The sequence below is a fragment of the Nicotiana tabacum genome, chromosome 5, assembly GCF_000715075.1.
Source record: "Nicotiana tabacum cultivar K326 chromosome 5, ASM71507v2, whole genome shotgun sequence".
In the NCBI taxonomy this organism is placed as follows: domain Eukaryota; kingdom Viridiplantae; phylum Streptophyta; class Magnoliopsida; order Solanales; family Solanaceae; genus Nicotiana; species Nicotiana tabacum.
In genome coordinates, this window is record NC_134084.1 from 101,790,556 (window position 1) to 101,862,644 (window position 72,089).

At 37.4% G+C, this 72,089-nt stretch overlaps 3 protein-coding genes across 5 annotated transcripts; 1 reads left to right on the forward strand and 2 right to left on the reverse strand.

The window, feature by feature from the left end:
* The first annotated feature begins 16,128 nt into the window (after positions 1-16,128).
* Positions 16,129-18,556, forward strand: LOC107831947 (putative L-type lectin-domain containing receptor kinase S.5). Its single transcript, XM_016659742.2, has one exon. It carries the CDS (start codon positions 16,274-16,276, stop codon positions 18,311-18,313), a length of 2,040 nt encoding a protein of 679 aa, XP_016515228.1. The 5' UTR covers positions 16,129-16,273; the 3' UTR covers positions 18,314-18,556.
* A 231-nt stretch (positions 18,557-18,787) lies between these two features.
* Positions 18,788-28,675, reverse strand: LOC107821480 (uncharacterized). Its single transcript, XM_075252987.1, has 5 exons — positions 28,667-28,675; positions 27,851-28,071; positions 26,583-26,726; positions 26,230-26,450; positions 18,788-19,089 (listed from the first exon to the last, which is right to left on the reverse strand). The coding sequence occupies exons 1-5, from the start codon at positions 28,673-28,675 to the stop codon at positions 18,932-18,934; spliced, it is 753 nt and encodes a 250-aa protein (XP_075109088.1). The 3' UTR covers positions 18,788-18,931.
* A 2,285-nt stretch (positions 28,676-30,960) lies between these two features.
* Positions 30,961-34,299, reverse strand: LOC107821481 (actin-like). Of its 3 annotated transcripts, none has more exons than XM_075252639.1 (5): positions 34,107-34,299; positions 32,811-32,880; positions 32,307-32,700; positions 31,562-32,175; positions 30,961-31,319 (listed from the first exon to the last, which is right to left on the reverse strand). In XM_075252639.1, exons 2-5 carry the CDS (start codon positions 32,868-32,870, stop codon positions 31,254-31,256), a joined length of 1,134 nt encoding a protein of 377 aa, XP_075108740.1. In that variant the 5' UTR covers positions 32,871-32,880; positions 34,107-34,299; the 3' UTR covers positions 30,961-31,253.
* Positions 34,300-72,089: the final 37,790 nt, after the last annotated feature.

Here is a 72,089-nt window from a genome sequence, read left to right on the forward strand (position 1 = left end):
AATATGGGAACAAGTTCCACACTAATGCCCTGAAGTTCGAGGCCAAATGTTGGTTGTACTTCATCAACAGTCGTCTCTTGCCTTCCAAGAATTTGACTGAAGTAAACATCCCTCGAGCTTGCTTAATATGGTGTTTCATGAATAGGGCATGGTTTGATGTCCTATTCATGAACCCTGAATATGGTGTTTCATGAATATGGTGTTTCATGAACCCTGAATCAGAGATTCTGGGTCCTGTCCCCAGCAGAGTCGCCAGATCTGTCACACCTCCTTTTTACCTGCACCCGCGGAAGCGTAGAGGGAGTTTTTCCAATTAAAGGACAATCGAAATGGGATTTATTATTTAATTCAGAGTCGCCAGTTGGGAGATTTATGGTGTCCCAAGTCACCGGTTGAATACCGAATCGAGGAAAATATTGACTCTGTATTACAGTCCGTGAACCAGAAATCCGGATAAGGAATTCTGTTAACCCGGGAGAAGGTGTTAGGCATTCCCGAGTTCCGTGGTTCTAGCACGGTCGCTCAAATGTCATATTCGGCTTATTTATCTGATTTTAATACATGTTGAACCTATGTGCAAATTTTAACCTTTTACCGCTTTTAGTATTATTATTTTTAACGAGAATTACAACGTCGTGAAAACACATCTCGAACCACGTCACATCAATGCGCCCGTGGTTATTGACACATTTCGACTCCGTTGAAAATTGGATTTGGGTCACATAAATGTGCACCCGAGTTTAAGAAAGTAAATTATTAAAAGCGCGTCTAGAATAACTAGCGTATTATTAATTTTGGGGAAGGCCATGAAATTCGCTAAATGGTACGTCCCGAGGTCTAAAAATATTTTTACTATAATTGAGAGGGCCACGCAATGTATGATATTGGTTTGGCACGGCGCACCTCATTTATTTTAAAACCAACCTAAAAGAACTATGATTTTTCTATTAAGTATTGTCTCTAAAGGGCCCTAATTAATTAGAATTATTAATAAACCATCATTGAAAGTATTACATCACAATGTTAAATCAAAAAGCTTTAATAAACAACCTAGTATCTTTAGCAGATTGGGCTTCAAAATCAGCCCAAAAGAAGGGGAATGGTTTAACCTTACAACAGGGGAAGGGTTGTCTGACGCTGGGCCTTAAGCAGATTCAGGCCCAGATCTTGTTCAAACAAAGGCTGTCATGTGTAGGCTCTTAAATGAGCCTAGATCCCGTACTGATTTTATGTGAATCTCATCCTACTGATTTTCACCCACAACGGACTCAATTATTGGTGAACACATAATCATTTCTGAATTCATGCTAATTTCAACATGCTAACTTTGAATCATCACAAGCATATTCACTGATTCATACATGGTTTACCAGACATGCTGAATCTGTCACACAGTTAAAATGAGTAAAACAAATTCATTTTTGGCAGGCACTTCAATTCAAATCTGTTATGGCTAAGCAACACACGTTGATTGTTTGACGAAACAAAAGCAAATTTGTTGAAACTGAACTCAAGGTTATTTGAATCTGCACAACTGGTGACTTATCTCTTCATTTTAAATGACCTATATGTTAGTTAACTTTTCAATCTCGATTTGGAATTCACCAGTGATACTAGAATACGTAAAACTACGGCTTAAAATCTTCGTCGAACTGTGAATTCATTAATTGAATCGCATCTCTTCAACGGTACTCATATCTCATAGATACTCTGATGTAGAGTATGAGATGAGTAATTCCAGTCAATATAAGTTCTAAAGTACTGATTATTTATAGGAAATTAAAATACACTAGGATTAAACTAATGAAGCAACATACAGACAATTCTAGTTTGAACAATCCAATTATACATACGATACAAAGTTTCAAATAAACGTGACTGTTTTACACCTTTAAACCAAAACAAAACAGAAAAATTCAGAGATCAACCCAAGCAGCACTTTATCATTTAATCTCCAAATCAGACCTACATTGATCCCTTACATTTCATACGAGGTCAAGGGGGAGTACCTGGATTGGAGCAAACAGAAGAATAAAAAGGAAGTCAGCAGCAGTACAGCAGTAATACGAGCAGCAATACAAACAGCAATCCACAAACAGCCCAGTAACATATGCAGCAAACCCAGGTGAATTTGAAACCAGTTAAAACCGAAACACTCAAACTCGAACAGCTCAAACGACCTCAAAAATGAAATCAGAAAAACACACTACTGCAACACTACACCCAAACTCATCTCAAGCTATCTCAAAACCTGTTGTATTCAAACTTTGAACTCCTTTCTCTCTCTTTTCAGATTGCTTTTCTCCTCTAAGGTCTGCCCAAAAGAAAAACCAAGACCAGACTCCTCCAAAAAAAAGATCCCCCCTTAACTCTGTCCAGACCCCTATTTTATACCAAACACTGACCTTGCCCCCCTCTCCTAAGCACTCAGGCAGAATCCTCCTACTGATTCTGCCCATGATCTTCTTTTAATTCCACTAGAGTATGTCTTTTTTCCATTATCCCTTGTCCTTTCCTTATTTAAATTTAAATAGGTATGGGCACCTATTTCTTAATCCATTTCCTTTAAACCTTCCCCTACCATTATGCTTTGTTCCCCATTAGCACTTAAACAATTCATTAGTTTAATGGTACTTTAGTATCCTACTGCCAGACCATTCAGCTTAAACCACTTTCAAACCTTTTCAATCCCAAAATACCCTCATAAAGTCCCTGAAATTACTGTCCTAACCAATCCCTTTCACTCTGTACCAAACCCTTCAGCTATAACCAGTTCAAACTATCAAATTCCTAACAACTGACTCCTAACTCAACTGGACAGATTACAAAACTTCAGATTTGAAAGACCAGTAGACCTCCTGATGACCAATTAGGCAGGTAATCGACAGCATGAATTACAAACAATGGGAATCACACACTATAGAACAAGTTTTAGTTCACAACAATTTTGACTAAACCCAACTACTCTCAACATTAGACTGCAATTAGAGATGAGGCAAAGCAAGTGTCATGAAAAGAAACCTGATTAATAGCACAAGTCTAGATTCAAACAATCATGAACCATTTCCTAAGCATTAGGTCTATTGTACAGGCCAACATCACTGATTAAGGAATCACAACGACAAAGTAATTGGTAGCCTGAACTTAAACCAAACTAAACAAACACAAATTAGACCAGTTCTTGACAAATTCAACTCGCAAACTGGCCCAAATTTGGACCTTAGACTACTGACCATAATTCAAACGGGAAACTCATGCCAATTTATAGAAGAGGAAGGGACAGAGTAAACAAACGGAACTGCAAGAGTGAACAATCAAAACTGGACGTAAAAGACTTACCCGAATCACAACTTGATAAAAAAACTCGAGGATCTTCCCACTTTCAAGCTGAGACGGACTTTAACCATGTGTTTTCGAAGGAAAACAGCATGGCTAAAGTCAGTCTCTGGCTCAAAATTCATGGAACCTGGCCTGCCTAACTTCGATCTGGAATCTGAGTTGTCCCACGATGATTTGAAAAGAATCGATCAAGGATTCATGGTGAGGGGGTCCAGGAGATCACAGGGTGTGAGTTTGGTGGCCATTGAACGGATTAGGGTTTGGTTCGATTCCTTTGATCTAAGATTCGAGGGGCTCGGGGTGATTCGAAGGAAAATGAGCATGGATTCGGAGAGGGGATGGTTTGGTGGTTCAGGGGTGTGATTTTCACGGCCATCGGAGCCGGAGTCGTCGGGTTTTCAGGCGGCGGGGTGGCGGCTCTAGGGTTTCGAGGGGTCGTCTCTAAGATATCTGAGAGAGACGATGGGGCGAGGGGGGGTTTGGTTTAGGGGGCGGGGTAGGATTTAGGAATATATACCGGTAGAGATTTAGGAATATATACTAAAGGGTGGAATGAATCCAGGCCGTTCGATCTGATGAGATCAACGGCTTGGATCCATTCATTAATGGGAACGACATCGCTTCACTTACCTCGAGACCGGATCGGTCTTTGGTTGGGAATGGGTCGGGGCATGGGGCGATTTGCGGCCGTTGGATCGAATGAAATGAACGGCCTGGATCGACAGGCTTGAGACGGCGTCATTTGGTTGAGGCTGGAGACGGGTCTGGGCTGGTTGGGCCAGTTCCGAACGGGTTTGGACGGGTTTCGTGTTTGGACTGGGGTTTTCGGCCCAAATCAGGTTTCCTCTCTTTGATTAGTTCCCTCTTTATTTTCTTTTCTTTTTTTTTAAACTAATCTTCAAAATTAAAATCCTAAAAATCCTAATTTAAATTGTAACACCAAATTTAACTTAAAATGCTAATTAACTCTTAAAAACAAATATCACACAAAATTAAATACAAAGATAATCCCAGTTTGACATTAAACCCTAAAAATGCGAAGTACGTTATTTTTAATTTTTTTTTTTTATTTTCGTAAAACAAATTACTGTTTAATTAATCCTAAAATGCAAATGTAACACATATATGTTTTTTTTTTGTATTTTTCTTAATTAAAGTAAAAATGAACATGCACAGACAAGTACAAATAAATCACAAGCAACACAAAACTATTTTTATTTTGAATTTTTTGGGAGTGGTTCTTGTAGGGCAAAAATCACGTGCTCACAATATGTATTATCCGTAATTAATGAGCATCAATGATGGAAAACGTTATAGAATTTTCACGAAACAGTTACGATTGGTCGATTGCCAATTATAACGTTACATTAAATGTCATTAATTGCTCATAATGGCTCTATTATGAGAGGAAAGAAACGTATTACTTAGAGATATCTATAAAAGGAGAGAAATAACATTTGTAAGGGGGGAAAGATTATTGGGATACACTGATTTACTTTGTTTTCTTTTACCTATCCAGGTATCATTTAAGTCAATTCTTCTTATTTATTCTACATTTGATTATTAGTAACTCGAGTTCTTCTAAAAGTAAGCTTCGACTGAAATTCCTATTTTCTGATTAAACATATACGAGGATGTGTCTTGGAGAGGGGAGCTTTCCGTGTTCAACAAGTCATGCGGGTAAGTTTAGCAAAAATCTCACTAGTCTCGTGCTGAAATTGTCCGTAATTTCTCCCACTGACTTAGCTGATTCATCCTGTCGTCTCTCTTTCTTATAAATTCTGAGACTAGCTAGTGAATCACAATTCACGGTTTCCACTAACTTGCAGGCTTTTCGTGCCAATAATATTGATACTGCAAAACTAAGACTTGGAGCAGTTCTTGGGATGCTTGGTGACTGCTGGTATATCTCTATCCGAGCCTCTTTGTTTAAAAACTGTGCCTTTCCTTTAGTCATTTTTCTGTGTCATCAAATGATCTTACGAATTTTTATTTCCAAGTGATTGTAAAAGTTTTGCACGTTTAGTAACAAGAGCACCCTAATGTAATGAACCCTAAGTTCTCAACACAAACACATACTTGTATATTATTATTACTGAATTGAATTACAGTGGAAGCAAGAAATACTAATAGAATTAGAGAAACAAAGGGAGCATAACCAGAAGGGGAAGAGAAGCCAGAGATACAGAAATAGAAAAGGGGTGAGAAGACAGACTCAGAGGAGGGGAAAGGAACTTCACAATACAATTGTCTACTTTATTTTACTAACCTACTGCTATTTAAACATTCTCTAACCTGGGTCCCACACATAACTTGTTAAATTTCCCAATACGTCCTCCAAGATGTTATTTTCATTCATAACAAAATAGCTTGAGGTCTACTACAGTCGAGCTACAGGAGAATCACAATTTATAAATGTTACAAATTGTTAACACTCAATTCCTGAGGAGATGCTGTATCTGCAGTCATTTACTTTGAAGAGATCTCAATATCCTTCTGAAAGTACCCAAAGATGATCTAGAGGTAACTGTTAATGATGTTACACATACACACACATGCATGTATGTACGTATATGTATCTCAATATATTCTTGTGAACTAAGCAGTATACCTAATTTGATTTTGTCATAATCTATGCTGATATACTATGTATATGTTCATATATGAGTGTGCATTCTTTAATTCCTTAAAAAATCACTACAGATCAACATACACTTTCTGCTTTGCTGAACAAACTTGGAGATCTGAAATACTATGATGGTGATTTGCAAGCTGCAAGATCACATTATTTTCAGGCGTTGGATTTTCGCCGCAATGCCATCAACCAACTGTCTGTGCCATCTCAAGATCAGTATAACTTTCCTAGTCTAACAAACATCATTTTTCCTTTGATTGAAACTCGAAGCATTGCGCTCTCCTGCTTCAAATAACTCTCTTCACTATTTACTAAAAATCTTCCATACTCCAGATAGTCGATGTGGCCACTTCCTTAGCAAATGCTGCAGATGTTGATCGAAATCTTGGGATAACGATGCTGCAGTTGATAGATTTCAAGAAGGCGCGCGTCAAATTACTGCAATCCCTTAAACTAAATCCCCATGAAATTAGCCTTGAAAAACGGGCAATATCGTCAAACTTCTCTATAAAAATCTCATTTGTTCCAAATTTTTTGATTGTTATAGCAAAGTGTTATTATTAAAAAAATATCATGAAAATTAGTTCAATAAATAACTTGGCTTTGATAGTGAATAATTATTATATAGCGATTGTGTTATAGAGAACTCTGTATTCATTTGTTCGTTGTTTAGTTTTCTTCTACTTCAGTGGTGTATTTTCCAGGAAAAAACTGATCTGGCGTTGTGTCTGCTTGCAGCGACTATGAGTGCTCGAGTTCCTCAATAGTCAGCTTGAAAAGAAACAAACTTGATTCAGCCGCCCAAGTCCCAACATAGTAAAGGGCTAGTAAGGACAATGTGTTGTCATAAGGTTTGGTGTAAACACCGGGAGAAATTTAAAAATAGCCAGATTTACAACTGGTCATTCAAAAATAGCCACAGTTTCAAAAGTAATCGAAATTTAGCCACTTTTCATGTAAAGATAAATCTGAGTGAAAACACTGTTCAAAACCCGGAAAATACGCCCGTATATTATACTGGAGTTCCAGCATAAGTATGCTTGAACTCCAGCATATTATACGGGAGTTCCAAGATAACTATGCTGGAACTCCAGCATAATATGTTGGAGTTCCAGCATAAGTACACTAGAACTCCAGCATAATATACGGGAGTTCCAGCAAGTATAAATGTCCAGTATAATATACTGGAGTTTGGAGCACCGGTGCTCCAGTCTCCCGTATATTATACAGGAGTCAGCAAAGTATACCGGTCCAGCATAATATGCTGGAGTTCATACACAGATGCACCAAACTCCCGTATATTATACGGGACTGATCTCTGTTGCAGCAAAATAGTGGCTATTTTTCATTGACTTCGTAAACGGTGGCTATTTTTGATTGACCAATCCGAAAACTGGCTATACCGTGCTATTTTGACGTAAACACCACATGCATATAAGTTAGAGCCGTTATATGGGCTTGGCCCGTTGGACCAGCCCGGCCTGGCCCGTAATTTAACAGGACTGGGCTAGAATTTTTGGAGCCCATTTTAAAATGAGGCTTTTAAGCCCAACCCGAGTAAGCCCATGGCCCGTGAGGCTTGAATAAGGCTGGACTGGACCGGCTAGTGGGCCTAATAAAAATACGTATTTAAAATATATAAAATATAAAAAGTATATGACACAAAAATAACATGAAGAGTATCTGAAGCTTAAAGTTTATTAAGCTCATCATATTAAAAGATCAACATCTTAAAACGTTAATTAGTTTTAAAATTTTAATTATTCTTAATATTTAACTAATTAATATTGCATACGAATTGTAAATGTAGATGAAAGTGAAGATGTTAAGACAACCTTCTCACAAGCGGATTCAAATGTGTTTGATAAAGATGATGTGTTGGATATCTCATAAGCGTATGGACGTTCTCGTGAATAGTTTGATTTGAGTTTTGACTTTTAGTGAATAAAATATAGTCTTGTCTTTTACTTTTTAGTATTTATTGTTATTAAGTTTTGTAAAAAATTTCCAATAAGATTTTTTTAACTTTTAAATAATTATCTTTTTTAGGTTAGAACTTAAAGAAAAAATATAAAATTGTATTTAAAAAAATAATGGGATGGCCCGTGGGGGCCCGCAACCCACATAGGGCTGGAGCGGGCTGACCATTACAAGGCCCATCAAAATGGTGGGCTAGTCCAACCCAGCCTATCAATTGCTAAAGCCCACGTGGGCTGGGTTAGGCTAGCCCCGCCCCGCCCATATTGACAGTTCTAATATAAGTATTCACCCTAAGGTATATCTGTCGTCGCAACTTCAGTTCAGAGGCAACCTAAGATAAATTTCACTGTAATTGCCATTAGGAATAAGTGATAGATGCTAACAGATTTCCTAGTAATACGCCTATTGGCAAGTCAATATAGTCTTGTCTTCCTAATTTTCATCATCTTGTGCATGTACCACTTAATACTGGAGAATCTCTACACTAAGATCCATTATAAAGTTAGTTTGACAATCATATTAAAATTCTTTTTAGCCATTGGAGGTTTCAAAATATTTTAAAAAGTTTAGTGTGGTTCTCAAACTATAGATGGCTCATGATTTTTTTAAGTCATATATGGCAAAGAAGCTATTCCGACTAATTCTACCGTTGAAAAGGAATATGTGTCATATTCATGACAAAAGGGGATGGGGGCCTAATTCAATATAATAAGATTTTTAACCAAATAAATACTTGGAATAGAAGAACACATAAAATTCAACTTAACCTCTGGATACTTTATCCTTCAATTGAAAAATAGTTTGAAGTTTGAGCGAAGGTGAGTTTACTTTATCTATTTAAACTTTCCCTCTTATATATCTGTCTGCAAAGTATTTAGAAGTCTCTACTAACTATAAAATAATGGTTTACAAATAATATCAGAAAACGTGGAGCATTCTGTGGTATTGATCTAAGATATACTTGAAAGTCTTGATGATTAGTTTATATATATATATGACAGAATCCTCTAGTTAAACTTTTCTCAAGCAAAAACCTGAAATATCATAATTCAACCCTTTTGTTCGGAAAAAACACGCAATATTTACAACAAATCAAGTAATTTAACTCTAGAAATGATAAATTAAAGTGAAAATATTTTCTAAAAACAATTCCCATTACGTTAGGGGATAGGGACGGGGACGGGGGTAACGGGAATCGAACACACACTTATGGATGGGGACTCTCGCCGATACCACTAAACTATATAGTTAGATGGTTGAAGTGGAAAATATATCACTTAATCATAAAAGTTTATATGCAAGACCCATGTATTGCATTCATTTGCAAGTTTTGGTTGCATGAAAAAAAATGTTGGATTTTGTTATTTAATAACAAAAAAAGTGTGAATTAAAAATGGTGGGAAAAGAAATGAAGGGAAGTGAAATTTTGAATGAGTTCACTTTACTAATGCACTTTGTCCTTCATCGGTAGAAGGAAAGAAAATCTTTATGAATATATAGAGAAGCTCATCTTTTAGTTTTTAAAGACCTAAGTCTCGCGTCGTCGTCGTCGCTCGGCTTCGGCTTCGGATTTGGTCAATGATTGATTAATCTTTTTGGACAAAATTCTTTTCAAATATTTAATTAATTAATTAAAATTAATTAACAAAAATTCAAATCACCCATGATCCGCGACCCGGTCCGGTCTGGTCCAATTTTTTCTTTCCTGGATTATTTTAAATCCGTTTAATTTTCCCGCAATATTTCCAACAGCTATGGTTGTTCTGAAACAGTGTCAAACCTGTTCCAACGGCTATGGTTGTTCTAAAATGTTGCAAACCTTTTCAGGAACAGTACCAAATTGGCTATAAATATTCCTTCAAATCCCAGAATATTTACTTACGAAATTTTCTGATATTCTTCTTCTGCACAAAAATTTCAATGTGTTTTACAGCCTTCGAGTGGTTCGCTGTTCATCGACGTTTTTGGTACCAACACTCCGGTGAGTTAAATCGTTCTATCCTAGGAGGATATATTCCAGAACCTCGGGTACTTGAAGGGAATAATTTCTTTAAGGATACACTGTGTATTTAGTGGGCTCGATTTGTTCCTATATCGTTTTCAAAATTTATTTTGAAGTTCAAATACTGTTTTCGGAATTTATTTCTACTAACTTTCTATTTCTGTTTTTAGAAAGATTATTATTTTATTTATTTACAACAATACAGATTAATAACAATCTTAAAGAAATTATTTTATTATATTATGTATTCTATATTCTACTCCGTCTGAATTTTACTATTCTGATTTGAAGATATAAAAACTTTATCAGAGTATTGAAATTCAGAAAACGATTTGAAGAACATATAGACTTCATTGTTTTTCTGTAAAATATTATATAAAAACTTTGGTTGGTTTTTATTACGTACTGTTTATTGATTACAATATTATTTATTGTTCTGGTTTTTCCATTAATTGAACTCTTCTATTGTTGACAGTGAGAAATAACAATTGATAACGGAAATTCTTCTGTGACTGTTGGTGCAACGACGATAGCCTCATCAAGCTGCATTGTTGTTCCTCCGACCGAGAAACCGGGGAAATTTTCTGGAGCCAAGTTCAAAGGATGGCAACAAAGGGTGTTTTTCTGGCTTACCACACTTGGTATGCAGAAATTCACTATTGAAAAGCCTCCGGTGCCTGTTGCGGACATGCCGGACAATGAAAAGTTCATGATTGTTGAGGCATGGAAGCAGGCAGATTTTCTTTACAAAGGCTATATCTTAAGTGCTTTAGAGGATGACTTGTACAATGTGTACAGTGCAATGAATACTTCGAAAGAATTATGGGACGCACTTGAGAAGAAGTACAAGACAGAAGATGCATGCTTGAAGAAGTTCGTGGTTGCCAAGTTTCTAGACTATAAAACGATAGACAGCAAAACTATGGGAACCCAAGTTCAGGAGCTTCAACTTATTTTTCATGACCTTATTGCTGAAGGTATGGTCGTGAATGAAGCATTTCAAGTGGCTGCTATGATTGAAAAATTGCCTCCTTCGTGGAGAGATTTCAAGAACTATCTTAAGCACAAGCGCAAAGAAATGAAGTTGGAAAATCTTGTGATACGTCTAAAGATCGAGGAAGACAACAAAACAGCCGAGAAGAAGTCTCGTGGAAATTCAACGATCATGGGAGCTAATATAGTTGAGGAGAATGCTCCAAAAAGTAAGAAGAGGAAGAGGTATTCTGGACAAACTAAGGAGCATAACAAAAAGAAATTCAAGGACAGCTGCTACAATTGTGGAAAAGTTGGTCACAAAAGCCCTGATTGTCGTCTCCCTAAAAAGGATAATAAGAAGGGACAAGCCAACATAGTGGAGAAGAATGATGACATTGATGATCTTTGTGCAATGCTTTCGGAATGCAACCTAGTTGGAAATCCGAAGGAAAGGTGGATTGACTCTGGAGCCACTCAACATGTTTGTGCTGGCAAAGAAGCATTTGCGACTTACTCTACTGCTGGTCCCGAAGAAGAAATTTCCATGGGAAATAATGCAACAGCCAAGATTGAAGGTTATGGGAAGATATTCTTGAAGATGACTTCTGGTAAGGTGCTAACACTCAACAACGTTCTTCACGTTCTTACTATTATGAAGAATTTAGTTTCTACTTCTTTACTTGTAAAGAATGGATTCAAATGTTTGTTTGTTTCTGATAAAGTTGATGTAAGTAAGAACGAAATGTATGTTGGAAAAGGCTACCTCACGGATGGCCTTTTCAAACCCAATGTAATGGTTGTTGACAGTATGAATAAAATTTTAGCTTCTTCTTATTTATTGGAGTCAAATGATTTATGGCATATTCGTTTAGGACATATCAATTATAAGACCTTGCGGAAGTTAATTAATTTAGAAGTATTGTCTAAATTCGAGTGTAATAAATCGACATGTCAAATATGTGTTGAATCTAAGTTTGTAAAACATCCTTATAAATCTGTTGAAAGGAATTCAAATCCTTTAGACTTAATTCATACTGACATTTGCGATATGAAGTCGATACCATCTCGAGGTGGAAAAAAGTATTTTATTACTTTTATTGACGATTTCACTAGATATTGTTCTGTTTATTTGCTTAATAGTAAGGATGAAGCAATTGAAGCATTTAAGCAATACAAGAATGAAGTGGAGAATCAATTGAATAAAAAGATCAAAATGATTAGAAGTGATAGAGGTGGAGAATATGAATCTCCGTTTGCAGAAATATGTTCGGAATATAGAATTATCCATCAAACTACTGCACCTTACACACCTCAATCCAACGGAATTGCAAAAAGGAAAAATCGGACATTAAAAGAAATAATGAATTCTTTATTAATAAGTTCCGGATTACCGCAGAGTTTGGGGGGAGGGAAGTTATCCTTACAGCTAACCGAATACTCAACAAAGTATCCCACATCAAAACGCAATCTATTCCATATGAAAAATGGAAAGGAAGAAAACCCAACTTGAAATATTTCAAAGTGTGAGGGTGTCTAGCAAAGGTACAAGTTCCTTTACCTAAAAGGGTTAAAATCGGACCAAAAATAGTAGATTGTGTTTTCATTGGATATGCTACAAATAGTAAAGTATGTCGATTTTTGGTTCATAAATCCGATAATCCCGAGATTCATGTTAATACGGTAATGGAATCAGATAATGCTGAATTTTTTGAAAGCATCTATCCGTATAAAACTGAATGTGAGTCGTTAAGTGAAAGACCTAAACGACCTCGGGAAGAACCAAAGGAAAATACTCCAAGTATAGAAGATCCAAGGCGTAGCAAATGTCAAAGAACATCTACTTCCTTTGGACCAGATTTTGTGACATTCTTGCTTGAAAATGAGCCTCAAACTTTTAAAGCAGCTATGTCGTCTTCTGATTTAGCGTTTTAGAAAGAGGCGGTCAATAGTGAGATTCAATCAATTTTGGATAACCATACATGGGAATTGGTTGATCTTCCTCCGGAAAATAAACCTTTAGGTTCTAAATGGATCTTTAAACGAAACAGTAAAGCTGAAGGTACTATTGACAAATATAAGGCAAGACTTGTTGTCAAACGTTATAGACAAAAGGAAGGTCTTGATTACTTTGACACTTACTCGCTAGTAACAAGGATAACATCTATTAGGGTGTTAGTGGCACTAGCGGTCATGTATGGTCTTGAAATTCATCAAATGGATGTTAAAACAGCTTTCTTAAATAGAGAATTGGAGGAAGAGATTTACATGGAACAACCTGAGGGTTTTGTGGTTCCTGGTAAAGAAAAGAAAGTGTGCAAACTTGTTAAGTCGCTTTATGGACTTAAACAAGCACCCAAACAATGGCATACAAAATTTGACCAAACAATGTTGGCAAATGGATTTAAAATCACTCCAGGTCATGAAGTCATTGTTTATTTATATGTTGATGACATGTTGATAATGAGCAAAAGCATGACAGATATAAATGCTACAAAACGCATGTTGGCTAGCAAATTCGACATGAAAGACTTAGGAGTTGCTTATGTGATATTAGGAATCAGAATTCACAAGACTCCACAAGGTCTAGCATTTTCACAGTCTCACTACATTGAAAAGGTATTTGACAAGTTCAAGCATTTGGATTTCAAAATTGTCAAGACTCCAAGTGACGTGAGTTATGCACTTCAAAAGAATGAAGGTGAAAGTGACTCAAAACTGGACTATGTAAGAGTATTGGGAAGTTTGTTGTATATCATGAATTGTACTCGACCAGATATAGCATGTGCTATTAGCAAACTGAGTCGGTTTACAAGTAATCCCAATCAAATACATTGGATGGCAATGAAACGAGTTTTGGGATATATGAAACATACCTAAAATTATGCTTTGCATTATAACAAATATCTTTCCGTGATCGAGGGATATAGTGATGCAAACTGGATCACTGGATCATCTGAAATTAAATCTACGAGTCGATATGTTTTCACAATTGGGGTGGAGCATTATCTTGGAAATCATCCAAAAAACGTGCATCGCCCGTTCTATAATGGAATTTAAATCCATAGCTTTAAATAAGGCCGGTGAAGAAGCTGAATGGCTCCGGAATTTCTTGGAAGATATTTCATTTTGGCCCAAACCTTTGGCACCTATTTGTATATTTTGTGATAGTTAAGCGGCAATAGGTAGGGCAGGGAGCGGTATGTATAACAGAAAATCTCGTCATATTCGACGGAGACACAATACCGTTAGACAACTACTGTCTAGTGGTGTTATCATAATTGACTACGTAAAGTCAAGAGATAACGTGTCGGATCCACTTACAAAAGGTCTATCTAGAGAGGCAGTTGAAAGATCATCAAAGGGAATGGGGTTAAAGGCCTAGGACAAGTCATCATGGCGGTAACTCTACCTAGCAGACTAGAGATCCCAAGAGCTAGGTTCAAAGAGATCAAACAAAGTTATGAATGACGGTTCAACATTGTCAAATAACTCAACTCATTCTCGTGATGAAGACAATGTTCAAAAACGAGGTAAAGCAATAAGGCTTTTTGATGAGTCAATAAAGCTTAAAGCTTTTTAATGATTTGTTAAGTCTGGCAGGATATGACCAGATAGTGTGTCTTTAGGATTACACGTTTAGGAATCACCTATATGAGTGTGAAGTGTAAGCCACTTCAAGGGGAATGAAAGTAAAGGCCCATTCTCTAAGCACTCATGAAACCAGACGGTGTTCATGGCTGAAACGAACACAACCGTGAGAACTATAGATGGTTAAGGATTGATTGTGTGACTTATGTTGTCTAGGTATACAACAAAGGTCGACGGTTCAAAGATATCAAATCTACTGATTGACCGAGTATATCTGATATAAGTTCACTACGGAAAGTTCAAAGGGAAACCTACTTATCCAAATGCAATTAATTCTTGCATGTGAAACACGCACGCTCGTGCATTCCTTTAAGTTTATAGCCATTTCCCATTCATGTGGGGGATTGTTGGATTTTGTTATTTAATAACAAAAAAAGTGTGAATGGAAAATGGTGGGAAAATAAATGGAGGGAAGTGAAATTTTGAATGAGTTCACTTTACTAATGCACTTTGTCCATCATTGGTAGAAGGAAAGAAAATCTTTGTGTACATATAGAGAAGCTCATCTTTTGGCTCTTAAAGAGCTAAGAAGAAGGCAAGCCTCGCATCGTCGCCGTCGTGGCTCGCTCATTCGGCTCGGCTTCGGATTTGGATTTGGATTTGGTCAAAGATCGATTGATTGATTAATCTTTTTGAACAAATTTCTTTTCAAATATTTAATTAATTAATTAAAATTAATTAACGAAAATTCAAATCACCCATGACCCGCGACCCGGTCCGGTCCGGTCTAATTTTTTCTTTCCCGGATTATTTTAAATCCGTTTAATTTTCCTGCAATATTTCCAACAACTATGGCTGTTTTGAAACAGTGTCAAACCTGTTCAAACAGCTATGGCTGTTCTGAAGGTTGCAAACCTTTTCAGAAACAGTACCAAATTGGCTATAAATATTCCTTCAAATCCCAGAATATTTACTTACGAAATTTTCTGATAATCTTCTTCTTCTTCTACACAAAAATTCCAGTGTGTTTTACAGCCTTCAAGTGGTTCACTGTTCATCGGCATTTTTGGTACCAACACTCCGATGAGTTAAATCGTTCTATCCTGGGAGAATATATTCCAGAACCTCGGGTACTTGAGGGGAATAATTTTCTTAAGGACACACTGTGTATTTAATGGGCTCGATTTGTGCCTATACCGTTTTCAAAATTTATTTTGAAGTTCAAATACTGTTTTCAGAATTTATTTCTACTAACTTTCTGTTTCTGTTTTCAGAAAGATTATTGTTTTATTTATTTACAGCAATACAGATTAATAACAAAAAATGATATCCAGAAGTATTATTTCATTTTTTTTTTATTTCTTGGTTTATAATACCATCACATAAAATGCAAAATGAGAGAACAATATGTTCATGAACTCTCTCTCTCTCTATCTGTCTCTCTCTATAGCTCTCTTTGGAATAGTATATCTTGATAAGCAAGGGACTGTGAGAAAAGTATTAACAAACATGCAGCGCAACACCAAGGAAGTTACTTCTTAATTCAAGTCAAACGTTTTGATCAAATCACTTGAAGTTTCTCCATAAAATGGAGAAACTATCACCTCCTTTGTTTCAACTGAGAATAATATTCTGTCCTGCACAAACAAATCATTTCCTTCTTAATTCATTTGTTCATAGAGATTTCCAAGTCCAATTCTTTCCCTACATACTTACATATTGAAGCATAAAACATAAGTTTGTGACATGTTACTATGTTTTATCTAGGCAAGATTAGTTATTTAACCTCCCTTCTTTATCTAATTTTCTTCATATTCACACTTTTCTTGGAAGGTTTTTTTGTTATTAGGGTGGATTGCCTGAATTTCAGCTACGCAAATTTCCCCAAGCAAAACGAAAATGATTTCATCACTACTAATTATTCCTTCATAGGATTGAATGCTGCTATGCAAGTAACAGGCGATGCTCGTGGAACTACTATCACAAACTTATCTGGAAGAATATGGTATCATCAGCCTTTCAAGTTATGGAATCGAAAGAAGGACATCACAGCATCGTTTAATTCCACGTTTGTGATTAATATCACTCCTCAGAGTAATCCATGGGGTGAAGGATTAGCTTTCATATTGACAAAGGAAAGTGGTCTTTATTCCATCCCAGATAATAGTGATGGACAATGGCTTGGAATTGTGAATGCAAGTACAAATGGATCTTTATCAAACAACATTTTTGCAGTTGAATTTGACACAAGGAAAAGTTACTTTGAAGATCTTGATGATAATCATGTTGGCATTGACATAAACAGCATCTATTCTATCAATCAAGCTTCTTTAACCGACCGTGGTGTTAATCTTTCACGAGCTATTGATGTTATAGCAAGTGTTGAGTATGATGGAGAATCAAAGATCTTGAATGTTTATGCATTCATGAGTAATCAGACTGGGGACTTTAACGCGAGAAATCCCATCATTTCCATGCCTCTTGATCTTTCCTATCTTCCCGAGGATGTTTTCGTGGGATTTTCAGCTTCAACTGGGATATATACTCAGCTGAACTGCATAAAGGCATGGAATTTTACAAGCATAGAAATTGGTAATGATAATGATGGTAGCCTATTATGGTTGTGGATCTTGATACCAATAATATCGGTTCTGGTTATGTTTCTTGGCGGGGTTTTTATATATTTCACCTGGAGGAGGAAAAAGAAGAGGATGCAAGTGATAGATCAAGATGAGAAAATAGAGATACTGATTCGGAGTTCAGCTACTGCACCACAGAGATTCCAGCTAAAGGACTTGAAACGAGGGACCGGGAGCTTTGATCCCAGGAACATTCTTGGAAGAGGAGGATGTGGAGTAGTGTTCAAAGGGTTGCTAGCTGATAAAGAGGTAGCTGTGAAGAGATTCTTTAGAGATTCAAGTCAAGGGGCAAAAGATCTCATAGCAGAAGTCACAACCATTGGCAATCTCCACCACAAAAACCTTGTCAAATTGATAGGATGGTGCTATGAAAGCAATGAACTCCTTGTGGTCTATGAGTTCATGCCAAATGGGAGCTTAGACAAGTTGATATTTTGTGAAGAAAAAGGTGAAATCAGAGAAGGGTTGAGCCTGAGTTGGGAAAAAAGACGTGTCATTATCTGTGGCATAGCTCAAGCACTGGATTATCTGCATAATGGGTGCGCGAAAAGAGTACTTCATAGGGACATAAAAGCCAGCAATATCATGCTTGACTCAGAACTCAATGCTCGGTTGGGAGATTTTGGATTGGCTAGGACAGTTCAAGTGAGTGGAATGACTCACCATTCGACGAAAGAGATAGCTGGAACTCTTGGCTATATGGCTCCAGAGAGTTTCCTTATAGGCCGAGCCACAGTTGAGACAGATGTGTTTGCATTTGGAGTGCTCATTCTTGAAGTTGCCTGTGGTCGAAAACCTGGAAACCAAAATGAGGAGAATATCTACAGCAACAGAATCATTGAATATGTGTGGGATCTCTATAAGAGTGAAAGGATCATTGATGCCATAGATGTTCGATTGGATAGAGAATTTGATGAAGGGCAAGCTGAATGTGTGTTAATGTTAGGATTGGCTTGCTGCCAGCCGAATCCATATGAGAGGCCAAGCATGAAAACTGCTTTACAGATTCTAACAGGGGAATCAGTTTTACCAACTATTCCTACTGAGAAACCTGCATTTGTGTGGCCAGCTAGAGCTCCATCGTCGAATGATGCTGCAGGTGACTCTCTCATGGAAGGCCAACTTACACCAATTACAGTTCTCAGTGGCAGATGATACCTTCTATGCCTTAGGTTTGTCTGATTGGAATGCAGATTCTGAGGAACCTCAACATTGTTCAAACTTAAGTGCTCATATAATCTGCTGTCAAAACAGCTAACTATTTAGGAGGCAAAATATACTTGTAATTTCACATTAGCAAGGCAAGAATGTTGCCTTTTTTTTTTTGTGTGTGTGTGTGTGTTGGGAAGGGAAGGTTCCTTCTTCAGAGAGAAGTGCTTCTGCATTGTAAATAGTTTTCCTTGTAGATAATGATATAGTCAACTTGAACATTTATCATTTGTTTGTCCATATATGTCAACCTAATCTGTTATTCTCAAAAATATTTTAAACTGCTCCACTCATTTCCTTACTAATTTTGGGCAGGTCATCATAACTGAAAACATTTCTCAAGATCATCAATAACTGTATACCAAAGATTCTACATTGTTTGTCTGTCGTAAGTTAAATCCTTGCCGGAATTCACTGGTATCAAGCAAATAAGACGAATGGATTAATCCACGCATCAGATTTCGTCAAGTAAAAACTGAAAACAAAAAGTAGCCACTAGATGAGTTACTGCTACAAACCATACATGTTCTACCAAGCCACAAAGACATTAAGAAAACTACACAATTAATCACTTGAAGATCCATCATCATCTTCATGCTCTGCCACAACCTTCTCGAGGAAACTCTTTCGTACTCCATCCAAAACAGCTTCTCTGGATTGTTCATGTTTTCTACGTCCATCATTTAGTACAGGATCCGATTGGCAGAGTGTTAGTGCAACACCTAAAACCGAATAGATGAAGAGCAATCATATCAACTGACAAGCCAGCAAATAGTATTAAAAGAAGCAAATTGCTACCAGAACAATTTGATAAAAGCAAACCTAATACCTGATAAAACACTAGAAAAGAAAACACTAAAACCATGCACAAAGACGAAAAGTTGCTATAGAAATACATGTGGAAATAACTAGCCGAAAACGGTTAGATGCAGCAGACAAAACCTTCCTGAAAACAGGGCAAGGTCCAAAATTGTCTTAAAAGTGCAGGCAAACTTAGCAAGAGAACAGCTACCAACATAACCAAGAAACTGATGAAGATTAATAGTCATGTCTAATGTTGTGCACACCTCTGCTTTCAGCAAATGTTTTATATAAGAGAAGATATATGCCTTACAACATTAAAAGGAATTCAAGAGACACTCAACCTTTGTCTAAATATGAGTAGGCAAAAAGAGGTAACACGTGAAACTTTCCCAAAAGAATGTCAGCACGTCAAGAACGTTTTGAACGTAAATGGGCATATTTCCACCTACTACACTGACGCCAAATAAATGCAAGATACCAGAAAGAATACCACATATCAATCAGCCATGTTAGTAGCTTTATGACTGCACCTTATTAATCTATCACCCTAAGGACTCCAGTAATCTCTACCCTTTCATCTTTCTGTACAGTGCATGCACAACTATATAAAGAAATGAAGCTCTTCTTTCTCTTGCACACTTGTAATAATAAAAATTAAGTCTCACTTCTCAGGACGATGCCTAGTGCAAAGAGATGAAACTAGCTAGTCATGTGTAAATGACAAAGTAACAGAATACATCAAGTATAAAATAGCTGGAATGTGAAAAGTGTTATAAAATATAACCCAAAATAACAATAAAAGTGAAGAAAATATGTCATGGAATATGTCATTGAACATACAAAATATGTCATTGAATATGTCATTAAACATTTGAGATGAAGATCATGGAAGAAGAGTAGACATCCACCATAATGTGATATTTATCATAACACTCCCCCTTGGATGTCCAAAGATAATGTGCCTCGTTAAAATCTTATTAGGAAAAAAAACTCTATGAAAAAAAAATCCTAGTGAAGGAAAAAGAGTACACATGTTTAGAAATACGTCTTTTGGTTGTCTCGTTAAAAACCTGGCAAGGAAAACCCAGTGGGACAAAACCTTGTAAGGGAAAAAGAGTACAACGCGTATTAACTCCCCCTGATGAGAGCATCAACTCACATCCTTGAGTCTTCGCATCCCAATTTTGTACACTAGTTTCTTGAAGGTTGATATTGGTAGAGATTTGGTGAACAAATCAGCCATATTATCACTTGAACGAATTTGTTACACATTGATATCACCATTCTTTTGAAGATCATGTGTAAAAAATAACTTTGGGGAAATGTGCTTTGTCCTATCTCCTTTTATGAATCCTCCCTTCAATTGGGCTATGCATGCTGCATTGTCTTCATACAAAATTGTGGGTAGTTTTTCACACTTAAAACCACATTTGTCTCGGATAAGATGTATTATAGACCTCAACCAAATACATTCTCGACTTGCTTCATGAATAGCAATTATTTCAGCATGATTAGAAGAAGTAGCCACGATTGATTGCTTAGTCGATCGCCAAGATATGGAAGTGCCGCCACATGTAAACACATAACCTGTTTGAGATCGAGCCTTATGCGGGTCAGATAAATACCCAGCATCGACATAACCAACAAGATCGGGATTGCAATCATTGCCATAAAATAAGCTCATATCGGTAGTCCCTTTTAGATATCGCACTATGTGTTTGATCCCATTCCAGTGTCTCCTTGTAGGAGCAGAGCTATATCTTGCTAAGACATTAACCGAAAAAGTTATGTCAGGCCTTGTAGTGTTAGCAAGATACATTAGTGCACCAATTGCACTAAGATATGGTACTTCAGGACCAAGAAGCTCTTCATTCTTTTCTTGAGGTCGAAACGGGTCCTTATTCACATCAAGTGATCGAACAATCATCGGAGTACTTAATGGATGTGCTCCATCCATGTAAAACCGTTTCAATACCTTTTTAATGTAGGCAGATTGATGAACAAAAATCTCATTTGTCAAATGTTCAATTTGCAAACCGAGACATAATTTTGTCTTTCCGAGATCTTTCATCTCGAATTCCTTCTTTAAATAATCAATTGTTTTTTGGAGTTCTGTAGGAGTTCCAATAAGGTTTATGTCATCAACATATACGGCAAGTACAACAAATTCCGATGTTGTTTTCTTTATAAAAACACATGGACAAATGGCATCATTTATATAACCCTTCTTTAATAAATACTCACTAAGACGGTTATACCACATTCTTCCTGATTGCTTTAGACCATACAAAGATCTTTGCAATTTGATTGAAAATGTTTTCCGGGAATTTGAATTCTGTGCGTTAGGCATTTTAAATCCCTCGGGAATTTTCATGTATATCTCATTATCAAGTGAGCCGTAAAGGTAGGCTGTAACTACATCCATTAAATGCATGTCAAGCTTTTCATGGACAGCAAAACTAATGAGATAACGGAATGTTATAGCATCCATAACAGGAGAATATGTCTCTTCATAATCGACACCAGGCCTTTGAGAAAATCCTTGTGCAACAAGGCGTGCCTTATATCTTTGTACCTCATTTTTCTCATTCCTTTTGCATACAAAGACCCATTTGTAGCCAACAGGCTTAACACCATTAGGTGTTTGGACTACAGGCCCAAAAACTTCACGTTTTGCAAGTGAACTTAACTCTAATTGGATTGCTTCTTGCCATTTGGGCCAATCAAGTCTTTGTCGACATTCTCCAACAGATTGAGGTTCAAGATCCTCACTTTCTTGCATAATGCTAGATGCAACATTATATGCAAAGATGTAATCTGCCACTATATCCATTCGATTCAAATTTGTCTCAATATCGATTGGATTTATTGATAGTTCCTTATTTTCTTAGAGTCTCAGGCTCATTGATTTCCTCATGAATCTCAGGATTGGTTAAATCGTGAATTTCTTTATGAGACTCTTTCGTAGTGTCATCTTGATCATTTGTTTTTCTTTTTCTAGGATTTCGATCCTTAGAACCTAATGGTCTGCCACATTTTAGGTGTGATTTTGACTCATTAGCTATGACACTAGAAGATTGTCCAATAGGGACATCAATACGGATTGGAACATTCTCTGCAGGGATATGTGATTTTGTTATCCTTTTCAAATCCGTAAATGCATCTGGCATTTGATTTGCTATTTTCTGCAAATGAATAATATTTTGCACCTCTGTGTCACAAATAGATGCACGTGGATCAAGATGAGACAATGATGTATTTTTCCACAAAATTTCACGTTTTGTTTCACTAATTTTGGGGAAAATGCCTCATCGAATCGACAATCTGCAAAACGAGCAGTGAACAAATCTCCCGTTAATGTTTCAAGGTAATGAATAATGGAGGGTGATTCAAACCCAACATATATTCCTGACCTTCTTTGGGGACCCATCTTGGTGCGATATGGGGGTGCTACAGGCACATATACAGCGCATCCAAAAATTCTTAGATGAGATATATTAGGTTCATGACCCAAAACTAATTGCAAGGGGGAATATTTGTGATAATTTGTCGGTCTGTGACGAATTAGCATTGCTGCATGTAAAATGGCGTGACCCCAAACAGAAGTGGGCAACTTCGTTTTCATGAGTAACGGTCTTGCTATCAATTGCACACGTTTAATTAAAGACTCTGCAAGGCCATTTTGAGTGTGAACATGAGCTACAGGATGTTCCACTTTTATCCCAATTGATAAGCAATAATCATTAAATGCTTGGGATGAAAACTCAGCAGCATTATCAAGTCTAATAGACTTAATTGGATTATCGGGAAATTGTGCCCGTAATCGGATTATTTGTGCCATTAATTTTGCAAACGCGAGGTTGCGAGATGAAAATAGGCATACATGAAACCATCTAGAGGATGCATCTATTAAGACCATAAAATATCTAAACGACCCACTAGGTGGGTGAATAGGTTCGCAAATGTCCCCTTGTATACGTTCTAAAAACGCAGGGGACTCAATCCCAACCTTTGTTGGTGATGGTCTTATAATTAACTTGTCTTGATAACAAGAAGTGCAAGAAAATTCATTATTTAAAAGAATTTTCAAATTCTTTAATGGATGCCCATTTGAGTTTTCTATGATTCGTCTCATCATAATTGATCCAGGATGGCCCAATCGATCATGCCAAAGTACAAAAGTATTGTAAGCAGTAACCTTTTGGTTTAAGGTAGAATGTGCCTCAATTGCACTAATTTTTGTCCAATACAGGCCACAAGATAAAGATGGGAACTTCTCAATAATTCTTATCTGGCCAGAGACATTCTTGGTAACGATGAGATATTCCATATTATTCTCATCTATTGTCTCAATATGAAATTCATTTTTGCGGATATCTTTAAAACTCAACAAGTTCCTCTTGGACTTGGAGGAGAACATTGCATTCTCAATGATAATTATTGTTCCCATAGGCAGAGTTATAGTAGCTCTTCCAGAGCCTTCAATTAGATTACTACTACCAGAAATTGTAGTAATATCTGCCTTACACATACTTAAATGAGAGAAATATTTCTTCTCTTTGAATATTGTATGTGTCGTACATGAATCAATTAAGCAAATATTTTTATAATTGAACTTTGATCCAAGTTTGCTTTGAAAGATATCTATATTTGTTTCCCATAGTTTGACATACAAAAGAAGTATATGAATAAATATTAGTATTTTTAGAGAAAAATGGAAAAGAAATAAAGTTAAACCAATAATTTAATAGTAGCCTTTAATGCATTTTCTGGCAAATTCTAATTATTATACAAATAATTATGTAAAAATAATACAAGTACACATATGACTAATACAACTACAACAAATTTATTTACAAGTATAAATTATTTGCATTTTCCTACACATTGTATGAAACATAATTGATCCGTGTAAGAAAAGAACATACTCATAAAAAAATTAAGGGTGAAGTAACAAAAGTTGTTCCAGGGTGCTTGTAAACCTTTTCTTAAAGAGAATTAAAGCAATGTATGGGAAAGTTAAAATCGTTAAAATATCATTGAGACTAGAATACTAATTAATAGGATATTACTCATTGTTTGTGAAATTTATAAAATTTCGGAAATAAAAATATTCTTAAGAACTACATAAGAAGAATTATAGAGTGCAATAAAAATTACGAGATGTTTATTCATTACATACTACGAATAGAAAAGCATAAAAATTAAATTGCTCAATCATCTCTAACCACAGATCCATCACCGATCAAGTGGTTTATTTTTTCATCAGGGTGCTCAAAAAAATCTGCCACATCCAAGTGGGTGATGTCAAATTCATTATCATAGACAAGATTGGCTTCAGAGCCTTTATTCTTCAGAGATGCTTGATAAAGCTCAACCAAATGTTTTGGTGTGCGACAAATTTTTGCCCAATGCCCTTTTCCACCGCAACGATAGCATTTAGTTTCTGAACCCTCTGCATTTCGCTTCTTATCTTTACCTTTCCATTTTTGGAAGTTATTTTTCGGTGGAGGATAATTAACGCCAGGAAAATTTCTTCCTTGGACATGGCCACGACCACGACCGCGACCACGACCACGAATATGGCCACGACCTTTTCCACAATTAGCATAATGGGAATACACCTCATCCTCTTTAGGCAATGGTGTAGACTCAATGGGTCGATTTTCATGATTTCTCATAAACAATTCATTGTTTCGTTCAGCCACAAGTAGAAGAGAAATCAACTGAGAGTACTTTGTGAAGCCTTTCTCTCGGTACTGCTGTTGTAAGACCATATTGGAAGCATAAAACGTTGTAAACGTTTTTTCAAGCATATCATAGTCACTGATATTATCTCCACAGAGTTTCAATTTGGAAGTAATTCTAAACATAGCAGAATTATATTCAGAAACAGACTTAAAGTCTTGGAGCCTAAGATGAGCCCAATCATATCGTGCTTGTGGAAGAGTGACCCACTTTAAGTTGTCATATCTTTCCTTTAAACCATTCCACAAAACAAATGGATCTTTCACTGTGAGATATTCAATTTTCAACCCTTCATCAAGGTGATGGCGCAAGAAAATCAAGGCCTTAGCACAGTCTTGTGTAGATGCTTTATCTTTATCTTTAATGGCGTCTCCAAGACCCATTGCATCTAAATGGATTTCAGCATCCAATACCCATGTCATATAGTTCTTGCCCGAAATTTCAAGGGCAACGAACTTTCTTTTCATAATATCAGACATTTAAAAAAATACAAATTTGAGAAAAATTATACCTTAATTTTCTCAAAGATCTTCTTGAGATGGTAGAGCCTCGTGTTGATAACGTGTTATAAAATATAACCCAAAATAACAATATAGAACAAGCAAAACAAACTAAGAGATATGGATAGAAAGAGAGGAAGAGAGATTCTTATTTCTTCTTCAATTGTGTGTATTTTTCTATCTATTACAAGGCATTTATATAGGCATAAAAGTGAAGAAAATATGTCATGGAATATGTCATTGAACATACAAAATATGTCATTGAATATGTCATTAAGCATTTGAGATGAAGATCATGGAAGAAGAGTAGACATCCACCATAATGTGATATTTATCATAACAAAAAGAAAGATGACAATTCTTTTAGTCAGTCCTCTATATCTTCTAGTCAATCTTCTGTTAGATGTTTAATAAAAATTCAGCCCTGTGAATGGTGCCTTTTCATTCTAAATTTAGGTAGAAAGGGAAGAGGTTGTCCTTAACTTCTCCTTATGTGACATTGTATATGGAACATAGGGAGTGATTACTTTTTTAATTTTTTATATAACGAGAAACACATTGCTTGATCTCTTGAATAACTTCCATAGGAGGAGAAAATTGTGAAGCCTTATCATCTAGAACTCAACATGAAAAGCCATACAAAATATCTCCACAGGACCTCAGACACAGCTGTAAAAAAGCCATCGAATTAATTATCCATTAAAAGATCAAATGAAAGAAAGGAGTTGGCACAGACAGTAAAAACTCCACCAGGGCATGCAAAAATATTGCAAGAAAAAGAAGGACAGGAGAAAGGGGCGAGGGACAGACACAATGAGAACATAACTTCAGGTATGCATCTCCGACCAAAATTGTGAAGTCCAACGTAGTTTGACTTCAGTGCACCATTGTTGTAAACCAAAACAGTAGGAAGATTACGATCTGGGTAGTTTGAGATGCAATCTGTAGAGATAATTTTGACAAATTTTGTTGCAGGATATCTCATTGCTAGTTCTTCTAAGCATTGTAACAGTATCTGACATCCTGAATATCTATCAAAGAGAGAGACATCAACAAAGGACAGGCACAGGGTTAAAATTGAAGAAAGAAAGTTACCAAGTACAGATAAAACATATTTGAAGATTGAATGGATAACTAAATAAGGAGATGAACGTAATAATTACCCATCCTTATAAAGAAGCACAACCACCCAAGTATCATCTGGAGCTTGGGAAACCTCCCGCACAAAATGTGATCCAGAAATCGGTAACACTGCTCCAAATCGTGCAATCTTAGCAGCTTCTCTTATCTCAGCCAACTTCTTCTTCCTATAGCATTTGAAAACAAGAAAAAAAGAATATAAGAACCGCTCAACTCCATCTCAATTCTCAAGCTTAATGGTCATTCTTTATAATGCCCTCCAAACTCTAACTTCACGATAGCTTGATAAGCACATATTATTTCTAATAAAATGTTATTAAGTTAACATCCATAGTCTAGAATTTATAGGGAGAGTAGCTTATACGTTTACAACAAAGAAATTGAACTAATCTAGAAATGAAATGACTCAAGAAACCTAGTTGGAGCATCATTGTGAACATTGATTTGGAGTTTATTCCACTTGTGACTCATATCTTTAGCCAAGAGTACTTACGTTTCTTACTTATCAGGATTTCCTTTTTTCTTTTTTCTTTTTTTTTTTTTTTTTTGGGGGGGGGGGGGGGAGGAAGGAGTCAAAGATAAGTGTATGTCATAAATCCTTTTTATTTTGGGAGCTTTATTCTTGGATTTTAGTGCAGAATACTTCGAGTTACCAGTTGTAGACAAGTCCTAAACAAGTTATTTCCCGCATATTTTACCATGTCTGCTTGGACTGTTCTTCTCCAACCTTTTAACCTAGTAAAGTGAATATGACAATGCTTTCCTTAGTTAACTCTCATTCAACTAGAAGCTCAGGAGTCAAATATACAAACCAAAGGACAACTATGATCCCTACAAGAACAAACATCACTATGGTGATATCATGCATTCAAAAGAAATCATCTTTCAGTTAAGGATGTCCATGAGTTCAAAGAAAAAACTTCTTTAAGACCAAAGATTCCCCCTTTTCGTCTTAAGGGGTCCACAAAATCAAAATAATTAGGTGTCATGCGAAAGATAGTAAATCGAATCTTGAACGACGATAAATCAGATAACAAAAGAGACACAAATATTTAATGTGTTAGTTCGGTCAATTTGAACTACGTTCACATGGATAATACAAAATATCAAAATACGTGGCACACTAACACTTGTCCCAAAAAATTAAGCGGCAATGAACTGAAAAAGAAGGGACTTGAACGGATTTCTTTTTTAATATCCTAAAGGGGTCTTTCAGGAGCGATCCAAAAGAATAATTAAGGAATCAAAGTGCGAAAATTGAAAATAAAAAAAAGGGGAAGAAGGGCGAAACCTGTATTCTTGGAGGAAGCGATCGTCGTTGAGTTGGGGATCATCTTCAAGTTCATCAAGTTCATCTTGGGTCTTTTCATCTATCCAATCTTTGTCTTTAGGCTTGGAATTGGAAGTTTCAGGAGTAAAAGGTGGAGGCTTAAAAGCAGGGGGTTTTGGAGGGTGATTTCCAAGCTTCCTTTGAATGTCATCCCATTGTGTTGAAGCTCCTTCTACATCCTTCTATCCGAAACAGTGGTATTTAAAAACCGACTAAACCAACCGAACCGTACGGTACCAAATCGAATTTTTGATTCCTTTAAATAAAACCGTAGATTTTTATATAAATTTATAACCGTACCGATAATTAGAATAAATTTTTTATTTTATAAAAATAAATCGAAAAAATACTGAACCGTACCGAACAAATTTACATATGAAAATTATATTTATATATTAAGTTCAAAAATAATAAAACATTACATTTTCCTTGGGTATTGGAATTATGAAAACAATTTCGAGACAACAAGTAATAATCGCAAAACATAATTCTCAAACCTATTATGCTACTCCTATTGAAACTAAATTATTTCCAACATATTCACTAGCAAGACACAAGTTATTTAGCGGTTATCAGTAGCAAACTACAATGCATTGATTATGTTTCCTTTCGTATGATCTAGATTTATCTTTTTGAATATTTAATCTTCTATAGATTTTATTCTTGAGTCTCAGTTCCAACTTGGTTAATATCTTTCCACTCGTGTGATTTATATTTTTTTACATTAATTTGTTTAGTTTCTTTTACGTTGTTATAGAGTAGTTGATGGATCTTTACTCTAGCCATCTTTTATATTTTCTTAATTTATCACCCTTTAAAATGTAAAAATATCTAGAGAGATTTGTTAAGTCCTAAAAAAGTATGTATGTTATTACATTTTACTTTATGTTATTGCATTCTACTTCTACTAGTGACTTTTATATGATATTTTAAAAAAATACAGAAAATTAACCCAACCGTACCGATACCGAAGAGGAACCGATATAATTGGGACGGTTTCGAAAAGTCTAATTTTGATTATACATAATAGAATAATCAAAAAATTAGTATGGTACAAAATTTACAAAATAACCGACCGAACTGAACCATTAACACCCCTTGGATGAACCTCTTTAAAATTACCGTTTATATTTTGACCTTACTAAGAAATTTTAAAAAAAAAAATTGCATCAGAACTTTAGAGCACACTAATTAGAATTTTAAAGCACATTGGTCACAATTTTGAAGCACAAGGAATCCTGCTTTCAGCCATAACGCGAAAAGTTCAGGTGATCATTCAGAATTTTGTGACGATCATCATAACTTATAAAATTATGGTGACCGCACACAACAATAACGATCCAGTAGAATTCTATTAGTGGGGTTTAGGGATAGTAGTATGTACGCAGACCTTACCCCAATCACAAAGAAGTAGAAAGGTTGTTTCCGAAAAACTCTCGGCCCAAGAAGACAAAAAGAGATAATATCAGTACCACCAATAGAAAATATAGGAAAAATAACATCATGAAAATATGAAAGTAGATGCAAAGTAAAAACGATAGACGGTACATAGACCCGACACTATGGAAAACAAAATAGTAGTAAGACACAACATTGTCACTAGCTGACTTCGACAGAAACCCTACCAGAGTAACCTCACGAAGGGACAAAGTAAGAAAAAACTCAACTATCTCCTAATCTACAACCCTAATACTCGACCCCCACAGCTTCCTACCAAGGGTCATGTCCTCGAAAATCTGAAGTCTCCCCATGTCCTGCCTGACCACCTATCCCCAATACTTCTTAGGAGGTCCTCTACCTCTTCTCATGCCCTCCAAAACCAGCCGCCCGCACCTCCTTACTGGAGCATCTGGGCTTCTCTTTTGTACGTGTCTGAACCATCTGAGCCTTGCTTCTCGCATCTTGTCATCAATGAGAGCCACGCCTACCTTATCTGAAATATCTTCATTCCTAATCTTATCCATCCTAGAGTGCCCGCACATCCACCTCAACATCCCCATTTCTGTTACTTTCATTTTCTGGATATGTGAGTTCTTAACAGGCCAACACTCAGCCTTATACATCATGGCCGGTCTAACCACCGCTTTGTAAAACTTACCTTTGAGTATCGGTGGCACTCTCTTGTCACACAGAACTCCAGATGCTAACCTCCACTTCATCCACTCCACCCTAATACGGTGTGTGCTATATGGCGACCGTCAGAATTCTGACAAATCGCCATAAGACATGCCGAAGAAATTCTGACTAACATGGTTCAAAAATTTGATTGGAGACTATTTTCCCATGACTTTCTACCAGGGTAAAAATTTAAAGGGTGGCACCAAATAATTATATTTGTGCAACTGATTTACTCAAAAGAAATCTTTTTCTTTTATAACAATCATGTCGGTCAGCTTGTTTACACCTCGACTATTCCACATATCATTTGTTTACCGAATAACTTTGCCTACCAAAGCTCAAAAGAACATGCCGTTCTTTACAATGTATTGATTATATATAATATAAGGTAGTTGGATTGGTTTTGATTTAGGTTTCGGAAAACAGATTGAGATTAATTATGGGAAATGTTTGGAACAATTTTTTGAGAAAGTAATTTTAAAGAATTTTTGAGTAACTTTTATGGGAAAATATACTATTGAGTTGTTTCTTTTTCTTTTTGGAAACAATCTATATGATTTACGAAAAGTTATCTAAACACTAAAGAACATTGAGTATTCTTTGAGCATAAATGAACCAAGATCGTGGCCTTTAAAATTTAAGACTGGAGCTAATATGAACCCCAAGTACTGGAGCTAATCTGGATATTTAATTACTGGGGTCCTTGGGGTGGGTTACTAAGAGGTATTGATTTGAGTAATAAATTTTAAGATGGGGCTCTAAAAATCAAAAATAAGAAAAAGGTTTGGGGGCTTAAGATGAAGCCACGTGTAACAGGAAGACTGGGGTAGATGGAGGGGTAAATACATTTAAATAGGTAACGGCAGGGGTAGAAAGTGTCGAATAGTATAACAAGTGATACCTATAATTTTCTGTTTCTTATTTGGATACCATAAAAATTGAGACCAAGAGAATATATAAAATGAACTGACAAGCTCTTTATCCATATACCAAATCACAACATCATTTCACATACAACTCTATATAAAAATATTAATTTTAAATTGACTCTTAACATGAACTGCTTGCTTTTTCATACCAACAATGACCGAATATTTGAGATTGATTCAGATAAAGAGATAGAAACAAAAATAATCAAAAGGAAATACAAATGAGAAGCATATTATATGCAATCAATAAACGCGGTGCTGCTCTCAAAATGAGAGTTTGTATATTTCTTCTGTTTCTCTTTCTTGGAATGCTGTATTTAGAAGCATTTTCTGTGAACAATTGAAGGTCCAGATTCATCATACTCTGCCTTAGCGATCCACATCTGTAATCGGGAAAAAAAATCCATAAGTAAATTTTCATGTGCCGCCTTGACAAATGTTCATCACATTCAGTTTAAAGAGCTAAGTATTTAGCATAAACTACTGCTCAGCATTTGTTCTCAGATAACTGGCATTTTTGAGTTATTGTTGACAATGGTGTGATGAGATAGTGGTTAAACTTTAAGAATTGCAAATATGAAATGCAGCAGACTGCAAGAAGTAAAGAGATCTTGATTTTGCAAACCTGCTGGAATGTGCTGAGAGAGGCCAAAATAGATCCTCCAATCCAAACACTGTACTTCCTCTCAGGTGGGGCGACAACCTTGATCTTCATGCTACTTGGAGCTAATGCGGTAATTTCCTTGCTCATCCTATCAGCAATGCCCGGGAACATGGTGGTACCACCACTGAGGACAATGTTTCCATACAGATCCTTTCTGATATCAACGTCACACTTCATGATGGAATTGTATGTGGTTTCATGAATACCAGCAGCTTCCATTCCGATCATTGATGGTTGGAACAGAACTTCTGGGCAGCGGAATCTCTCAGCACCAATGGTGATAACCTGTCCATCAGGCAGCTCGTAGCTCTTCTCCACGGATGAGCTGGTCTTTGCTGTTTCAAGTTCTTGTTCATAGTCAAGAGCAATGTAAGCCAACTTCTCCTTCACATCCCTAACAATTTCCCGCTCGGCCGTGGTGGTGAAAGAGTAGCCTCTTTCTGTGAGAATCTTCATGAGGTGATCTGTGAGATCACGCCCTGCCAGATCAAGACGCAGGATTGCGTGTGGGAGAGCATAACCTTCATAGATGGGAACTGTGTGGCTGACACCATCACCAGAGTCCAGCACAATACCTGACATAAAAAAGCACAGGATTCAACATAATGTTTGGACCAAAAAATCATTCACAAACATCACTAAAAGAGCTGGATTTCAAGCACTACATACACATATTTAAAGGTGGTTGACTGAAGACAAAGCTTACCAGTAGTACGTCCACTGGCATAGAGGGAAAGAACAGCCTGAATGGCGACATACATGGCAGGGGCGTTGAAGGTCTCAAACATGATCTGAGTCATCTTTTCTCGATTGGCCTTTGGATTAAGAGGAGCTTCTGTGAGGAGAACAGGGTGTTCTTCTGGAGCCACACGAAGTTCATTGTAGAAGGTGTGATGCCAAATTTTCTCCATATCATCCCAATTGCTAACGATTCCGTGTTCAATTGGATACTTCAAAGTCAAAATACCCCTTTTGGATTGAGCCTCATCACCAACATAAGCATCCTTCTGGCCCATGCCAACCATCACACCAGTGTGACGAGGGCGTCCAACAATGCTAGGGAACACAGCTCTTGGAGCATCATCTCCGGCGAATCCAGCCTAACAATTTTAGGCCACGATTAACAGTCAGCAGTCAGATCAAATAAGGGCAATGTTGTATTCAATGTCACCAAAACATTCAGTAGAGACGAGTGAAACATTGTAATTACCTTAACCATTCCAGTTCCATTATCACAGACAAGAGGCTGAATTTCCTCACCTTCTGCCATCTTTTACTCTCTGGAAATAAAAAAGACTATATTTATGCTAATAAACTGAAAACATATAAGGATCTCATACAATATAGAAGATCAAACACCACAATAAGTGAAAAAGGAAATCCTAAACGATAGCAACAAAAAGGGGTAATTTGTTTCTTTCATCTATGACAGACAAACTGGTTCTGCAACTATTATTCCTAAACAGTAAGACAGAAATTGCATTAAATCATATTAATCTGATCAGTTTAATTGCACAAGTTCTGCGGCTAAATAAGCAAATCAAATTCACATATATCGACTTGATGCCTATATCTGAGATCATGAAAGGCTTTGAAAATAACCTCATATAATCATCTCACATAAACTCGGATACATGCACATATATTTTTGAAAAACAAATGATATGGACGCATATCCAACGTAAATCAGATCTTTCCATCAAACTCATACTTTCTTTTTTGATGTGAAAGGAGTCTCATTTGGATAATAAAAACCAACAGAATTGCCATTTGAGGTGCATGCTTAATCAACTGCAAATCTTTGAATAACCAGGCACGGGTCAATTCTCAAAGACGATTTTTTTCTGATACACAACCAGATATAGAGAAGATGGAAGAACAGATTGAAAGGAACTAGATCTACCAAAAAGAAAGAAAACTAAAAACCAAAGTGAAAGTTAATCAAATAAAATCACATCTAGCTTTTGACATTTCCTTTTTTTTTTTTTGTTTTCCATCCGGTGTCTTGTACCAGCTTTTGGGCCCAGACTAATTCAGATTCGCCCCGCATATGCGCTCCTACTAGGATTTTTTTCATTCCCAAGATGCGAACCCTAGACCCCTAGTTAAGGGTGGAGGGGCCGGAGTAATCTAGATTCGCGCTGAGTAAGCGCTCCTACCAGGAGTTTTTTTGCATTCCAGGACTCGAAGCCGAGACCCTCTATTAAGCGTGGAGGAATTCTGTCCATCTACAACCTTTAGTGGTAGCTTTTACTCAAATGGAAAACACCCAATTGCAGATCCAAAATCTAACTTCAGCAGGTTAAATTATTATCCATTCCCAGCAAAACAAATGAACCCAAAAAAAGAAGAAGATGAAAATCACATACACTACCAACTTAATGATCAATCCAAAGAGAGTACACCCAGAAAAAAATTCTCCAAATTATCAAGCTTTATTGAGGAATTTCCAAAAAATTGAATTGAGAATGAAAAAGAAATGAAGATTCCAAGGTAAAGTTTGTACCTTAAATGGATTTTCCCAATATGGTTATTGTTGGCGATGGCCTATTGTGCTACCCGCGTTCTTGTTTTGAAAGGGGACAAGTATAACTCCTCTAAACAGCAAATGAATATGAGCTTAAATGAGCCTCAAATTCAATTTCTGTTGAGGAGGAGTTCGTTGGTTATCATTAAATCACAACTGAGTGGACCTCATGACAGCATCATTTTCATGGTGGATATAGCTGTCTCACTTTTCCATTTCTTTAGTTTTTGACAGATTTACCCCTAACCTTTTCATTTAACTCCAATAATACTTTCAAAGTATTTGCTCGAGATGTCAGAGTCTCGTGCTGATAACGTGTTATAAAATAAAGACTGTAAAGTAAAGACAAGTATAGAGAGAAATTGTTATATTATTCGAATTCAAACTGATGTACATAATGAACTGAAATCTCTTCTATTTATAGAAGAAAGGAAACTGTTGTGTAAGCTGCTACTATACCAGATATGGATAATCTTCTACCGAGAGCAATGTTTATCCATAACGGAGTACTGAAAGGATAAGCTTATTATACCCGATATGGATAATCTTCTACCGGGGGTAATGTTTATCCATAACTGAGTACTGAAAGGATAAGTTTATTATACCCGGTATGGATAATCTTCTATCGAGGGTAATGTTTATCCATAACTGGGTACTGAAAGGATAAGCTTATTATACCCGGTATGGATAATCTTCTACCGGGGGTAATGTTTATCCATAACTGGGTACTGAAAGGATAAGCTTATTATACCCGGTATGGATAATCTTCTACTGGGGGTAATATTTATCCATAACCGGGTACCGAAGTGATAAGCTTTTTCAGGAAGTTTATTTCCAATAGAGTACTAAATAGATAAACATATTTACGGTGGAGTCTCATATGGATAAGCTTCTTCAGGAAGCTTATTTACAACGGAGTACTAAATGAACATCCATAATATAATATATTTATAACACTCCCCTTGGATGTTCATTAAAATATAATGTGCCTCATTAAAACCTTACTAGGAAAAACCACGTGAGAAAAAATCCCAGTGAAGAAAAAAGAGTACACATATTTAGTAAGACGCATTGTTAGGTGCCTCATTAAAAAACCTTATAAGGAAAACCCCATGGGAAAAAAATTTAGTAAGGGAAAAAGAGTGCATCGCGTATTTTACTCCCCCTAATGAAAACCTTGTTTCAAATATTTGAGTCTCCGCATTCCAATCTTGTATACCATCTTCTCAAAAGTTGAAGTTGGCAAAGATTTAGTGAATAAATCTGTTGGATTATCACTTGAACGGATTTGTTGCACATCAATGTCACCACTTTTCTGAAGATCGTGTGTGTAGAATAATTTTGGTGAAATGTGCTTCGTTCTATCTCCTTTTATAAATCCTCCCTTCAATTGGGCTATGCATGCAGCATTGTCTTCGTATAAAATTGTGGGTCTTTTCTCACATTCTAAACCATATTTTTCTCGAATAAAATGAATTATTGATCTCAACCATACGCATTCCCTACTTGCTTCATGAATAGTTATTATCTCAACGTGATTTGAAGAAGTAGCAACAATAGATTGCTTTGTGGAGCGTCATGATATGACAGTACCTCCATATGTAAATACGTAGCCGGTTTGAGATCGAGCTTTATGGGGATCAGATAAATAACCTGCATCTGTATAACCAACAAGGTCTGCACTATCTTTGTTAGCATAAAACAAACCCATATCAAGAGTTCCCTTTAAATATCGCAATATATGCTTAATCCCGTTCCAATGTCTCCGTGTAGGAGAAGAACTATATCTTGCTAGTAAATTAACAGAAAATGCTATGTCAGGCCTTGTAGCATTAGCAAGATACATTAGTGCACCAATTGCACTGAGATAGGGTATTTCGGGACCAAGGAGTTCCTCGTCCTCTTCTGGAGGTCGGAACAAATCCTTATTCACTTCAAGTGATCGAACAACCATTGGTGTACTCAATGGGTGTGCTTTGTCCATGTAAAAGCGTTTTAAGACCCTTTCTGTATAGGCAGATTGATGGATAAAGATCTCGTCTGCTAAATGTTCAATTTGCAGACCAAGACAAAGTTTTGTCTTTCCAAGATCTTTCATCTCAAATTCTTTCTTAAGATATTCAATTGCCTTTTGGAGTTCTTCTGGAGTTCCAACAAGATTTATGTCATCAACATAAACAGCAAGTATAATAAATTCTGATGTCATTTTCTTTATAAAAATACATGGACAAATAATATCATTTATGTAACCTTCTTTCAGCAAATATTGACTAAGGCGATTATACCACATGCGCCCAGATTGCTTTAAACCGTACAAAGATCTTTGTAATCTGATTGAATACATTTCCTGAGATTTTGCTTCAGGCATTTTAAATCCTTCAGGAATTTTCATATAAATTTCATTATCAAGTGAACCGTACAGATAAGCTGTAACTACATCCATTATATGTATTTCAAGTTTTTCATGTAGTGCTAAATTGATGAGATATCGAAATGTTATGGCATCCATAACAGGTGAATATGTTTCATCAAAATCGACTCCAAGTCGTTGTGAGAATCCTTGTGCAACAAGGCGAGCTTTGTATCTTTCAACTTCATTTTTATCATTCCTTTTTCGCACAAAAACCCATTTATGACCAACTGGTTTTATACCAGCAGGTGTTTGGACTACTGGTCCAAAGACCTCTCTTTTAGCAAGTGACTTCAATTCCGATTGAATTGCCTCTTGCCATTTTGGCCAATCAGATCTTTGTCGACATTCTTCGACAGATCGAGGTTCAAGATCCTCACTATCTTGCATAATATTAAGTGCAACATTATATGCAAAAATATTATCCACCACTATTTCAGATCGATTTAAATTAATCTCATCGCCGATCGAACTTATTAAAAGTTCTTCACTCACATGAGCTTCAGATTCATTGATTTCTTCAGGAATCTCAGAACTAATCAGATTTTGGGTCTCTTCAGGAGATCCCTTCATAGTATCGTTTTGATCATTTGTCGATTTTCTTTTTCGAGGATTTCGATCCTTAGAACCCAAAGGCCTGCCACGCTTCAGGCGTGTTTTAGGTTCACTAGCTCTCATACTAGTAGATGGTCCTACTGGGACATCAATTCGGATAGGCACATTCTCTGCTGGGATATGTGACTTAGTTATCCTTTTCAAATCAGTAAATGCATTTGGCATTTGATTTGTTATATTCTGTAAATGGATGATCTTCTGGACCTCCTGATTACATATATGGGTACGGGGATCAAGGTGAGATAATGATGAAATTTTCCACACAATTTCTCTTCTGATTTCCTTTTTCTCTCCCCCTAATTGTGGAAAATTTGTTTCATCAAACCGACAATCTGCAAATCGAGCAGTAAATAAATGTCCTGTCAATGGTTCAAGATAGCGAATAATAGAGGGTGATTCAAACCCAACATATATTCATATCCTTCTTTGTGGTCCCATCTTACTACGTTGTGGTGGTATTACTGGCACATATACAGCACATCCGAAAATTCGTAGATGGGCAATATTTGGTTCATGACCAAAAACTAATTGTGACGGAGAATATTTATTATAGTGTGTTGGTCTGAGACGGATAAGTGATGCTGCATGCAAGATAGCATGGCCCCAAGCAGTAGTGAGCAATTTTGTTTTCATAAGTAGTGGTCTTGCTATCAATTGCAGGCGTTTAATAAATGACTCTGCAAGGCCATTTTGAGTATGAACATAAGCTACAGGATGTTCAACTTTTATCCCAACGGATAGATAATAATCATCAAAAGCTTGAGATGAGAATTCTCCAGCATTATCAAGGCGAATAGCCTTTATAGGATAATCTGGGAATTGTGCCCTTAATCGAATTATTTGGGCTAATAGCTTTGCAAAATGCCAGGCTGCGAGATGATAGTAGGCACACATGAGACCATCTTGAAAATGCATCTATTAGGACCATAAAATATCGAAACAACCCACTTGGTGGGTGAATAGGTCCATATATATCCCCATGTATACGCTCTAAAAAGGCAGGGGATTCAATACCAACCTTCATTGGTGATGGTCTAGTGATCATTTTTCCTTGATAACAAGCATCACAAGAAAATTCGTCATTTGTAAGAATCTTCAAGTTCTTTAATGGATGCCCACTCGAATTTTCAGTAATTCGTCTCATCATTATTGATCCGGGATGGCCCAAACGGCCATGCAAAGCACAAAAGTATTTGAATCCGTAAACTTCTGGTTTATGATAGAGTGTGCTTCAATTGTACTAATTTTTGAATAGTATAAACCAGAAGATAAAGTTGGTAACTTTTCTACAATGCATTTCTGGCCAGAAATATTCTTTGTAATACAAAGATATTCCCTGTTCATTTCATCTATTGTCTCAACATGATACCCATTTCGGCGGATATCTATAAAACTCAACAAGTTTCTTCGGGACTTGGAGGAGAACAATGCATTGTCTATAATAAGTTTTGTTCCCTTAGACAGAAATATTATGGCTCTTCCGGAGCCTTCAATCAAACTTATATTACCAGAAATTGTTGAAACATTTGCTTTTTCCTTATGCAAATAAGAAAAGTATTTCTGATCGTTGAATATGGCATGAGTTGTTCCACTATCAATAACACAAATATCTTCATGATTTGTCTTTGATCCAAACATAATTTGAGGGTTATCCATATTCTTCAAAATAACATAAATAAAATATATTATAGTAAACATCATTATCAAAGCATAACTTTTATTTATGTACAACAATTACATAACCATACTATTTATTACAAACAACAAAAATTAAAATATTTACATTTCTACAGATTCACTACCGATTACATGACTTATTTCTCCTTCTGGGAGTGCAAAGTAATCAGCTACATCCAAATGCATGAAGTCTAAATTATCTTCAGAAATAAAATTTGTTTCAGCATTTTTCTCTGTCTTCTTCAGGGAGGCTTGATAAAGCTCAACCAGGGGCTTTGGCGTACGACAGGTACGTGACCAGTACCCCTTTTCCTCCACACCTATAGCATGTATTTTCTGCATTTGGCGCTTGCACCGCTTCATACTTTTGTTCTTTCCTTTTCCACTGCTGGTGGTGAGGAGGCTTCTTTGGTGCATTATTATCACCATGATTGGGGTTTCTTCCCCGACCACGGCCATGACCACGACTGGGGCCACGACCTCTTCCACGTTTAGCTTGGTAGAAGTTCGTCTCATTCACTTCAAGGAATGGACAAGAACCTATAGGTCGGCTTTCATGATTTTTCATTAATAGCACATTATGTTGCTCTGCTATAAGAAGATGTGAGATAAGTTCAGAGTACTTTTTAAATCTCATCTCTCGATATTGCTGTTGCAGGAGCATATTCGAGGCATGAAAAGTGGTGAAAGTTGTCTCCAACATATCATGATCAGTAATATTATCACCACATAATTTCAATTGGGAAATAATTCTGAACATAGCAGAATTATACTCACTGATAGATTTAAAATCTTGTAGTCTTAGATGAGTCCAATCATAACGTGTCTGTGGAAGAATGACCATCTTCAGGTGGTCATATCTATCTTTCAAATTATTCCACAGTATGACTGGATCTTTAATAATGAGATATTCCATTTTCAGGTCCTCATCAAGGTGATGGCGTAGGAATATTATTGTTTTGGCACGGTCTTGGTTTGATGCTTGAGTTTTATCCTTGATGGTGTCTGTCAGACCCATCGCATCAAGATGAATTTCAGCATCAAGCACCCAAGACATGTAGCTTTTGCCCGATATATCCAGGGCTACAAATTCGATTTTAGAAAGATTTGACATTATTTAGGAAAAGAAAGTTCTTACCTCTAATACTTTCAAAGTATTTGCTCGAGATGTCAGAGTCTCGTGCTGATAGCGTGTTATAAAATAAAGACTGTAAAGTAAAGACAAGTATAGAGAGAAACTGTTATATTATTCGAATTCAAACTGATGTACATAATGAACTGAAATGTCTTCTATTTATAGAAGAAAGGAAGCTGTTGTGTAAGCTGCTACTATACCAGATATGGATAATCTTCTACCGAGAGCAATATTTATCCATAACGGAGTACTAAAAGGATAAGCTTATTATACTCGATATGGATAATCTTCTACCGGGGGTAATGTTTATCTATAACTGGGTACTGAAAGGATAAGCTTATTATACCCGGTATGGATAGTCTTCTATCAGGGGTAATGTTTATCCATAACTGAGTACTGAAAGGATAAGCTTATTATACCCGATATGGATAATTTTCTATCGGGGATAATTTTTATCCATAACTGGGTACTGAAAAGATAAGCTTATTATACCCGGTATGGATAATCTTCTACCGGGAGTAATGTTTATCCATAACTGGGTACTGAAAGGATAAGCTTATTATACCCGGTATGGATAATCTTCTACTGGGTAATATTTATCCATAACCGGGTACCGAAGTGATAAGCTTCTTCAGGAAGCTTATTTCCAATAGAGTACTAAATAGATAAACATATTTACGGTGGAGTCCCATATGGATAAGCTTCTTCAGGAAGCTTATTTACAACGGAGTACTAAATGAACATCCATAATATAATATATTTATAACAATCCGTCGTTGTTGTCACAAGTTGTATATTACTCTGTTAATGTGCAGGCTGATCACGCCCAACTATGCCTTATAAAAAGGACTCTGCGGACGTTGCAAATATAACCTGAATATTCTGCCCAGAGTCGAATCCACAGAGAGTTAACCTATCAATCACTATCTTTAGACCCACTAAACTTTTGAGAACCAATTTCCCCAAATATTTGAATCACAGTTGATGGTGTCATCAATAACTAAAATTGCAAGTAAATAAACAACTATAAACTAAGGATGCTGAGGTTGTAAACAATAATGAGAAAACGCTAAGGTAATAACTTCCCTTATTGATGGAATCCCTTCTGTTTATGCTTCATACAAATTGACCAACACCTCTCTATTAATCATGAATGCTCATCTTACCGTAAATCTCTCCCGAGTAATCACAGTAATATACTCAATGCATTCTCCCAAGATACACTAGCTAGCTCTAATTAACACGGTTCACTTTAAATTGCACTCAAGGTTTCGTTATCCCTAATCCCGCCTTTAAACCCGCAGTTATAGATCCCTCTTATACTTTGGGAGTGGTGTTGTTAAACAATAACCTAAATATGCACTCTCTCCCGAGTTATGCACACTAAATAGGCACAGCTAATTGAGGATCCTGTCAATTAACTACAACGTGCACAAAGTTGAACAAATAAAGATTGAGACTAGTAATTTGTATTCACATAAACAAGAAGTTCATCCCCCAATAGGTTCCATCAAAACCTTAGACAAAGGATTTAGCTACTCATAACTATGGGTAAACAAACTAAAACAATATTCATCATAAAACTTGCAAGAAAAATCAAAGAAAAGAAGAAAGATGTTTTGGGTGATCTCTCACAATTGTGTTTCTTGCCAAAGTACTCTCTAAAATATTACATGCCTCTCTTGGGCGAAGTCTAGTGTTTAAAATAGGGTTTTGGGCTAAAATTCTCGTGTTTTGCACTTTAGTCCCTGAAGTTCTCCGCCTCCGCCGCAGTTCTGTCGCGGTCGCGGTCAAACCGCGGCCAAACATGCTCTCTGATTCTCACTTTGTCTGCAACCATCTTCTATCGCGGTCGCGGTGGAACCGCGGGAGTCCTCTTTCAGTTCTGACTTGAGCTGTTTCACGTGGTTTACTTGACGGAATTTTACGATCTGCCTCTTTTTCTCCATATTTGATCCCAAAAGTACTCCATAGCCTTCTCTGGTCATATATAACCTACAAAGCATGAAAAACACTAATAAGAGCATTTTGTTATCACTTTTATCATCCAAACTATACAAGAAGGTGGTTATTTAGGGCCTAATTATAGTTAAATTCACCTATTATCAACACCCCACACTTAAACCTTTACTCGTCCTCGAGCAAGTTAAACCACACTTCTAGGCCTAATCGTTCGATGCATTACCCAATTTTTTTATGCCACACCCACCATTATAAAGGAACAACCTAAGCAGTGCAACAGTCACGCCTCAGATGAAGACTCTAACACCATGACACACTCATGCTCACTCTAGTTACTCTAACAGAGGTGAAAACTCACTTTTTCTTCCTAAGTCACATGCCCTCACATCATAATTCTGAGAGAAGTTCCACACACATAAAATTCAAGCAACAAGGAACCAAAGATAGGAAGAATTCACTCACTCTCAGCAAAGAATATTCACATGCCACATAGATACACCATAAGCTTGCCCCTAGTATAGTACTCTACTAATCGAACTATTCAGTCAAAGATCAAGAGGTCTTTATTTGGTTGTAATGTAGGCTAAAGGACGGGTAGGATATATTTGGATATAGTGACTAACCTCCCTAAGCACTTTTACTACACTTTCTTTTATTTCAATTTCCATGCTCAGCCCACTCGTTCTTCCACATTTTAGTTCATAGGTGACCCCCACTTTTCTTTAAGTGCAACTGTTTTTTTTTTAGACTTTTATAAATCCATTGCACCATTCAAGTATTTCTTTCCTGATTCCCCTTTTTTCTACTTCCTTACCACCCCACACTTTGACTTTTGTATGTTCTTTAGTAATTCAAGTGCTTCTAGGAGGTACAGGTTCAAACAGTCAAACTATTCAAACACAGGGATATAGGTCATTATAGGGTTATCAAATAACAGGCTTCAGGCTCAAAGGGGTTAACTATGGCAATATATACAGGTGGATTCACAATTATACAAGCTACACAAAGAAATGCCTCAATCATCTCTAAAACCAAACAGCTTCTATTTCGCTTTGCAAACACACAGGGCAAGTTCTAGGTATCACATGCAAGCACAGAATACAAGTAATATCTCACACACACTTGGCATGTAACTCATTCCGAATCAGTTTATCAACACACTCATACGAGCATTCAAGCAAGACAGGATGTGCAAAATTAGGGCATAGATTTATGAGTCTACAAATGAGCCTAGACGTCGCACCCTCATGTTCGTTTTTGTTATTCTCAGGTGTGTACATCAAGGGTTGCATTCTAGCCTTCACCCATTTTGGTCCTAAAACTACAAACGAAAAATCTACCTAACCCGGTTCAAGAAAAGCCCTTGGAAAAGAACCATGGTCAAAAGAAAAACCAAGGAAAAATTACTACACTACCTAAAAAAGAAAAAAGAAAAAAAAATAAAGAAACTACATGGACTACTTCCCTCAAGAGTACTGTCCAAGTGGTCCGTCCTCAGGAAGAGTCCTCTATATTTTTTTAAAATCTGACTTTGACCCTCAAGAGACCCGTCGACAAGTGTCCGTCGTTGGGCCAAGTCAGTTACTTCTAATGTGAGTACAGTCAATTATACACAACAACACCAATAAAATACTACAACATACACCATGTCTATATACACTACAATATATTACCCGAGCAAGTCTCCCACCCCACACTTAAAAATTATGGCATGTCCCCATGTCATATAAAAAATAATGAGCAGAAGGGTAAGAAGACTTCCCTGAGCCTCAATCAGAGTTGGAGACGGTGCTGGGGTCCACATGGCAAGATCTCCCCAAAGCACGGAACTAGGACATAAACCGGCTCTCAGACCTGGCCTGCCGCTGAGACATGGCATCCATATGCTATGTCTCTGGCCTCCATAGTTTGACACATAGTTCATGTCTTCAGGGTGCTGATGATGATGATCATGTTCTGCATTCCAAGGATTACCAACTGGCTAACTAATGCAAGATGTGCACAAGCCCCCATTGGTAGTATCTACAATGTGCACTTGCTATTTCTGCCCTGATTCCTCCACCTTTTTGGTGAGTATGCTCATTTGTGTCAAGAGGGTCGCCACATTTTCAGCCATGGAATTTGATGGGTCAAAAGGCACTGAGTGCACCACTGGAGTGATAGGTGCATTCCTCGTCGTCCACCCCGAATTCTGAGCCATTTTGTCAAGCAGACTCTGACCTTCTCTCCAAGTTTTGCTCAAAAATGCCCCACCAGCTGAGGCATCTACAATGTTCTTCATGCTATCTGACAGTCCCATGTAAAACCGTTGTCCCAACATCTGATCTGGAATACCATGGTGTGTACATATAACTAAGATTCCTTTAAACTGGCTCCATGTCTCATGCAGTGTCTCCATTCGTTTCTGTTTAAAGCTCACAATCTCATCAATTTGTTGAGCTGTTTTGTTGGGCGGGTGGAACTTGATGTGAAATTGCTTGACTAACTCATCCCAAGTTTCTATAGAGTTTATGGGGAGTGAGTTTAGCCAGACCTGAGCAGCTCCTGTCACCGAGAATGGAAATAATAACAGCCTGATTGCTTCCAGAGTTACGTTGGGTTGCCTTTGAGTTTTGCAAATCGACAGGAAGTTCTTCAAGTGCTGCTGAGGATCTTCGGCTGGTGTCCCAAAAAATAGTCCCTTGTTTTGCAGCATGTTGTTCGTGATCTGGAACGATTCAGCTTGTATCGCGGGCACAATAATGGCAGTGGCCAGATTGTCAGTTGTGGGTTGTGCCCAGTCATATAGTGCATCCTCATGCACAGGAGGTGCCATATCTCTGATGTTTCCGTTGACGTTGTCTCCGTCACCCATGTCAATTTCGAGTTTGTGTGTTTGATGAGGTTGTTGAAGTCTTTTGTCAGCACGGTTCAATATTCGGAATGTTTTCTCGGGGTCTGAGAGTCCTTCAAGTAGTTCTCCAGTCCTCGTAGAGTTTCTAGGCATACACCAGTGCAACCACGTCAACAACCGTCAAAAATTTCAATAACAAATTTGGTGTAGAGAAAATTGACTACACTAAGAATTTTTGTATTTCTATCACTGGTAATTGATAATTCCGTTAACTCCCTGGCAACGACGCCAAAATTTGATCACGCCCAACTATGCCTTATAAAAAGGACCCTGCGGATGCTGCAAATATAACCTAAGTATTCTGCCCAGAGTCAAATCCACAGAGAGTTAACCTATCAATCACTATCTTTAGACCCACTAAACTCTTGAGAACCAATTTCCCCAAACATTTGAATCACATTTGATGGTGTCTTCAATAACTAAAATTGCAAGTAAATAAGCAGTTGTAAACTAAGGATGCTAAGGTTGTAAACAATAATGAGAAAACGCTAAGGTAATGACTTCCCCTATTGATGGAATTCCTTCTGTTTATGCTTCATACAAATTGACCAACACCTCTCTATCAATCATGAACTCTCATCTTACTGTAAATCTCTCCCGAGTAATCACAGTAATATACTCAATGCACTCTCCCGAGATACACTAGCTAGCTCTAATTAACACGGTTCACTTTAGATTGCACTCAAGGCTTCGTTATCCCTAATATCGCCTTTAAACCCGCAGTTATAGATCTTTCTTATACTTTGGGAGTGGTGTTGTTCAACAATAACCTAAATATGCACTCTCTCCCGAGTTATGCACACTAAATAGGCACAGCTAATTGAGGATCCTGTCAATTAACTACAACATGCACAAAGTTGAACAAATAAAGATTGAGACTAGCAATTTGTATTCACATAAATAAGAAGTTCATCCCCCAATAGGTTCCATCAAAACCTTAGACAAAGGATTTAGCTACTCATAACTATGGGTAAACAAACTAAAACAATATTCATCATAAAACTTGCAAGAAAAAACAAAGAAAAGAAGAAAGATGTTTTGGGTGATCTCTCACAATTGTGTTTCTTGCCAAAGTACTCTCTAAAACATTACATGCCTCTCTTGGGCAAAGTCTAGCATTTAAAATAGGGTTTTGGGCTAAAATCCCGTGTTTTGCACTTTAGTCCCTGAAGTTCTCCGCCTCCGCCGCGGTTCTGCCGCGGTCGCGGCCAAACATGCTCTCTGATTCTCACTTTGTCTGCAACCATCTTCTACCGCGGTTCTACCGCGGTCGCGGTGGAACCGCGGCAGTCCTCTTTCAGTTCTGACTTGAGCTGTTTCGCGTGGTTTACTTGACGGAATTTTACGATCGGCCTCTTTTTCTCCATATTTGATCCCAAAAGTACTCCATAGCCTTCTCTGGTCATATATAACCTGCAAAACATGAAAAACACTAATAAGAGTATTTTGTTATCACTTTTATCATCCAAACTATACAAGAAGGTGGTTATTTAGGGCCTAATTATAATTAAATTCAACTATTATCACAGGCCCTAACCTGCCTCTTATCTCAAATTAATTTGAATTGCAACTTGATAGTTATATATATTTATTGTACACTATCAGATATAGAAATCCAATAGCATAATGGTCTTTTCCTTTTGACTTTTCCTTTTTCTCCAATTTATGGACTCACCTACACCAATAAACTCTTAAATAATCTCACAAAGAACAAGGTTTAAGTAAATTAACTTTGCTCAATATATGACAGTAAAATATCAATCCACTAATGTAAAGAAGATAAATTGAATGAAATTTTGTGTTACAACCCATATCCACATGTGTTAGTTCATGCCATATATTAGTTAACATAAATCCAAGAAGGAATTATCTTTGAGATGATAAGAAGTCAATCATACTGGTCATAAGTGATGCAAGAGTGTATAAGGGTGATTAACCAGTATTAGAAGTTAAACGAATCAAGGATGTTGTAACTCATATTTTCAGGTAATTTAGCGGTGCTTAATACACTCAAGAGTTCATTTATTAAGGTATTTTAATCATATAATATTCGTATCATAAGTCTTGAAGTCAAACGAGTTATGAAACAAAAGTCGACAAAAGTTGTCGCAACTTAGGTTCATAATTTTACTTAAACATTAGGTCAAATGTTTCTAATCTTTTCTCATAATTTACAAGGAATTACGGGGTGATATACCAACCTAATTAAAGATCTATGAGTCTAGTTTCCAACGCATTAAACCGTTCATCGATACAATCTCGGAGTAGAGAGATATTCACATTTTCGCGAGACTGCACCAAGCACCTCTCTATGGGGCCCACTAAGGCGGTTTAAGATATTTGGACCTATATAGGATGCCTCCAACTAGGGCTGTGCATTTGGATCGGATATCCGAAATCCGATTCGATCCACTCTATTTCGGATTTTCGGATTTCAAATTTCGGATTTTCGGATTGGATACGGATTGTATTTTATGAAATTTCGGATTTTCGGATTGGATTCGGATTGGTATGATTTTAATCCGATCCGATCCAATATCCGAAATTATATGTACCTATATAAATACACACTAAAATTTTAGGGTTATGCTTATTCATTTTTCACACACCCCCTCATTCACTTAGATTTTTCCGCCTCTCTTGCACCTCTCTTCTCGTTAGTGAAGACTAAAATCTCGTCAGTGAAGACTAAAAGAGTCTCAATGACTCAAACTTCCGATTTTACTTTGATTTTATGTCTCTTTCTTCCGCCTCTCTTCTCTTCTCTTCTGTCTTTTATGTCTATTTCATGTTCTATTCTTCAACTTTTGATTTTATTTTGATTTTTTTGTTTGTTTTGGTAGATGAAAGATGAGATAGAGACACCGAATAAACTTTAAATTGTTGAATTTTTTTGTGACAATCCGATCCGACAATCCTAAAAATTATCCGATCCAAAGTTTAAAATCCGATCCAATCCAATGTTAATTCGGATCGGATTCGGATTGCCCTTTTCAGAATCCGAAATCCGAAATCCGAATCCGAAATAGGCTAAATCCGATCCAATCCAATCCGTGCACAGCTCTACCTCCAACCCGTTTTAAGTCATTTATTCTCATTATTTTCAGACCTTAGAACCCTAGGAACATCCTCTCAAGGTTCTCTCAAGATTCAAGACCCAAAAAAAGGGCAAACAACACAAATCAAGTGTCGGAAATTCTGTGGCGCTAGTAAGTCTCTTGTTCTTCTTGTTGTTGCTCATTTTTGTGTCGTTCTAGCTCGTGTGGGAGGTTGTTTTAAAGGGTTTATGTTCTGTAAATACTCCCGCATATTCTTAATATCAATCCTAGGTGATTTCAAGCCTTCTAAAGTGATTCTAGTGCCGAAAAACACTAATTGATCTCTAGTTTCACTTTTTTTTTTTGTGGCAGCATTGGAGGGATATTTCATGGAAATTTAAGGTCAAATTGGAGTTGTTCTTTCTGTATAAAGGTAAGGAACCTCTTACTCTATATGTATTTAAGATTATCCAAGTTGCGGCTAAGCCATTGAAGCTAGAACTTGTGAAATATATATATCGAAAGGCTTGGTAGTAATGTTATTGTTTTGTGGACTATTTTGCGTTGTTGTTGGGCTGCGTATTTTACTACTATCTTGTGGAGTTTTGGAGGAGGAAGGGTGTGGAGAAACACCATATATATGTAGGGTTATGGGCTGATAGTTATTCGTAATATTTCCAGGTTGTTTGACACGACTACGGTGGTCGTCGTATGTATGGAGTGATTAGGCTGTGTGTGGACTATTTTGGGAGGCTCAATATGTTTATTATTGATATTGTTTGGGCTGTTTGGTGACTGTTTTGAATGGTGTGAGGTCATATATACAGGGGAGGTGTTGTCCGTTTCATCGTAAAATAGGTTGTGGTCGATACATAATAGTTATGACGCTTAAATGATAACGATAGTATCGTTTCTCTTATTGTAGACTAAGGAGTTTTGACAATTGCATAGCTTGAGATTGGGGCAGTATATACAAGGTATGTGAGGCTATCCCTTTCCTTCTTTTGCACGACTCCGATTGTACATAATGTAATGAACGAGCTTCCAAGATACTCTACTCTTAGAAGCTAGCAGTACTTACATTGTTTTCCCTCTTATGGAACGATTGATGTTAGTGTTGCTTCTCTTATTCTTATGTTATCAATGTTATTGGTACTTCCTGATTCTTATAAGGTTCATAGTGAAGAGTTAGTCCTAATAACGTGTACAGAGGATACCGACCTTACGTCACTCCGAAAGGTTTAGAATGTGATTCCATGAGTCGAGCATGCATTATATATATGTATCTATTTTACTCTACCGAGCCAAACTATAGTTGGCCGGGTACGGCACCTATTGTGCAACCACTGATCAGTTGGGTTTTACCGAGCTCCACGTGGCCGGGTACGATTCTACCGAGCCTTATGATGGTCGGGTACGTTTTTTTACCGAGCCTATTATGGCCGGGTACGATATGATGATTATGATGCCCACAGAGGCGAATGCTTTAAAGGTTTATGTATTTATACATATGTATCATGCATTTTATGTAAGTAGCCCTCAGAGGTACTAAAATGTTACAGATTGTATATTCTTTATCCTTGCTTACATTACTGATCGTATTTATGGTTCCTTGCCTTACATACTCAGTACTTTATTCGTACTGACGTCCTTTTATTTGTGGACGCTGCATGTCGTGCTACAGGTCCTGATAGACAGGCAGGTGCAGCTCCCCCACCACAGTAGACTGTCCAGTTCAGCGGTGATTGGCGAGATCCCTTCTCCGGACTTGCCTTGGTCTTGGTATGCAATTTTTGTTATAGACATTATGGGTATGTCGGGGCCCTGTTCTGGCTATGTTGCAGCACTTATGTTCTTTTAGAGGCTCATAGACAGGTGTCGGCTCATGTATAGTTTGGTATGCCTTGTCGGCTAGTTTTTGTTGTATAGTCTTTCATAGTAGCGTGGTAGCTCATACCTTATATGTAGTTTCTTGATTATCTGGTCATCCCCTGCTATGTATGTTCATGCCGTCATATTTTATTGCTGGTTGTCCATGATCTAGGTCTACCATTTATATTGATCTCTTCATCCCTAAAAGATAATAATGAAGGTTAGATGAAATGTACGTTGGTGCTCGGCAAGTGTGGTTGGGTGCTAGTCATGGCCCTTCAGTTTGGGTCGTGACAAACTTGGTATCAGAGCAAGTCTGTCCTAGGGGTTGTCTATGAGCCGTGTCTAGTAGAGTCTTGATTATAGATGTGTAGCGCGCCACATTTATAATCAGGAGGCTACATGACATCTAGGGTTGTTACCTTCTTCCTGAATCTAGATCGTGCGTAGAGTTGCGTCGTAAGTGTTCGTCTCTAATATTCACCTTGTTTTTTTCAGTGATGCCTTCGACTAGGAAGCAAACGATTAGTAGACGGCTTGATACAGCAGCGGGAGAGGGTACCAGTTAGGTGCCCCAAGTCAGAGCAGGACAAAGTGAGGCTCAGAGTGAGATGCCCTCTCATACCTCATCTACTCCATCTCCTCCAGAGGATATTAGAAGGCACCCAGTACCTCCAGTTCCTCCGTCTGGCACTCCAGACCAGGATATGCGGAGTGCTTTGCAGTTATTGACTAGCTTGGTAGTTGCTCATGCTCAGAGGCAGAATACAGGTGCTGCTGAGAAACCAGTTAGTACAAGAGTTCGTGATTTTATTAATTTAGACCCTCCAGTGTTTACCGGATCAGACCCCAAGGAGGACCCACAGACTTTTATTGACCAGGTTCATTGTACACTTCGAGTTATGCATGTTAGTGATACAGAGGCAGTAGAGTTGGCTTCTTATCGGCTACGGGATTTAGCGGTTCTCTGGTATGATAGTTGGGAGAGATCCAGGGGTCTGAACGCTCCTCCAGCTGTGTGGAAGGAATTTTCTGAGGCCTTTCTTCGTCACTACTTGCCAGTTGAGATACGACGAACTAGAGCTGATAAGTTCTTGAACATTAGACAAGGTAATATGAGTGTGCGAGAGTACAGTATGCAGTTTGATTCTTTGGCAAGGTATGCTCCCCATATGGTGGCCGAGATGAGTGATGGGGTGCATATGTTCGTGAATGGGTTGGGACCACATCTGATAAATGAGTGTACGACAGCCTCCTTGGTGGAGGGCATGGATATTTCCCGTATTCAAGCTTATGCCCAGACCCTAGAGGATCGTAAGCGCCAGCAGAGGGCAGGTAGGGAGCAAGATAGGGGCCAGCATAAGAGGGCGAGATTTGCAGGGTATTCTGATGACTTTAGAGGCCGCATTAAGCCACAGTTTTTGAGGAGTTCGACACCACCTGTAGCTAGTGCTCCTCCACAGTTTCAGAGGCCTCGATATGATCGATCCTATTCTGGTCCAGGTCAGAGTTCGCGGGCATCTGGCTCGCAACATCATAGGGATACTAGTCAGATGAGACCCCCAACACCACATTGTGATCAGTGCGGCAAGGCCCACTTTGGACTGTGTCGTCGAGGTTCTGATGCATGCTATTCGTGCGGACAGCCTGGCCATATGATGCAGGATTGTCCTAATAGAGGAGGTGATGGTATGGCTCAGCCGACTGGATCTGTGTCTGGTTCTTCCTCATCAGTTCGACCTCCAGCACGGGGTTTTCAGCAGTCGATAGGTCGTGGTAGGGGTAGAGGTGTAGTGCCGAGTTCGAGTGGTGCTCAAAATCGAACCTATGCTCTAGTAGGTCGACAGGATCTCGAGTCGTCTCCAAATGTTGTTACAAGTATTATATCTGTGTTTTCTTATGATGTATATGCGCTGATTGATCCGGGATCTACATTATCATATGTTGCACCCTTTGTGGCTAATAAGTTTGGCATTGAACCTGAATTGATAAGTAAACCCCTCGTGGTATCTACTCCGATAGGAGATTCTGTGATTGTTAGAAGGGTATATAGAGGTTGCACTGTGATGATTTGTAGTCGTCAAACCTCGGCAAATTTATTTGAGTTAGAAATGGTTGATTTTGATGTGATAATGGGAATGGACTGGTTGGCCTCATGCTATGCAAATGTTGACTGTCGTACGAAGATGGTTAGCTTCCAATTTTCGGGTGAACCCGTCATTGAATGGAAAGGGAACATTGCTACACCGAAAGTTAGGTTTATTTCCTATCTTAAGGCAAGGAAAATGATCTCAAAAGGTTACATTTATCATCTCGTTCGCGTTAGGGATGCGGAGGCGAAACCGCCTACTTTACAATCAATCCCTGTGGTCAACGAATTCCTAGATGTTTTCCCAGATGAACTCCCAGGCCTTCCTCCTGAAAGGGAGATTGAATTTAGCATTGATGTGTTGCCTGACACTAAATCGATCTCTATTCCTCCATACAGAATGGCCCCGGCAGAGTTGCGAGAGTTGAAGGTGCAGTTGAAGGACTTGCTGGATAAGGGCTTTATTAGGCCTAGCACTTCACCTTGGGGTGCACCAGTCCTATTCGTGCGGAAGAAAGACGGGTCGTTACGGATGTGTATCGACTATCGACAGTTGAATAAGTCTACTATAAAGAACAAGTATCCACTTCTAAGAATTGATGACCTGTTTGACCAACTCCAGGGTGCCAAGTATTTCTCCAAGATTGATTTACGTTCAGGGTATCATCAGGTGAGGGTTAGGGAGAAGGATATTCCAAAGACGGCCTTCCGGACAAGATATGGGCACTTTGAGTTCTTGGTGATGTCGTTCGGGCTAACAAATGCCCCAGCAGCTTTTATGGATCTCATGAATACTATATTCAGGCCCTATCTTGATGTGTTCGTGATTGTATTCATTGATGACATTCTAGTGTATTCTCGTTCGGAGGCGGAACATGCGGGCCACTTGCGGATAGTATTACAGACGCTTCAGGATCGTAAGTTATATGCTAAGCTCTCCAAATGTGAGTTCTGGCTGAACTCAGTAGCATTCCTTGGCCATGTGATATCTGATGAGGGTATTAGTATCGACACTCAGAAGATCGATGCAGTAAAGAATTGGCCGAGACCTACAACACCATCAGAAGTCTGCAGCTTCCTAGGGCTAGCAGGATATTATAGGCGGTTTGTAGAAGGATTTTCCTCTATATCATCACCATTGACTAAGTTAACACAAAAAGCTACCAAATTCCAGTGGTCTGACACTTATGAACGTAGTTTTCAGGAGCTGAAGAATCGATTGACATCTGCACCAGTGCTCACTCTTCCTGAAGGAACAGAAGGTTATGTGGTATATTGTGATGCCTCAGGTATAGGTTTGGGGTGCGTATTGATGCAGCGTGGGAATGTGATTGCTTATGCATCAAGACAATTGAAGAAGCATGAAAAGAATTATCCAACCCATGATTTGGAATTGGCTGCAGTAATATATGCTTTGAAGATATGGCGGCACTACTTATACGGCGTCCATGTTGACATCTACACAGATTACAAGAGTTTACAATACATCTTCAAGCAGAAAGAGTTGAATTTGAGGCAGCGTAGGTGGCTTGAATTATTGAAAGACTACGACGTCGAGATATTGTATCATCCCGGTAAAGCTAATGTTGTGGCAAATGCTCTCAGCCGTAAATCAATGGGAAGCTTAGTACATATTGAGGCAGGTAGATGGGGGTTGATTAAAGAGCTTCATCAGCTAGCCAATATGAGAATCAGATTGTTAGACTCTGATGACGGAGGTGTTACTGTACATAATACATCAAAATCATCTTTGGTAGCTGAGGTAAAAGCACAACAATATGAATATCCTATCTTAGTACGATTAAGAGAAAGCATTCAACAGTGTAAAAGTATGGCTTTTGGGATCGGAAAAGACGGGGCACTGAGATATCAGAGCCGATTGTGTGTGCCTAATGTGGCAGGGTTGCGAGAGAAGATTATGAATGAGATTCATCAATCCCGATATTCCATCCATCCCGGCTCGACAAAGATGTATCATGATGTCAAGGAGTAGTATTGGTAGGATAATATGAAGAAGTCTATTGCAGAATTTGTAGACCAGTGTCCCAATTGTCAACAAGTAAAGATAGAACATCAGAAACCCGGTGGATTGCTTCAAAATATAGAGATTCCGACCTGGAAGTGGGAGGTGATTAATATGGACTTTATTATTGGATTACCTCGCTCTTATCATAAGTTTGACTCCATCTGGGTGATAATTGATCGACTTACAAAATGTGCCCATTTTCTGCCAGTGAAGACAACTTACACGGCTGAATATTATGCGAAGTTGTATATCAAGGAGATTGTTAGGCTTCATGGTGTGCCCGTATCTATTATATCAGACCAATGAGCTCAATTTACGGCTAACTTTTGGAGGTCTTTCCAGAAGGGTTTAGGCACACAGGTAAATCTCAGCACTACATTTCATCCGCAGACTGACGGACAGGCTGAACGTACCATTCAGACACTGGAAGATACGCTACGAGCATGTGTTCTAGATTTTAAGGGGAATTGGGATGATCATCTTCCACTCATAGAATTCGCCTATAATAATAGCTACCATTCCAGTATTAAAATGGCCCCATACGAGGCACTATACGGGAGGAGATGTAGATCACCAGTTGGATGGTTCGAAGTCGGTGAAACAGAATTATATGGGCTAGATTTGATTCACCAAGCTATTGAGAAGGTGAAAGTGATACAGGAGCGATTGAGGACGGCACAAAGCAAGCAAAAATCTTATTCTGATGTCCGACGTCGTGATCTAGAGTTTGAGGTTGGTGATTGGGTTTTCCTGAGGATCTCACCAATGAAGGGTATTATGCGTTTTGGGAAGAAAGGTAATCTGAGTCCAAGGTATATCGGGCCGTATAAAATTCTTCGACGAATTGGACAGGTTGCTTATGAGTTAGAATTGCCATCCGAATTGGAATTTGTCCACCCGGTATTCCATGTATCTATGTTGAGAAAATGTATTGGAGACCCTTCTCGAGTCGTCCTTATCCAAGATGTACAAGTTACAGAGGACCTATCATATGAAGAAGTGCCAGTGGCGATATTAGATCGGCAAGTCCGCAAGCTGAGAACAAAAGATGTAGCTTCCGTCAAAGTATTGTGGAGGAACAAAAATATGGAAGAAATGACATGGGAAGCAGAAGAGGAGATGAAGTCTAAATACCCTTACTTATTCCAGAATGAAGATAACAAGGATGCTGGTGGAAGACAGGATACATTGGAAGGTGAAATAGCTCTATGAGGTAAGCAATAATTTGAGAATACTCCTCCTTAATACAAAATGGTGATATGTAGATAATGTAAATACGCATAATGCTTTGTGTAGCCTTGTGAAGCCATATGTTGGGCTTAATTACTTGCAAGTTTTGCTAGTGACCATTTTATAGGGGAAAATTGATCGGAAATTTCCATTGGAATCCACGATGATTTAAACTCCCCATAAACCCTTACATTCGAGGACGAATGTTCCTAAGGGGGAGGGTGTTACAACCCATATCCACATGTGTTAGTTCATGCCATATATTAGTTAACATAAATCCAAGAAGGAATTATCTTTTAGATGATAAGAAGTCAATCCTACTGGTCTTAAGTGATGCAAGAGTGTATAAGGGTGATTAACCAGTATTAGAAGTTAAACGAATCAAGGATGTTGTAACTCGTATTTTCAGGTAATCTAGCGGTGCTTAATACACTCAAGAGTTCATTTATTAAGGTATTTTAATCATATAATATCCGTATCATAAGTCTTGAAGTCAAACGAGTTATGAAACAAAAGTCGACAAAAGTTGTCGCAACTTAGGTTCATAATTTTACTTAAACATTAGGTCAAATGTTTCTAATCTTTTCTCATAATTTACAAGGAATTACGGGGTGATCTACCAACCAAATTAAAGATCTATGAGTCTAGTTTCCAACACATTAAACCGTTCATCGATACAATCTTGGAGTAGAGAGATATTTATGTTTTCGCGAGACTGCGCCAAGCACCTCTCTATGGGGCCCACTAAGGCGGTTTAAGATATTTGGACCTATATAGGATGCCTCCAACTAGGGCTGTGCATTTGGATCGGATATCCGAAATCCGATACGATCCACTATATTTCGGATTTTCGGATTTCAAATTTCGGATTTTCGGATTGGATACGGATTGTGTTTTATAAAATTTCGGATTTTCGGATTGGATTCGGATTGGTATGATTTTAATCCGATCCGATCCGATATCCGAAATTATATGTACCTATATAAATACACACTAAAATTTTAGGGTTATGCTTATTCATTTTTCACACACCCCCTCACTCACTTAGATTTTTCCGCCTCTCTTGCACCTCTCTTCTCGTCAGTGAAGACTAAAATCTCGTCAGTGAAGACTAAAAGAGTCTCAATGACTCAAACTTCCGATTTTACTTTGATTTTATGTCTCTTTCTTCCGCCTCTCTTCTCTTCTCTTCTGTCTTTTATGTCTATTTCATGTTCTATTATTCAACTTTTGATTTTATTTTGATTTTTTTGTTTGTTTTGGTAGATGAAAGATGAGATAGAGACACCGAATGAACTTTAAATTGTTGAAATTTTTTGTGACAATCCGATCCGACAATCCGAAAAATTATCCGATCCAAAGTTTAAAATCCGATCCAATCCAATGTTAATTCGGATCGGATTCGGATTACCCTTTTCAGAATCCGAAATCCGAAATCCGAATCCGAAATAGGCTAAATCCGATCCAATCCAATCCGTGCACAGCCCTACCTCCAACCCGTTTTAAGTCATTTATTCTCATTATTTTCAGACCTTAGAACCCTAGGAACATCCTCTCAAGGTTCTCTCAAGATTCAAGACCCAAAAAAGGGCAAACAACACAAATCAAGTGTCGGGAATTCTGTGGCGCTAGTAAGTCTCTTGTTCTTCTTGTTGTTGCTCATTTTTGTGTCGTTCCAGCTCGTGTGGGAGGTTGTTTTAAAGGGTTTATGTTCTGTAAATACTCCCTCATATTCTTAATATCAATCCTAGGTGATTTCAAGCCTTCTAAAGTGATTCTAGTGCCGAAAAATACTAATTGATCTCTAGTTTCGCTTTTTTGTTGTTGTGGCAACATTGGAGGGATATTTCATGGAAATTTAAGGTCAAATTGGAGTTGTTCTTTCTGTATAAAGGTAAGGAACCTCTTACTCTATATGTATTTAAGATTATCCAAGTTGCGGCTAAGCCATTGAAGCTAGAACTTGTGAAAAATATATATCGAAAGGCTTGGTAGTAATGTTATTGTTTTGTGGACTATTTTGCGTTGTTGTTGGGCTGCGTATTTTACTACTATCTTGTGGAGTTTTGGAGGAGGAAGGGTGTGGAGAAACACCATATATATGTAGGGTTATGGGCTGATAGTTATTCGTAACATTTCCAGGTTGTTTGACACGACTACGGTGGTCATCGTATGTATGGAGTGATTAGGCTGTGTGTGGACTATTTTGGGAGGCTCAATATATTTATTATTGATATTGTTTGGGCTGTTTGGTGACTGTTTTGAATGGTGTGAGGTCATATATATAGGGGAGGTGATGTCCGTTTCATCGTAAAATAGGTTGTGGTCGATACATAATAGTTATGACGCTTAAATGATAACGATATTATCGTTTCTCTTATTGTAGACTAAGGAGTTTTGACAATTGCATAGCTTGAGATTGGGGCAGTATATACAAGGTATGTGAGGCTATCCCTTTCCTTCTTTTGCACAACTCCGATTGTACATAATGTAATGAACGAGCTTCCAAGATACTCTACTCTTAGAAGCTAGCAGTACTTACATTGTTTTCCCTCTTATGGAACGATTGATGTTAGTGTTGCTTCTCTTATTCTTATGTTATCAATGTTGTTGGTACTTCCTGATTCTTATAAGATTCATAGTGAAGAGTTAGTCCTAATAACGTGTACAGAGGATACCGACCTTACGTCACTCCGAAAGGTTTAGAATGTGATTCCATGAGTCGAGCATGCATTATATATATGTATCTATTTTACTCTACCGAGCCACACTATAGTTGGCCGGGTACGGCACCTATTGTGCAACCACTGATCAGTTGGGTTTTACCGAGCTCCACGTGGCCGGGTACGATTCTACCGAGCCTTATGATGGACGAGTACGTTTTTTTTACCGAGCCTATTATAGCCGGGTACGATATGATGATTATGATGCCCTCAGAGGCGAATGCTTTAAAGGTTTATGTATTTATACATATGTATCATGCATTTCATGTAAGTAGCCCTCAGAGGTACTAAAATGTTACAGGTTGTATATTCTCTATCCTTGCTTACATTACTGATCGTATTTATGGTTCCTTGCCTTACATACTCAGTACTTTATTCGTACTGACGTCCTTTTATTTGTGGACGCTGCATGTCGTGCTGCAGGTCCTGATAGACAGGCAGGTGCAGCTCCTCCACCACAGTAGACTGTCCAGTTCAGCGGTGATTGGCGAGATCCCTTCTCCGGACTTGCCTTGGTCTTGGTATGCAATTTTTGTTATAGACATTATGGGTATGTCGGGGCCCTGTTCTGGCTATGTTGCAGCACTTATGTTCTTTTAGAGGCTCATAGACAGGTGTCGGCTCATGTATAGTTTGGTATGCCTTGTCGGCTAGTTTTTGTTGTATAGTCTTTCATAGTAGCGTGGTAGCTCATACCTTATATGTAGTTTCTTGATTGTCTGGTCATCCCCTGCTATGTATGTTCATGCCGTCATATTTTATTGTTGGTTGTCCATGATCTAGGTCTACCATTTATATTGATCTCGTCAGTCCTAAAAGATAATAATGAAGGATAGATGAATGTACGTTGGTGCTCGGCAAGTGTGGTCGGGTGCTAGTCATGGCCCTTCAGTTTGGGTCGTGACATTTTGATTCACTTTTACCCTTAAAAAGTGAATTACACTGTATGTAAATTGTTTGATATAAAAGTATAGGCGCAATGTAAAATTCAAATTTCTTTAGTTGATCTTGTTGTGATACTATATATGTATCATCGATTAATGTTAATATATCACAAAATACTCCAAATTATGTATAAACATTAAACATAGCCTTTCATGTTTTTTAGACATTGGTGTCCAAATTTAAGAAAAAACGCATGGGACATAGTTTTCCAATTAGTGTAGACCAAAGGGCAAATTTGACATGTGAGAGGAGCCCTTAGCAACTCTTTTCCAAATACTATACTTTTTTTTCTAGCTCTCGTGGTTTTAATTGAGATTTTCATTTAATAGTCACATCGGAGCACGACTAATTTGAAGGGAGATTAGCATAAATAGGATTATTCTATGTTGCCGTTTACATCTGGATCCCAATAAAAAAAAAGTCTTGGATTAATAGTCTCCATCCAGAATTTTAAAAAGTCCTCCCGGCCACATTCGCCAAAAATTTTCATATGGTAATCAACACTATTTGCCAAAACACATTGTAATTATCATAATTTTTCATATGGTGATTACTAGGATTTGCCACAAAATATGATAATCGCAAGAAATTTTCATATGGTAATTATTGGGATTTGCCACGAAACAGGCAATCGCTAGAATTTTTCATAGGAAAATTATGGCGATCACAGGCATGGGGGAGCAAGGGTGTGGATTGCACGTCCGGCCGAATCCAGTAGTTTTTATTCAAATCCTATATTAGTTTTAAGAAATTATTTGAATATGTACAAATTATTAATTTAGAACCCAATAACTTAAAAGAATTACAAAAATTGTGGCTTCCCCTTTTGATCACACGAGCACTTTCAAAATTTTTATTGGAGATCATTTTCCCTAGATTGTTTTATAAGGTCAGAATTTAAACAGTGAGTCCACCCAACGTAATTTTCTAAAATTTTAATTCACGGCACATATGGCAAGTGAGAAGTTTCCTATTATAATTGTTTTTTCAATGTTAAAACCCAAAATTTTGATTAATACGTAATTAATAAATCATTTTCATTCCATAATCTTTGACGGGGATTTTAAACTGTCAACACATCGTGGGGTAGGCGAGGATAATAATGACACGTTGTGGGGGTCGGGGGGGGGGGGAAGGAAAAGGACTCAGGAAAGGATGCTCCTCCTATAATTGGTAGTTGGACCCTTTGCCAGCAAAGAATTATCCCCTACCACCACCCAACAGGTCTCGAGAAATCATGTTGGCCTCTTTCCTCACGTGTGGGGTGGATGTCCACTCACATTATTTTTTTATGGGTAAATTTGGTATTCTAAAGTTTATATTCTAACGAGTAACGGACAATCTTTATTATATCCTAACGTGCGAGCGTCATCGCAGAGAAGCTCAGTTGCATCCCTCGTCAGAGGCGTACGCAGCGTAAAAAATATGGATTCAATTGAATCCATACCTTTTGCTCATGTCCTATATTTTTGCCCAAAAGAATATAAGTATATATAAATAGTAAATTTTGAACTCATTAAATTAAATAAGATATGATAAAATTGCGAGACTGAACCTATAAAATTTAAATTTTGAATCCACCTCTATCCCTCATGAATAGCCAAAGCATCTCGCACTAAATTTAATGGAATATGAGGTGTGTGTTAACGGGCCGGGAGATTGGATTTAGTTGAGCCCGCAAAATTCATCGCAAATTCGCCCTTGAAATGATTAAAATATTCCCAAAAAATATATTTAAATAGTATATTCCAAGTCAATCTGTTAGGAGAGGGGGAAGTTGCAAAGCAATTGGTTCTAACAAAAAAAGAAAGACATGGCAGAGATGATCTGGCATATTTATTCAGCAATTTAAACAATAAAATTGGCTATCCTTTAATAAGCATTAATGTTGATAGCTAGACTTATAAAACATAATCCCAGAAGAAAAAAATATATAATATCCGCAGAATAAAATATCCAATATCCTAGTTATATAGTTGTGGGAAAAAAGTACATATAGACAACTCATGTGGCAAAATGAATCTTTAGACGTGCCTACCTATACGGTTGTCACCACGAAGCTTTATCAAATTTTGCCTTTCCCCTTCAAAAAACACTTTTCCGCAAAAACGTACTCCCTTTCTAATTTATGTGAATTTGTTTGATTAGACACGGAGTTTAAGAAAAAAAATAAAGATTTCTGGGAGTTGTGGTCCTTTGTTGTAAAAATATTGTATTATGGAGAATAATATTTAGCTTGAGGCGTGTCAAGGACACTGTCCTTGAGGATATTTCGCCCACACCGTGATGAATATTATTAGGTGTATTCCCCAAGGGTTCAACAAGCTCTTCTAGTATAACTAGGAGCAGAAACAACAAAGTTTAACAAAGATAACCCAGCAAGATAATAGAAAAATTTTACTTTGTTTTTTTGACTACTCTTCAAGATGAAACAAAAGCGTATGTATATATATATATATATAGTCTAAATGAAGATAGACTATCAGGTTCAAATCCATAAAGCCATAAAAGCTTTTCCGATTTCCAATACATTAAAGACAAGGCCATTTTAAGGCTAAGAAACGGCAATGCTAAGAAACGATAAATTCATTGCTAAAAAACGGTAACCTCTCTTTTCAACATAACGTTCAAATTACCCACTAATGAGCATTTAATAATCAGATTTAATTTGTCCAAAGAGAATTCAAAATTAAATTAATTTTCCGTTACAAATTTATTTAAGATAATTATTATAATAATGATTTCATTAATATAATTGTAAGAAAATAAATCTAGACAAAGATTTGGAATATTTCTTTTTGAGATATCAAAATTATTTTTCTATCAATCCCCCACATATCTCAAAAAGAATATTAATCTCAAAAGAATATAAAAAATAATAATAATAAAATAATAAAATATTTTGCTGGGTTTCACAAATGAGCATAATGCGTCGAATCTGTTGTCTCTTGGACTATGAACCAGACCTAGATAAAATAAGATTAAACTTACAGAACAATTGGTGAAGTTTAAAACTTCTATGAACCAACAATTCTTTTGTAAGTTTAGTGTCTTATCTATCACATTATACCGGCACACACTTTGTTGTTTGTCGCGGTTTTGCGCTAATAGGCCATGCGCGCGCCTGGTTTTCATGAGTGCTCTAGAAATTTTGCCACAAATTTCATAGGAGCAACCCCACTCCACACTCATATAGGTCCATCCATCAAGTGTATTCTGCACCACAATACACCACCTATAAAAGGCTTTGGATTATTAGATTAAGCGTTTAATAACTCAGCCTCTCATTCCTTGCAGTCTTGCACTATATACACACACACCATAGGAAGAGATATAATTTAATAATGCACATTTGATCAACTAATGACTTGTTATTACTCATATGAACCTACTTCATGGGATCTCCAATCACATAGGTTGGTTACCATCATAGTTGATATAACTCAAATTGGTAAAAGTCTCATTCCCCTCGATGTTTCAGATATTAATTTTCTTCCCAAAAGTTTAGTCAGAGGATCAGTCAAATTCACTTCTGACTTCACATAATCTATGGAAATAATTTCATCTTTCAGCAGTTGCTTTATCACATTATGTCTCAATCAGATATGATTAAAGGATTTATTTTTGGCAATGGCTATTGCAGCTTGGCAATCACAATGCATCGACACAGAAGGTGTCGGTTTAATTCCTAGCGGAATACTCGCCAAAAAGTTTTTTAACCGCTCAACCTCATTACCAGCCAATTCCAATGCCACAAACTCAGATTCCATGGTAGATCTAGCTATTATTGTTTGTTTAGCTGATTTTCATGCCACAGCACCCCCACCGAGAGTGAACACATAACTACTAATGGATTTTGTTTCATCTGAATCAGAGATCCAGTTAGCATCACTGTATCCTTCTAGTACAGTGGGAAATCCACTATATTTAATACCATAGTTCATGCATCTCAAATATTTCATTACTCTTACTAATGCATTCCAATGGTCATGACTTGGGTTTTGAGTATATCTACTCAATCTACACACAACATATGCAATATCAGGTCTAGTAAAATTCATCAAATGCATTAGACTACCAATAACTTGAGCATATTCATTTTGATCTACATCATCTCTCTTATTCTTTTTTAATTGACTACTAGCATCATAAGAAGTGCTTACAGGTACCACATCAAATTATCAAATTTTTTAAGAATTCTTTCAACATAATGTTCTTGAGTCAACATCAAACTATTGACATCTCTTATAATTTTCATGCCTAAAATAACACTAGCTTCTCTCATGTCTTTCATCTCAAAATTAGAAGACAAGAAAAATTTGGTTTTATGTACCAATTCAAGGCTAGAACAAAAAATAAGCATGTCATCCACATAAAGGCAAATAATAACACATGTACCATCTACACATTTTGTATAAACACATTTATCTACTTCAATTGATGAAAAACCATCATTAATCAATACTTGATCAAATTTTTCATGCCACTGTTTAGGTGTTTGCTTTAGACCATATAAAGATTTTAGCAAATTACATACTTTGTTTTCTTGGTCAAACACTATACAACCCTCTGGTTGCTCCATGTAAATTTTCTCTTCCAAATCACCATTTAAAAATGCAGTTTTAACATCCATTTGATAAATAAAAAGTTTATAAATAGAAGCCAAGGCAAGTAAAACACGAATCGAGGAAATTCTAGTTACAGGAGCATAAGTGTCAAAATAATCAGTATTTTGCTTTTGGGTAAAACCTTTTGCAACAAGTCTAGCTTTGTATTTATCAATGGAACCATCCAGATTGAGTTTCTTCTTAAAAATCCATTTACAACTAATGGGTTTAGCTCCCGGAGGTAAATTAACTAAAATTCAAGTTTTATTTTGTAAAATTGAATTTAATTCTACATCAATAGCTTCTTTCCAAAATGAGGCATCAGACGAAGAAATAACTTCAGAATATGTTAAAGGATCATTATCCACAAGATAAGTATAAAAAAACATTACCAAAAGATTTTTCTTTCCTTGGTCTTTTGCTTCTTCTTAAATCCTCACTTTCAAAATTATTTTTAATAATTGGAACATGTGAAATATTATCACTTGGAATAATAGGAGCATCAGAAATTTTCTCAAATTTTAAAGGAAAAATATTTTCAAAAAATTCAGCATTTTTTGTTTCAACAATAGTATTATTTTCAAGTACTTCACTTTTGACTACTAAAAATCTATATGTTGCACTGCTTTCAGCATAACCAATAAACATACAATCAGATGTTTTAGATCCTATTTTGTTTTCTTAGGATCGGGTAACATAACTTTAGCAAGGCACCCACACACTTTCAAATATTTCAAATTAGGGGGATAGCCTTTCCACAACTGATAAGGAGTTTTACCCATTTTCTTATAGGGAATTCTATTTTGTAAATGACAAGCAGATAAAATGGCTTCACCCCAAAGATTATCTGGAGCACCAGAACTAACAAGCATGCTATTCATCATTTCCTTTAAGGTCCTATTTTTTCTTTCCACTACACCATTTGATTGTGGAGAATATGGCGGAGTTATCTCGTGAATTATGCCTTCTTTCTCACAATAATCATTTAGCAAAATAAATTCACCACCTCTATCGGATCTAACTCTTTTGATTTTCTTATCTAACTGATTTTTTTACTTCAAATTTATAAATTATAAACTTATCAAAAGCTTCATCTTTATTTCTCAACAAATAAACTTTTGTATATCTAGAAAAAATCGTCTATAAAAGTCACATAATATTTTTTCCCTCCTCTAGTCATAGTTTGTTTCAAGTCTCCTAAATTGGTATGAATTAAACTTAATAATTTAGATTCTCTAAATACCGAAGCACATGATTTCTTAGTTTGTTTAGCTTCTGCACAAACTTCACACTTATCAATATTCGAAAAATTAATATTTGAAATAAGACCTTTAGAATGCATTTTCTTAATATAAGATAAACTAATATGTCCTAATCTAGCATGTCATAAATTAAAAGAATCAATCAAGTAATGAGAAGTACTAGCATTTTCATTGATAACATTGAGTACAAACAAGCCATGGTTATAATAACCCTTGCCAACAAAATTATTATTCTTGGTTAACACGACCTTATCAGATTCAAAAGAAACCTTCACCCCCACTTTTTCTAATAATCCCACAGAGACCAAATTGGCTCGGATACTAGGAACATGCAACACGTCATTCAATGCCAAAATTTTGCCAGATGTGAGTTTGAGAAGAACTTTGCCTTTTCCAAGAACTAGAGTAGTCCTTGAGTTACCAAGATAGACAACTTCTTCTCCCTCCTCAACTTGGGTGTAAGATACAAAGTCTTTTTTGTTAGCACATATGTGCCTAGTGGCTCCAGAATTTAACACCCAATCTTTCACATTAGCCACAACGTTCACTTGGGAAACAACTGCATCAATTATGTCATCCGCTTTGGCTTCGGTTAAATTTACTTTAGCCTTAGCGGGATTGTCATTACCAACCCTCTTCCGGCATTGAGCAGCATGATGGACAGGTTTTCCACACACAAAGCAGTTACCTTTTTTCTTGAAGGTTTGATTGTTGGTTTTGGGCTTATAACCATTTCCTTTATCATACCTGTTATTTGAATTGTTCTGCCGCTTATTGTTCTCCATCAGGTTGACTCTTGTAGCAATCTCCTTTCCTTTGTCAGCAATAGCTTGCTTGCGATTTGTATTTTCAATTATAATATGCTTGACCAAGTCCTTCAGCGACAATTGCTTGTGTTTGTGTTTCAATTGTTGTTTGTAGTCACTCCAAGATTTGGTAAGTTTTTCTATAAGCATACCAGCAACAAACTATTCGGGCAGAGAAATATCTTCAGATTTGAGATCTTCAATCAACTTGTGATATTCGTTGATTTGTACAGTTATGTCCTTGTCTTCCGTCATCTCCCACTTGTAGTAGTTTCCAATTACAAACTTTTGTTTAGTGGCATCTTCAACAGTGTACTTTGTTATTATTGACTCCCAAATTTCTTTTGCCTCCTTGTAGGAAACGTATACATCGAACAATTTGTTAGAAAGAGTAGAAATTATAGTATGTCTGCATACCTTATTAGCATGAACCCATTGATCCATTTGAATGGAAGTTGCTTCAGTTGGCTTAGGATCAGTAAGTGCAAAAGCAACTCCATGCATATCCAAAATAGAATGCACCCGTTCCCGCCAACGCTTAAAATTATCTCCACCAAAAACCTTAATTTTCGAAACATCAGGAAAAAGGTTTGGCATAGGTAATTGGTGATGGAACATCAACAGAAACAGTTGGTGCAGCAGGAGTAGTAGCATCAATAGCAACATTAGCAGCGTTATTCTCCATAATAACAACATAAAATATCCTTAAGATTGTTGTAAAAATATTGTATTATGGAGAATAATATTTAGCTTGAGGCGTGTCAAGGACACTGTCCTTGAGGATATTTCGCCCACACCGTGATGAATATTATTAGGTGTATTCCCCAAGGGTTCAACAAGCTCTTCTAGTATAACTAGGAGCAGAAACAACAAAGTTTAACAAAGATAACCCAGCAAGATAATAGAAAAATTTTACTTTGTTTTTTTGACTACTTCTTCAAGATGAAACAAAAGCGTATGTATATATATATATATATAGTCTAAATGAAGATAGACTATCAGGTTCAAATCCATAAAGCCATAAAAGCTTTTCCAATTTTCAATACATTAAAGACAAGGCCATTTTAAGGCTAAGAAACGGCAATGCTAAGAAACGGTAACTTCTTCTTTCAACATAATGTTCAAATTACCCACTAATGAGCATTTAATAATCAGATTTAATTTGTCCAAAGAGAATTCAAAATTGAACTAATTTTTTGTTACAAATTTATTTAAGATAATTATTATAATAATGATTCATTAATATAATTGTAAGAAAATAAATCTAGACATAGATTTGGAATATTTATTTTTGAGATATCAAAATTATTTTTCTATCATCCTAAACAAGTCAAAAAGAGTACAGAGTATTTGTGTGGTTACAAAAGCTTCTCATTAAGGGTATAATTGTAAGTTTAAGCTAAATTATTTCCAAATTTAGAAAGAGATCATTTTTTTGTAATAGACCAAAAAGAAAATAGGTTCATATAAAACTGGAACAGAGGGAGTATAAGAGACCGTCATGAATTGTAGTACGATGGATATGATTTCTCTTTTTGTAATAAATTTTTTTGGATTGGAGACCTGAAAATAAAAAAGGAATCTTGGTAGAGAGTAATTCCTCCTTTAATAGGGTCATAAGTGACCGCAAATCCGAATTAGCAGGAGCTCCAAGCAGAGGCGGAGCTAGAAATTCGAATGTGAGTTCGGCCGAGTAACTTTTGCTCAAATAGTATATTTATGTTAAGATTTTGGCTCCGCCTTCCAAAATGGGAACCAAATACGGAATAAGAAACCCAAAAAAAAAATATTTTTGCTGATGAAAAAAATCTTTTCTTTCAAAAGCTTTCGGTGGTGATCTGATTAATACTAGAGTGAGTAGTCATAATCACCTCTTCTTGTTGGGAGGTTAAAAGTGATCATGAAAGAGTCGATCAACCAAGTATACCTTAATTTCAAATTGTTGGGTCGGTTAAAATTAATTATATATAAGCTCTATTCGTTCCTTCTAATATTCAAAGGATTCACTGAAGTTTTGATTATTTAAATGCTAGTGCAAAAGTGATGAATAAAATGGGATTCTATATAGGTAATTCTCTCTGTAATTCAAAAAATTAACGGAGTACTACTACGTTGTTATTTATTTGGTTTTCTTCCCCTTACTGTTTGATAGAATTAAGGTTTCTTTGATCTTGCGATACATGAATCTATATCTTTACGGAAGTTGGTTTGGGAACTTTGATAATGAGCCTAGAAGAGTAAAGTTCTTTATACACATGATCCTTTTTCTTACAAGTAAAGCTCCGAATGTTTGACTAAGATAATTAGTTAACAAAGAGTTCATGTTTTATTGATTAATAATTAGTAAAATGTAAAAGGTGAGTAGCCTGTAAACCAAAGGATAAGAAATTGAAACGCTAAAACTTTAGTGCTCTATATTTGTATACACTAAAATTGGAGGGTCCGATTTTCCGTTATTACAATGCCTCGTCAACACGTTTTCAAAGGCTCGAGGTTATGGTCGAGATTCACACCCTCGGGGCTATCGACGCCCGATCTCGAGGCAGTATAGATCAGCGGTTATGGTGAAAAAGTGGGAAGTTTCCAAGGCGCGTAGCTAGAGCCGACAAAGTCTGTCAGGCTAGTCTAAGCCCGCATCATGGCATTAACTGGTTGTACTAGCTCCATATCTTTGTAATAAATGTATTTGTACTATGTTGGGATTCCCCCTCATATATAAAGAGGATTCTTGTCATTTTGCAGTGATCGGATACTCAATACTAAATATACAAGAACATTCTCTCTGCTCTCTAACATACTCTCTTGATCACATTACTTCCATTTATTGCTTATCTTCATTGTGTTCTATTTATTGGTCTTCGGTTATTGCTTATCATTGATCATAAAGAGCCATCATCGTAGCTCTCACAACTATTAGTCCTCCCTCGGTCGCCCTAAGTCGGCCACCCAATTCGAGCTCGAGGCCCCGATCTCCAGCCGTTTGGTTCGATTATCATTTCATCTCTAAGTTATAATCTTGCTCTCTAATCTTTTACTTAGCATCCATTGCCTAACAACTAGCATAAAAATAGATCACGTATTTTTAGAACCACAAAATCAAATTTAATTGTTATTACCATTTTCATGATAAACAGTTTGGCGCCCATCGTGGGGCTAAAAATAATAGTGATTATTTTCTTGCTGGTTTAACTACATAACGCATGTTACCTTTCACACTTTTTCTTGTCCAAGATCTTTGATTTTAGGTCAAAATATCTAACTCACTAAATAACAATCTTGAGGACCATAGAGAGAATGGGGTGGATGTTCCAGGTGTTGGTGTACCACCACGAAACCCTGAGAATGCACCAAAACCAATTCTCGTGGACGCGGTCTCACGTGAAGCCCAACACATCGATATAAGCTCCCACACTAACAGGAGCGTACATCAAGGAGATCAATAAGAAGTTCAAAAAGCCCCAACTTGGGAGGAACATGAGGTCAGCCTTCACGTTATTTTTGAGATGTTGCAGGCACAACAGCTGGAAATCGCTCAGCTGCAGAGCCAACAAAAAACCTCGAGTACAGCGGTCCTGGGAATAGCCTCTCAGACCGAACAGGCACCAGAAAGATCAAGCAATAACGGGTCGGCAGCCAACCCTGCCATCGTAAAGATGCTCGAGGACCTCACAAAGAGGATCGAGTCGGGCGAGAAAAAGATAAAAGCCAACGACAAGAAGGTCGAGACCTACAATTCCAGGGTCGACCAAATTCCGGCCGCACCCCCGATCCTGAAAGGTGTGGATTCAAAGAAGTTCGTACAGAAGTCGTTCCCACAGGAAGCGGCTCTAAAACCCATTCCAAAGAAGTTCAGAATGACAGACCTTCCAAAGTACAATGGAACCTCAGACCCCAATGAACACGTTACTGCTTACACTTGCGCAGTAAAGGGCAACAACCTAAAGGACGACGAGATCAAGTCCGTCCTATTAAAAAAGTTTGAAGAAACGGTTTCAAAGGGGGAAATGATGTGGTATCACAACCTGGCCCCAAACTCGATAGATTCATTTGCCATGTTGGCAGATTCTTTCATAAAGGCACATGTTGGTGCCATCAAAGTAGCAACAAGGAAATTCGACGTCTTCAAGATCAAGCAGAGGGAGAATGAGATGTTGCGCGATTTCGTATCTCGCTTTCAAATGGAATGAATGGAACTACCACCAGTTTCTGACGACTGGGCAATGCAGGCCTTCACTCAAGGTTTGAACGAATGAAGCTCGGTGGCTTCAAAACAGCTGAAGCAGAATTTGGTTGAATACCCTGCAGTGACTTGGTCAGATGTTCACAACCGATATCAATCGAAAATCAGGGTCGAGGACGACCAATTAGGATCCCCCTCGGGCTCGTTATACCCAAGCAGGCTTCTGGCGAAGGAGCCAAAACCAAACAAAGAAAGGTACCAGCCATACACAGAATACAGGAGAAACGCCCGGAGGCATAACATACCCCGGAATGATCGAAGACCGGACTGAGGGCAGAACCCTCGGGGACTCGTAGGAATACAACCTAAACACGCAGGGCCGACAGAGGCACTCCTCTTGTCGGAATACAACCTAAACGTCGATATTTCAGATATCATATTCTTCATCAGTAAAATCTGAGATACTAGGTGGCCAAGGCCTGTACAATTAGATCCTTCACAAAGGAACCATAACTTAGTGTGTGAATTTCGCAACACACAGGGTCAGAGGACCGAAGATTGCTGGCAACTCTGGGAAGAGGTAGCCCAACTACTTAGCAAAGGTCACCTCCGGGAATTCCACAGAGACCGAGCCAAAAATCAGTTCCGGAAAAGAGAGGCGAACAAAAAGAACAAAGCAGATGAGCCGCAACATGTTATCCACATGATCATGGGAGGGGTCGACACACCACAAGAACCCACTATCAGAAGAACAAAAATATCCATCACCAGAGAAAAGTGAACTCGAGGTTACATACCCGAGGACGCCCTCACATTCAGCGATGAGGACAGCGAGATCTTATCTCAGCCTCACAACGACGCACTGGTAATTTCTTTCCTTGTGAATACATTTCAAATTAAACGTGTACTTGTGGATCCAGCTAGCTCAGCCAACATCATCAGGTCAAAGGTCGTGGAGCAACTAGGACTGCTCGGCCAGATCGTGCCCGCCACTAGTGGGCATATTTCGGTCGGAACCGAATAAATCGACCGAACCGAATTTTTTTTTATTTCGGTTTCGGTTATTCGGTTTGTTCGGTCGGTTTCGGTTTAAAATTTTAAAATTTCGGTTTTTCGGTTTGATTTTCGGTTATTAAGTATTTTAATTCAATTAACCGAAAAATCGAATTATTAACATATATGTTCTTTAAGTTATACATAGGCTAAGCCCATAGGTAATAAATTAATACTATTAGGTCCAATCTATCAAAGACTCAACCCAATTAAGTAAGTCCATCAAGTTTCCAATCTCAAAGACTTTCAGTCTATTAAAACTTCCATAGCATATGTGATAGATACCGGGAGAATTTCACACAGAGTTTTAATTTACACTATTTTTGAATTTTATGATCCATAAAGTGTGCAAAGTTTAGTCTATTTTTTTTTCTATAAACACAATATTTCCAACAATTTCGAAGTTTTGGGAAAAATCAACAAATTCGCCGGTCGTATTATTACATAGAAGGAGTCCAATATGATAATGTTTAAACCGAAAACCGAACTGAAATAACCGAACCGAAATTAGAATAACCGAACTGAACCGAACTTATTTCAGTTCGGTTTCGGTTACTACTTTTACAAAATCGAAAACCGAATAACCGAATCGAATTTCTTCAAACCGAACCGAACTGACCAAATGCCCACCCCTACCTGCCACTCGAGTCCTTAACGGATTCAATATGGCGAGCAAGACAACCAAAGGGGAGATCACCCTCCCGGTTAACGTAGTCGGCACTATCCAAAATGCCAAATTCCACGTCATCGAAGGAGACATGAGGTACAATACTTTGCTCGGAAGGCTATGGATACACAGCATGAGAGCAATACCATCAACCCTTCATCAAATGATGAATTTTCAGACAAAGGACGGAATAAAAACCGTGTACGGGGAACAACATACAGCAAGGGAGATGTTCGCAGTGCATGATGTGGTGCCGGCACCGACGCCTTTGACGCCGAAGAAACCGCAAGACAAACAAGCAGTGAAATAGCAACTATGAGACACATTCTCGGCTATACCCGAACAAAACAAATAAAGGACTGTACCGTGTCCTTAGAGCAAAAACTAAAGGCTTATCGAGTCTCAAAGCGCCATCACCACTAAGGTATAGCCATCTCCCTTTTAATTTACACTTCACGCTAAACTTTATGCAGGTGTCCGACTGAGACAGTCGAAGCGCTAATCCAGCTCGAAGACCTTAAGCTTTCAAAGCATACGTTGCACTATTTTTCTTTGACCGAGTTTTTATCCCGAAAAGGGTTTTACCAGTAAGGTTTTTAATGAGGCAACATCTATATGCTATCTAAGGAAAATTCAACAAGTATTCAAGGCTTCTTTTGCAATCAACCTCGAATACTGGGGGCCATCCCCCCGGAAGGTCACCTGCTCGGAGAAGCCAAAATGCACTAAATAGGGTCTCGATAGGAAAATAGTGTATCGTGCCAAACGGTTG

What these genes read in the sequence shown, in the direction of transcription:
- LOC107831947 (XM_016659742.2), top strand. Translation starts at nt 16,274, where the DNA reads ATGTTTTATCTAGGCAAGATTAGTTATTTAACCTCCCTTCTTTATCTA.
- LOC107821480 (XM_075252987.1), bottom strand. An exon ending in CGCTTCCTCCAAGAATACAG is followed by an intron (nt 26,727 to 27,850) that starts GTTTCGCCCTTC and finishes CAAATGCTATAG; the next exon opens with GAAGAAGAAGTTGGCTGAGA. An exon ending in GTGCTTCTTTATAAGGATGG is followed by an intron (nt 26,451 to 26,582) that starts GTAATTATTACG and finishes TCTCTTTGATAG; the next exon opens with ATATTCAGGATGTCAGATAC.
- LOC107821481 (XM_075252639.1), bottom strand. Translation starts at nt 32,870, where the DNA reads ATGGCAGAAGGTGAGGAAATTCAGCCTCTTGTCTGTGATAATGGAACT. An exon ending in ATGGAACTGGAATGGTTAAG is followed by an intron (nt 32,701 to 32,810) that starts GTAATTACAATG and finishes TAAAATTGTTAG; the next exon opens with GCTGGATTCGCCGGAGATGA. An exon ending in TGCCAGTGGACGTACTACTG is followed by an intron (nt 32,176 to 32,306) that starts GTAAGCTTTGTC and finishes TTTTTATGTCAG; the next exon opens with GTATTGTGCTGGACTCTGGT.